The sequence below is a fragment of the Spermophilus citellus genome (genome assembly GCF_964194105.1).
Source record: "Spermophilus citellus genome assembly, chromosome: 10".
Lineage (NCBI taxonomy): Eukaryota > Metazoa > Chordata > Mammalia > Rodentia > Sciuridae > Spermophilus > Spermophilus citellus.
Window position 1 is genome coordinate 56,052,353 of NC_138197.1, and position 72,089 is coordinate 56,124,441.

The 72,089-nt window shown below is 38.0% G+C and overlaps 1 pseudogene across 1 annotated transcript; it reads right to left on the reverse strand.

Moving 5' to 3' along the window:
- Positions 1–24,611: 24,611 nt before the first annotated feature.
- LOC308658210 (thyroid receptor-interacting protein 11-like) lies at positions 24,612–28,908 on the reverse strand (annotated as a pseudogene). The gene has a single exon. The product of its transcript is annotated as a thyroid receptor-interacting protein 11-like (transcript).
- Positions 28,909–72,089: the final 43,181 nt, after the last annotated feature.

The following is a 72,089-nucleotide window of genomic DNA, read 5'->3' on the forward strand; positions in this document are numbered from 1 at the left end:
GACCGGTTTCTTCCCGGACGTGTACTGGGTATTGGCAGCATTTTCAAAAATAAAGTTTTGTTCCTGCTTGAGTGGCTCGTGATTTTGTGCCCAGCCAGACTACAGCACCACCATGAACTCACTACCTCGTAAAAGATGCCGCCAGTGCCAGTGAACTTTCTTTTCAAAACAATTCACATGACTTCTTTCCCCACTAAAACCTTACCCTTTCTTTGTTTTCCTAGCTTCCAGAAGACACTCTTGCCTGTGTGTGTGTCCTGAATTGAAATTCCACTTCTTGTGCATTGTTACAAATAAATGCTTTGTGTGAAAATTCATCTCTCTATATTTTGTTCCAAGTTAACAGCTAATTCTAACATCTGGGTTGATTTTAATTGACTGATTATCCTCTGCATAATGGGTTGTATCTTCTTGTCTCTTTGCATGCCTGGTAGTCTTTCATTGGATATCAGACATTGCAAAACTTACCTTGTTGGATGATGAAAACTTTTGTATTCCTATAGATTTTCTAGTGATTTGTTTTAGTATAAAGTTAAGTTGCTTGAAACAGATTGGTGTTTCAGGCTTAACTTTCATGATTTTTTCAGGCAGTTCTGGACCTGTGCCAATCCAGGGCTAATAATTCCTCACTATTGAGATCTTCCTGAGTGCCCTACCTCATGCCCTGTGCACTCAGGGTTTTTTCCCAGTTGGGCTGATGAGAACAGGCATTGTTCCCAGCCAGACTCACTTGAGCACCAGACTCTATTCCCTTCACTTATTTTCACAATTATTTCCTGGGTAGTTTCCTCCCAGTGCTAATTCTCAAGGGGGACCCTGAGCAGGTATCTGGAAGGAGCTCTCTCTACACACACACCCACCACCACCCCTTCAGCAGCTCTCTCCTCTCTGGGATGACTGACTTGTGAACTCTAGCTGCCTTGGCTCTTCTGGGCTCTCAACTCATCTCCAGTCAGGGAATCCACCTCTGTACTGCAGCCCAGAAATTCTCTCAAAGCAGAGAGCTGGAGCCATAAGTTGGACTCACCTTTACTGTTTCCCATCTCTCCAAGATCAAGGGCCTCAGTACCTGATCTCCACTGTCTTGAAAACTGTTATTTTGTGTATTTTGTTTCAGGGGCACTTGTTTCAGGTAGAGGATACATCTGGTCCCTGTTACTCCACTTTGGTCAGACAGCACCAACATTTGAAACACATTTGTCTGGCACCCTGGGAGGGATTTTTTTTTCCTTCAGAGAAGAGGGCCATTGATAAATTCAGGATGTGTAAGAAGTGCATGTTCTTTAAAAGGTGGGAGAGGCTGAGGGTGTAGCTCAGTGGTAGCACATTTGCCTAGAAGGCCCTAGGCCTTCTAGAAAAATAAATAAAAAGAAAAAAAGCTGGGAGAAATAGTCACTAAGGGGTAGAGGCTGAAAGGAGAACCAGAATGACACCTGGCACCACTCAGATGAGGCAGAGGGAAGGATATTTCCAGGGTCCTCTGTTTTCTCTCTGTGCCTAAATCAGGTTAGCATCCTGCTCAGCTTCTGCCAGCCTCAGTTTTTGTTGTGGTCCCATTGAGGTTTGGGGACTGGAAGAGAACCCATTACTAACAGGAAGAAATGGGGTTGAAAAGAATGATTCTCACCAATTCTAGGCACATGTAGGAGTTAAACTTTTGTCTTCTTTGGAAATCTGAATGTTTTTGCCAGTGTCTTTACATAAGAAGTGTTTTGCACGGGCATCACACTATTGTTGGTAGTGCTTCTCATTGGTATAAGATGAACGGCCCAAAATGAACAAGCTGCTTGATTTGGGGGGTTTCTTCCTTATGATATTTGTTTTGAGGGAAAGTCTCTGTTATGTTGGACAGCAATGTCCTCTCCTGAAGAGCCTTCCAGAAATGAGGTGGCTGACCTAAAACTGCTTTGTATAAAACCCCAAGAGCATTGTGCCCAGTGCTTGAGGAATTTCAGTACCTCTTTAACGTCCTGCCTCAGGCTCCCCCAGCTCTGAACAGCTCCCACATCTGCTCCAACTATTCAATCCTCCTTACTTCTTTCTGGCAATGTTAGAAATATAGTGCCATTTGCAGTTTGCAGCTTGAGTTAAACCAATGACACAAACATCCTAGAGCAATGCATTTAAACTTTTGGTATTAGACCATGAAAGATAATGCAGAGCCATTTCAGCAAGTTTGAGAGACTAGAAATGCATAGAGCTAAGGCAGCACTTGGAACTCACAGAAACCTGGTTTTCTTTTAACAATCCTTTATCATGTCCCCTTTTAACTCACAGCATAAAACTCATTGCTTCCTTGCCTTGTAAGATATTGAAGTCTAATATTTGCTAATCTGAAAATAATTTTTAACAGTTCAGGTCAGTGACAAATGCTGGGCATTTCTGCCATTTGGCTCCTCTGCCAGGTGATCCCTGAGATTCCTGAAATAGGAACATGGTTCCAAGAAATGCAGAGAAAGCAGCCAGCAGACTAATTGGCAGGCAGCAGGGAGCAGGAGCAGCCACAGTGACTACAAGGGATCCCCTATGTCCTCAGAAGCCTGAAGACTTTCTGCAGACCCCGGCAAGGTGGTGCAGGCCAGGTTGGAGGAGCTCAGTCAGAAACCAGTGAGTGTTGTGGCAGCTGCTGACTGAAGAATATTGTTCGGTGGGAATTAGGAAAATGAATGAGAAAAATGGAAATTGACTACAAACTGTTTTCTTGGCTGAGGAGGGGGAAAGAGTATGACTGAAATCTGTAGGAGTGAAAAATTTTCCTCATTTGCTGCAAACACATTAATACAACTTCCCTTTTGCTCATCATATCCTACTGTTGACCCTTTTCTAAGAGCCTCAAATTTTCATGTCTACAAAGGATGATCTGCCCTCATGCTACAGAGTATTCAACTTTCACATCATTTTCTTCCTCCAAATTATGATGCTGAGGTATTATATACTTTTAAATAAATTATTATGTTCTGTGAACATCATATCTTAGCATAACATAGCAACCTTAAGAAACCAATCTTACAGGTAATTGTACAGTTAAGTATTAAGGTTAAAGGACTGGGGTTGTGGCTCAGTGGTAGAACACTTGCCTCACATGCATGAGGCACTGGGTTCGATTCTCAGCACTGCATATAAACAAATGAATAAAGGTCCATCAACAACTAAAAATAATTTTTTTAAAGAATTAGGGTTAAATTAATTAAAAGCATTATTTAAAAAACAGTAGGTCTAAATGAGTTTTTACATTGTAAACACATTTTGGTAAGTGAACAAATAGCTACAAAAATAGCATTCACTTGTGATTATTACCATCCAGCATTTGAATTCCTCAAAAGAAAAGCTAAACAGATTCAGGCTAGTGGAGCAAATTTCTTTGCTTTCTTTCACAGTTTTTATTTTTCCACTTTCCTTTGGAGATCTATGACATTTCCCGTCAAAACTTTCCATCCCAATATACCTGATTTTATTCCTGCATAGACACATGTTGTCCCATTCCTTTTCAATGCTGCTAATAATTTTCTTCCTTTTGTTTTTCAGTTTCTTGCTTAATTCTTTCTTTCTTAATGTGTCAGGTATAATGCTAAGCACTTTACATGAATTATTTTACTTCCTCTATATACTAACATATTCAGTAGATATTTTATAAGAAACAACTCAGGGACAAATGCGCAAGATCAGACAAGACAAAGTCATCATCTAAAACTTGGCAGTTTGACTGCAAAGTCTATATTCTTAAAACTAAAGTCTAAATATTTTTTACAAATATCCCAACTTGTGTTCTTCCTTCATACTTGCTATTTATGTTTATTATGATGGTATAATGAATTTAATTATCTGTTAATGGGGATGGGGAACCAATGCTATTTTAATTTTTTTCCCTCTTCTGGGTTTCAACACTTATTCCATAGGCTTTTTTAAAATTAATTTCTCTCTCAGTTGCAGAACTAAACTGGAAGAATATGCTTTTAGCAAAATAATCATCTGTTCCATTCTCATATTTCTGTTTATAACAGAAAGAAATTTACCTTACTCAGAGGATTCAGGATAAAGTTTTGTTGGGACATTACTCTTGGTTCACAATGCTGATTTGCTTTGCAAATATCCAAATATCTTGGGTTTGTCATGCTTTAGAGATTTCTCCTGTTAGGCATCTCCTGGAAAACCAAAACTTGTTTAAAAGAGAATACACTCAGTGTGACTTTTGATTTTTTTTAACAGGCAAAACATCTTGTCTTTGAAATTTATTGACTAAAACCAAGTATTTCAGAGGATTGCTATTCTGAGTAAGCCAGAACTCTCTTTGGAAAATTCCAATGTAGTTCTAAATCTAAGCAGTCATTATAGGTAAATGCTTTCAGATAAGGATCATTGATGTAGGGTCCATAGCCTTTTGAGGGTCCCATTTCAATTGTCTGCAATATTTTTCCATCAGAATTTCAGAGAGATCCCTAAATGGTTATGAGCCATGGCTCTGGATGACTTTTAAAGCTACTTTCAACCAAATTATTTGCTTCTATAACTTTTTTTTCCTGACAAATAATTTCTCTAGTCATTTTATATATGGTATTTCCTTTTAGAAAATAAATCATATTAAATTTGTGAGAGCTTTATTGCAATTTAAGTTTTTACTACTTACTCAATTATTTATAACTCCTTACTGTGCTGGTCACTGTCCCAAAGCAATATGGAACATGATATTCCCTCAAATTAAAACAAGACACGTCATTGTACATCACTATAGTATCTTGTACTTTTCCACTATAATGTGTATCATATTTTGTAGTTTGAAAAGGTAAATTCTATGGATTTGAGATCCTAGCTTGCTTGTAGGGACTGTGGGGATAGAAGAAGAAATAGGACGTGATATGAAAGGGGAAGGACCATTTCTGAAGCCACACAATTAAGTGTTGCAGGAGAGAAGGATCAGAAAAGTAGGCAGCAGGTAAGGAAGAGGCTTCTCAGTGGAGACTCAGAGGTATCCTGGAGAGAGAATTGGGGAGTGAACATGTCCAGGTCAGCTGAAGATCAGGATCAATAAGAAAGGCAAGAAAGACCACATGATGCAGACAGAAAGCCAAGAAGAACAGAAGAAATAATCCGTGGAATTTTCCTTGTTGCTCTTCTGTACAAGAGTATAATAGCAGTCCTGTAGGCAGGCCCACGATGGCTATAGTTAGGCTCCTTTGCTGAGGCTTGTGGAAGGCTGTTTTTGATATGTATCCAGGGTCGTGAACACCCTGATTCAGTGTAGGTACTCAAGGTCATAAACATTTGTTTGTGAACATGTACTCACTTATGTAACCTGTTGGCAATGGGCCTTTTTCCTTTGGTCTACACATACAAAGGGTCTATGGAATGACTCAGGGGGCTGGAGCTGAAGGCTGGGGTTGTTGCTGCCTCTGGATAAAGCACATCTATTATCTCAACTGCACCTTGCACCCTTTTCCACCTGCCAGGATGCCAAACCTGTTTCCCAGGGCCTGAGCCCTCTGAAACTTGTAGCTCAGATGCCCAGTGACTGAAGAACAGAGAAGGTCAGATTTGTATGGAGCACAAGAGTGAGATGGTAAAAGGAGCTGTTCAATGAGAGCTAAGAAAACTCTCTACCAGCAGAAGTCACAGAATATCCGTCAACCAAACCTTATCTATCCCAAAAGAGTCTTATAAAAGTCAAACCTGGATTTCTCAGGAAGAAGCCAGAACCATCAAAAAGCACCAGAATGCCCACTATGATCAAAACAGGCTTCAGCCATAAGGGGCCCTACACAATAGTTCTACAACCAAGTTAACCACCTACCAGCCAAAAACTAAGTAGTTACCTAACCTCTACATAGGAAGGGCAACAATTATCAAAATGGCAGTTGCTTGTGCTCAAAAGAATTCTGCATTTTGTTTATTGTTGCCATATTGAAATTCTTAATAATCTTGTTTTTATTTTATTTATTTTATTCATTTTTATTTGTTCTACACAGTTGTACATGACAGCAGAATGCATTTCAATTTATCATACACAAATGGAGTGCAACATTTCAATTCTCTGGTTGTTCACACTGTAGAGATGCACCATTCATGTAATCATGAATGCAGCTGGGGTAATGATGTCCATCTCATGGTCTCTGAGCATGCCCTGAGCAGAGGAGGGATACCAGGAAGCATGTATGCAAGTCATTGTGTCCCGTAGCAGCAAAACCTGCAGATGCAGGACTCAGGCCTAGTAAGACTACCCACTTAACATGCAAGAATATGCCTCAGAGCAGTCCTACATACCACAGGACTGCAAGGGGGCAGCCAGAGCAAGACCAGGGTCCAAACTGATGAAGCCAGCCACATAAAAGTGGCACATGGGGGCAGGGCTGAGGCCATCAGTGGAAAACCAGCTTCTCTGCCCATTCCCAGATCCTGTCCCTTTGCCATTTGCATAAATATTAACTCTTTTTTTTCCCACTAATGCATGTTATTTATTTATTTATTTTATTTATATTATTTTTTATTGGTTGTTCACAACATTACAAAGCTCTTGACATATCATATTTCATATATTAGATTCAAATGGGTTATGAACCCCCAATTTTACCCCAAATGCAGATTGCAGAATCACGTCGGTTATACATCCACAATTTTACATAATGCCCTGTTAGTAACTGTTGTATTCTGCTACCTTTCCTATCCCCTACTATCCCCCTCCCCTCCCCTCCCATCTTCTCTCTCTACCCCATCTACTGTAATTCATTTCTCTCCTTATTTATTTTCCCATTCCCCTCACAACCTCTTATATGTAATTTTGTATAGCAATGAGGGTCTCCCTTAATTTCCATGCAATTTCCCTTTTCTCTCCCTTTCCCTCCCACCTCATGTCTCTGTTTAATGTTAATCTTTTCTTCCCGCTCTTCCTCCCTGCTCTGTTCTTAGTTGCTCTCATTATATCAAATAAGACATTTGGTATTTGTTTTTTAGGGATTGGCTAGCTTCACTAAGCATAATCTGCTCTAGTGCCATCCATATCCCTGCAAATTCCATGATTTTGTCATTTTTTTAGTGCTGCGTAATACTCCATGGTGTATAAATGCCACATTTTTTTATCCATTCATCTATTAAAGGGCATCTGGGTTGATTCCACAATCTAGCTATTGTGAATTGTGCTGCTATGAACATTGATGTGGCAGTATCCCTGTAGTGCGCACTTTTAAGGTCTTCAGGGAATAGACCGAGAAGGGCAATAGCTGGGTCAAATGGTGGTTCCATTCCCAGCTTTACAAGAAATCCCCATACTGCTTTCCAAATTGGCCGAACCAATTTGCAGTCCCACCAGCAATGTACAAGTGTACCCTTTTCCCCACATCCTCGCCAGCACTTGTTGTTTGACTTCATAGTGGCTGCCAATCTTACTGGAGTGAGATGGTATCTTAGGGTGGTTTTGATTTGCATTTCTCTGACTGCTAGAGATGGAGAGCATTTTTTCATGTACTTGTTGAATGATTGTATGTCCTCCTCTGAGAAGTGTCTGTTCAGGTCCTTGGCCCATTTGTTGATTGGGTTATTTGTTTTCTTATTGTCTAATTTTTTGAGTTCTTTGTATACTCTGGATATTAGGGGTCTATCTGAAGTGTGAGGAGTAAAAATTTGTTCCCATGATGTAGGCTCCCTATTTACTTCTCTTATTGTTTCTCTTGCTGAGAAAAAACTTTTTAGTATAAGTAAGTCCCATTTGTTGATTCTTGTTGTTAACTCTTGAGCTATGGGTGTCCTATTAAGGAATTTGGAGCCCAACACCACAATCTGTAGATCGGAGCCAACTTTTTCTTCTATCAGACGCAGAGTCTCTGATTTGATATCAAGCTCCTTGATCCATTTTGAGTTAACTTTTGTGCATGGTGAGAGGAGGGGATTCAGTTTCATTTTGTTGCATATGGATTTCCAGTTTTCCCAACACCATAAGTTGAAGATGCTATCCTTCCTCCATTGCATGCTTTTAGCTCCTTTATCAAATATAAGATAGTTGTAGCTTTGTGGATTAGTCTCTGTGTCCTCTATTCTGTACCATTGGTCCACCCACCTGTTTTGGTACCAGTACCATGCTGTTTTTGTTACTATTGCTCTGTAATATAGTTTGAAATCTGGTATCGCTATACCGCCTGATTCACACTTCCTGCTTAGAATTGCTTTTGCTATTCTGGGTCTTTTATTTTTCCATATGAATTTCATGATTGCTTTATCTATTTCTACAAGAGATACCATTGGGATTTTGATTGGCATTGCATTAAACCTATAGAGAACTTCAGGTAATATCGCCATTTTGATAATGTTAGTTCTGCCTATCCATGAACAGGGTATATTTTTCCATCTTCTAAGATCTTCTTCTACTTCTCTTTTTAGGGTTCTATAGTTTTCATTGTATAAATCTTTCATGTCTTTTGTTAGGTTGATTCCCAAGGTTTTTTTTTTTTTTTTTTTTGAGGATATTGTGAATGGAGTGTTTTTCCTCATTTCCGTTTCAGAAGTTTTGTCACTGATATACAGAAATTCCTTTAATTGATGCGTGTTGATTTTATATCCTGCCACTTTGCTGAATTCATTTATTAGTTCTAGTAGTTTCTTTGTAGACCCTTTTGGGTCTTCTAGGTATAGAATCATGTCATCTGCAAATAGTGATAATTTAAGTTCTTCTTTTCCTATTTTTATGCCTTTAATTTCTTTCGTCTGTCTAATTGCTCTGGCCAGTGTTTTGAGAACTATATTGAATAGAAGTGGTGATAGAGGGCATCCCTGTCTTGTTCCAGATTTTAGAGGGAATGCCTTCCATGTTTCTCCATTCAGAATGATGCTAGCCTGAGGCTTAGCATAGATAGCTTTTACAATGTCGAGGTAAGTTCCTGTTATCCCTAGTTTTTCTAATATTTTGAACATAAAGTGATGCTGTACTTTGTCGAATGCTTTTTCTGCATCTATCGAGATGATCATATGGTTCTTATCTTTGAGTCTATTGATGTGGTGAATAACATTTATTGATTTCCGTATACTGAACCAGACTTGCATCCCAGGGATGAATCCCACTTGATCATGGTGCACAATTTTTTTGATGTTCCTTTGTATCCAATTCGCCAGAATTTTATTGAGAATTTTTGCATCTAGGTTCATCAGAGATATTGGTCTGTAGTTTTCTTTCTTTGAGGTGTCTTTGTCTGGTTTCGGAATCAGGGTGATGTTGGCCTCATAGAATGAATTTGGAAGAGCTCCCTCTTTTTCTATTTCCTGAAATAACTTGAAAAGTATTGGTATTAATTCTTCTTTAAAGGTTTTGTAAAACTCTGCTGTATACCCATCCGGTCCTGGGCTTTTCTTGGTTGGTAGTATTTTGATGGCTTCTTCTATTTCATCCATTGATATTGGTCTGTTCAAATTGTGTGTATCCTCCTGACTCAGTCTGGGCAAATCATATGACTTAAGAAATTTATCGATGTCTTCACTATCTTCTATTTTATTGGAATATAGGTTTTCAAAATAATTTCTAATTGTCTTCTGTATTTCTGTAGCATCTGTTGTGATATTGCCTTTTTCATCTCGTATATTAGTAATTTGAGTTCTCTCTCTTCTTCTCTTCGTTAGCATGGCTAAGGGTCTGTCGATCTTATTTATTTTTTCGAAGAACCAACTTTTAGTTTTGTTAATTTTTTCAATAGTTTCTTTTGTTTCAATTTTGTTGATTTCCACTCTGATTTTAATTATTTCTTGCCTTCTGCTACATTTGCTGTTGTTTTGCTCTTCCTTTTCTAGGGCTTTGAGATGAAGTGTGAGCTCATTTATTTGTTGGTTTTTCCTTTTTTTGAGGAATGACCTCCAGGCAATGAATTTCCCTCTTAAAACTGCTTTCATTGTGTCCCATAGATTCAGATATGTTGTGTCTGTATTTTCATTTATCTCTAAGAATTTTTTGATTTCCTCCTTTATGTCTTCTGTAACCCATTGATCATTCAGTAACATATTGTTCATTTTCAATGTGATGTAGGATTTTTCCTTCCTTCTTTTATCATTGATTTCCAGTTTCCTTCCATTATGGTCAGATAAAACGTATGGTATTATCTCCACCCCTTTATATTTACTGAGGGTTGCCCTATGGCATAATATATGGTCTATTTTTGAGAAGGATCCATGTGCTGCTGAGAAAAAAGTATATCCATTTGATGATGGTTGATATATTCTATATATGTCAGTTAAGTCTAGGTTATTTGTTGTGATATTGAGTTCTATAGTTTCTTTATTCAACTTTTGTTTGGAGGATCTGTCCAATGGTGAGAGAGGTGTGTTGAAGTCACCCATAATTATTGTGTTGTGGTCTATTTGATTCTTGAACTTGAGGAGAATTTGTTTTATGAATGTCGCAGCACCATTATTTAGTGCATAAATATTGATAATTGTTATGTCTTGTTGGTGAATGGTTCCTTTTAACAGTATATAATGTCCTTCCTTATCCCTTTTGATTAACTTAGTCTTGAAGTTGATTTTATTCAATATGAGGATGGCCACCCCTGCTTCCTTATGAGGACCATGTGCATGGTATATTTTTTCCCAACCTTTCACCTTGAGCCTGTGTATGTCTTTTCCAATCAGATGTGTCTCCTGGAGGCAGCATATTGTTGGATTTGTTTTTTAAATGCATGATACCAGCCTATTTCGCTTTATTGGAGAGTTTAAGCCATTAACGTTTAGAGTTACTATTGATATATGGTTTGTACTTCCTGCCACGTTTGATTATTTATCTTTTTTTTCTAGTTTAGTTTGTTTCTCCATTATTAGCTTTCCCCCCATCCTCTGTCTTTACCGAGGCACTTCCCACTGATGGTTTTGGTTATTGTTTTTCATTTCTTCCTCGTGTAGTGTTTTTCTCATGACGCTTTGCAATGCTGGTTTTCTGGCTGCAAATTCTTTTAGCTTTTGTTTATCATGAAAGATTTTTATTTCTTGTCATATCTGAAGCTTAATTTTGCTGGATACAGAATTCTTGGTTGGCATCCATTGTCTTTCAGTGTTTGAAATACGTTGTTCCAGGATCTTCTTGCTTTCAGCGTCTCTGATGGAAAATCCATTGTTAACCTTATTGGTTTACCCCTGAATGTAATCTGCCTCCTTTCTCTTGTAGCTTTTAATATTTTCTCTTTGTTTTGTATATTGGATATCTTCATAACAATGTGTCTTGGCATTGGTCTACTGTGATTTTGTGTGCTCGGTGTCCTGTATGCATCTACAATTTGTATATTCATTTCCTTTTTTATCTGGAAAGTTTTCTGTAATTATTTCATTCAGCAGGTTACTCATTCCCTTGGTTTGAATCTCTGTGCCTTCCTCTATCCTAATGACTCTTAAATTTGGTTTTTCTATGTTATCCCATATCTCTTGGATGTTTTTCTCGTGATTTTTAACCAGCCTTTCTGAGTTGGCTAGACCCTTTTCAAGATGATATATTTTGTCTTCATTATCTCCACTCTGTTAGTGATACTCTCATATGAGTTTTTAATTTGGTTTATAGTTTCTTTCATTTCTAGAATTATTGTTTGATTTTTTATAATCTCTATCTCCTGATAAAGATGCTTAACTTCTTCTTTTATCTGTTTATGTAATTCATTTTCAATGTATTCTTTCACTGCTTGAATTTGCTGTCTCATATCCTCTTTAAGGTTCCATTCCATCTGTCTAAGGTATTCCTTGAGTTCCTTATATGACCATTTTTCTGATGTTTCTAAGTCCTCCTGAATATTTAGGCTGTCCTGCATTGTTTGTACTCCTTTTCTTCCTTGCTGTTTGAAGTTGCTCATGTTACTTCTTGTTCTGTTTGACTGCTGAGTTACTGTTTACTCCTATAAATTTATTTGATGCTTGGGAGAAAAGGTATTAGAAGGGAAGGGAAGAAGTCACTAAAGAGAATGAGAGTAAGCAGATAGAATTCAAGGAAGGGAGAATAAGGGAATTGAAAAGAAATGAAAAGACAAATAATAATAATAATAAAAATTAAAATTAAAATTAAAAAAATAAAATAATAAAAAAAATTTAAAAATTTTTTTTAAAAAATATTTACAAAACAACAACAAAAAAATGAAAATGAAAAAAAGAAAAAAAGAAGAAAAAACCCAAATTAAAAAAAAAATTAATAAATGCAGTCTTAGATTTTGATTAACTTCTCTTCCAGTAGGTGGAGCTGTGCCCACCAGGCCAAGCTTCTCCTCTCAATAGGTGGGATCCAATCACTGTGCAGCAGCTCTTCCTCCCAATCTGGGTGGGTCTCCAATCCTGAGTGCCTAGGGCCTTCTCTTGTGTCTAGACACTTCCCCTCTTTTCCTCAAGCCAGGCCCCTCTCACGGGTGATGCTCACCACAATACTGGTTACACACCAGGTCTGCTGCTCCTGGGAGCCCTGTTTTCATGAACGCCTGGGCACACTCTCCCTGTTTGCCATTCCCTCGGACCCTAAGTTTGTAGAGCTTGGGGCTGAGAACCCCCAGCAAATTTCCTTGCCCTCTGGTAGCCACGCCCCCTTTAGCTGGTGCCAGGGACCTCAGTTTTCAGCACTGGTGGGAGCGGTAGCCGGGAGTTCCGCGACTCGAGTCCCACGCCACTCCTGATTCCCTTGGTCTGGCTATCGTGCTCACGGGAGTGCTGGGAGGGGGGAGCAGCCCTTAAGGTTTCCTCGCTGTGTGGAGAGGGGAGACTAGGGGATTACACACCTGCTGCCGCTGGTTTCAATGAATTTATCTCCTCCGCCGCGTTTTGGTGACGTCAGTTCTCTGTCATGGTGGTATCCCATGCAAATGGTGACAGTTTGTTCCCTTTGCCAGGTGACCAATGCAACGGGTGGGTCCTGTCTGTCTCTCCCAAACTCCATTTCAACCTTGTGGCCACTGCCTATGCAGGCTCGGTTGGCATTTTACTTCTGTAGGATCAGAAGGGCGGACCAGTTGTTTCGGCGGGATCATTAGTGCTGAGTCATAGCAGTTTGGCTGCAAGAAGCAGGCGAATGAGTGCTTAAGATATTAACTCTTGAATTGAGTGGTGGAACAGTAACTGCTACTGCGAGGTAATAAACTTAGCAAATTGTTACAAAGTAAAAGTTTACACATGGACTTTTCAATAAAGTATAACAAGTAGTTGTAAGAATTTTTCAGAATTTAGAATTGTTGCTTTAGAAAACTGCTACAATGTTGAAAGGCAAATATTCATAGACTTATGATTATTTAAAAGGCAAATAATCCTTAGACTTCTAAATAATCACATTACATGAAAATAACTATTTTTGTAAAAAGCTTCAGAAAAAAACAATTTTTATAGAAGACTTTTAAATTTTTTAAATTAAAAATACAGCAATTGATTACATTTTAAATAATATACAAATAATGAACGATTTTGTGTATCTTGAACAAGTTACTAAAAATATCAGAAGAAACATTAGTTGTACACATTCACATTTAAAATTAAATTCAAAACTACACAAAACTCATTTATATGAATAATTAAACTTTTTAGAAAAATATTTTCACAGAATCATCAACTCTAGGTGTCCTAAATTTCATATTATGAAAGAATTTATTAGAAAATTATCTAAATGTTGTCATAGTCTCTAAAACACACATAATAGGTACATCAGAAAATGATCTTCTCCAGAATTAAAAATCTCTGAAAATTACTTATGATCTTTAATTTTCCAAGGGTGACCAACATGGGCTTCAATTATACTGATCAAAGAGAAAGTTGCTGAATTTCCAGGTTCTGATCTAGTAGATGGGAAATTTGAAAGTCACCATTCTATCCTAACTACAAGTAAAAAGCTAAACAAACTGGAAAATCAATTCTTAAATCCATTAGAGAAGAGAGGCCACAGGGCACACTGCTGACCCCAAAAGTGAAGAGACCAACAGCAAATACAGAGAATCACAGCTCACCAGAACGGTGCCCATGGACAGAAACATCCACAGGGACTCGTGTCAAGAAAACCTGAGCTGTAATTACTGAATTGCTGGAGGCTGGGTATGGACAAGTCTGAAAAAATTCCAGTGCTGAGATGCCTTCACACACACACTTTGGAGTTTTGCCTTCTAGATCTTTCACAGTGAATATTTGGGAGGGAAAAAAATCTCATGAGCTTCTAACTGTGGGGAGTGGGGAGAGGAACCATTTTAAAATATACCAAAGAATTCCAGTACATTTTTTTAAAGTATCTTCCCTAACTTCCTAGGTCTTATCAAAGTCTAACTGACCTAGGAAGGGAAATATCCAACTCCAGCTGGCTCCAACCTTCCATGTGGGATTGAGGGCTAGGATATTGTAGTGTCCTTGCTACTTTTATAACCAAGCTAAAGAAAAATCACATGATTATATCAATAGATGGAGAAAAAATTATTTGGCAAAATCTAATACCCATTCAATACAAAAACTCTTAGTAAAGTAAAAATAAAGGGCAATTCCCTCAACCTGCCAAAGTATATCTACAAAAATATCTACAGCTAACATGCTACTTAAAGATAAAAAAAAAAAGTAGATTTCCTACCGAGATCATAAAAAAGGTAATTATGCCCCTTCTCACCACTACTTTTTAATATCATATTGGAAGTTCTATCCAATGCAATAAGACAAGAAAATGAAATAAAAGATACATGCTTTGAGAAGAGAGAGATAAAATTATCTATTTGAAGATGATATAATCATCTATCTAGAAAACCTAAATGAATCTACAAAAATATTCATGAAACTCATAAGCTTAATATACAAAAGTTAATCACTGTCCTATATTCTGGCCATGAACAAGTGGAATTTGAAATGAAAACACAATATCATTTACATTAGCACCCACAAAAAATGAAATACTTACATATAAATCTAATAAAATATATACAAAATCTATAAACCAGGAATGAAAAAAAGCTCTGATGAAATAAAAAAAGAACTAAAAAATAGCAAGATATTCCATATCCACACACAAAATGACTCAATATTGTCAAGATGTGAATAAAATTGGTCTATAGATTCAATTTAATCTTGATCAAAATCCCAGAAGATACTTTTGTGAATATAAATAAGCTGATTCTAAAATTTATATGTAGAGGCAAAAGACCCAAAATAGCCAACACAATATTAAAGGAGGAAAGTGAAATTGGAGGACTGACACTACCTGATTCAAAAGTTACTATAAAGTCATTGTAATCAATATGATGTGGTATTGGAAAAAGATAGGCAAATGTATCAGCAAAACAGAAAAGACAGCCCAGTAATAAGTCCACATAAAAACAGTCAACTGATCTTTGACAAAGTAGCAAAGACATTATAATGGAAAAAAATATAAGTGGTATTTTTCAATAAATGATGATCAAAGAACTGGACATCCACATGCAAAAAAAAAAAGAAAAAAAGAAAAACAAAAACTAATCAACCCAGATACAGATATTATACTACTCACAACAATAAACTCAAAATAGATAAATGTAAAACACATAACTATAAAGCCCATAGAAGATAAAATCTAAATAACCTTGGACTTAATAAATTTTTATCTGATACCAAAAAGCATAATCTATAAAAGAAGCAGCTTGGTAACCTGGATTACATTAAAATTATATTTTATCACTCTGTTCAAGATATTGTCAAGAGAATAAAAAGATAAGCTACAGACTAGAAAAAAATTGCAAAATATATAATTGATAAAGGACTATTGTCCAAAATATACAAAAGATATTGAATCTCAACAATAATAAAACAAATAAAACTAGTTTTAAAATGGTCCAAAGACCTTAACAGTCACCTCACCAAAGATGGCAAATAGGCCTATGGAAAAATGTTCCATGTATCAGGGAAATATAAATTAAAACAGTCGGATATCATCAATCAACAAATATATAAAAAATGTTCAACATCTCTAGTAATTAGAGAAATGTAAATCAAAACTACTCTAAGATTTCATCTCATGCCAGTCAGAACGGCAGTTATCAAGAATACAAACAACAATAAGTGTTGGTGAGGATGTGGGGGAAAAGGCACACTCATACATTGCTAGTGAGACTGCAAATTGGTGCAACCAATCTGGAAAGCAGTATGGAAATTCCTTGGAAAACTTGGAGTGGAACCACCATTTGGCCAAACTATCCTACTCCTCAGTCTATACCCAAAGAACTTAAAATCAACATACTATAGTTACACAGCCACATCAATGTTTATAGAAGAACAATTCACAATAGCTAAACTATGGCACCAAACTAGATGCTCTTCAAGAGATGAACGGATAAAGAAACTGTGGTATATATACACAATGCAATATTACTAAGCATTAAAAGAGAATAAAATTATGGCATTTGCAGGTAAATGGATGGAGTTGGAGAATATCATGCTAAGCAAAGTAAGCCAGTCCCAAGAAAACCAAAGGCCGAATGTTCTCTCTGATAAGTGGATGCTAATCCATAATGAGGGGTGCAGATGGGAAAAAATGGGGAAATTTTGATTGGGCAAAGGGATAGGAGGAAAGGAGAGGTGGAAAGGACAGGAAAGATGGTAGAATGTGATGGACATTATTACCCTAGGTATATGAAAGACTGCACATATGGTGTGATGCTACACTGTATACAACCAGAGAAATGAAAAGTTGTGTTTCAATTGTGTAAATGAATAAAAATGCATTCTGTTGTCATATATACCTACTTAAAATAAATTAATTAAAAATAAATATATTAAGAAATTTAAAAATATATACCATAGCTTGCCCATTAGGATGGCCAAAATTCAGAACACTGACAACACCAATTCCTGGTGAGAATGTGGAGGAGCTCCAATGCAAAATGGTACATCCATCTTTGAAGACAGTTTGGCAATTTGTTACAAAATTAAAAATCAATCAGACTCTTTGGCATTTACCCAAAGAAGTTGAAAGTTTATGTCCACACAAAAACCTGCACACAGTTGTTTACACCATCTTTATTCATAATTGCCACAGCATAGAAGCAGCAGAGATGTCCTTCAATAGTTGAATGGATGAACTGTGGTACATATAAACAATGTAATATTATTCAGTGCTAAAAGGAAATGAGCTAGGGGGATCCAAGACTGCATTCTGTGTCGCTCTGTGACCTGGGCCTCAAGTAGTGAGACTACTGCTTTTCTGGGACAGATATTCCTGCTCCTGTTCAGGAATCATGGCCACTGTGTCCATGCAGGGCTCCAGGCCTCAACATCAGAGTAGGTCTCTCAACTATTTGCACACACAGGACTACTGGGTTCCCAAGAGGGACCATCAGCATCAGCACCCATGCAAAACCTTCAGCCACCCACCCAAGCAGAAATCCTGGATGCCACTCCAATGCATGACACCCGTCAAATACCCACAAGCAGGATCTATGGCTGCCACTCCCATGTGGACCCCCATCTACCAACTAGGGGCTTCCTTGTCATCTCCATCCTAGGACTCTACAGCAATGGAGACAGTCCCCTACACACAGTAACCTGCTTGCCTGCACCAGGGAACATCATGCAGCCAACAGCCACACATTGCACACCACAGAGCTAGTCTCCAAACTCATCGTCCCATGCCATCACCCAGCTCCCCCCACCCAACCCAATACCCCATCGCTGAAAGCAACTGCCTCCATCTTGGGTCCCCTTCATCACCATCTTTAGTGGAGACAACTCCCAGTTTGGAAGCCCAGGCCAGGTACACAGTTTGTAACTCCCCCCTCTCCTAGCACCCACTAACCTGGCACAGTGACTGCCCAACGTAAAACAGTTATCAGCAGGACAGGTGCATACTGCATCCAAAGTGCCACACACAAGAGTGTCGGAGAGAATTTTCCCTTATGGGGAAGTAGAAAGGGAGAGGTTGAGTGTGATACAGTTTAGAGACTGACACAGAGACCAGGAACTGGGAGGTCTTCGGGGAGATAAGGAGTTAAGACCAGGTGCTCACATCACATGAACAGGCCCAAAAAAAAGATCCTTGAGGTGCAGTCTCCCATCAGGGACCTTCAGGGGCCACACCCAACTTCCAGGTGCCCCCCACCCAGGACCAACCCTCCCACCCTGGTTACCTTCACCATCCTGAGGGAAAAGATACCAGGTAACAACAGATGACCCCACCTATTGGATGAGAAAAGAAGCAGGAAAGACACTGATCTCCAACCAAAACAATCCTTGCTTCTTCCTTCGAGATTTTTTTTTCTTCTCCCTCTTTATTCTCCTGCCCTCACATCCCCAACATATGTGAAACCAAGTACTTTGCATGGATTAGGATATGGAGGACTGCAACGACTGAATAGTATATTACAGTTGTGTTGTAAATTCTTTTTTTTCCTCCAATTTTTACTATTTCAACATTTTTATTTTTCTTAATATATATGTTTGTTTTATGTATTCTAGTCTTCCTACTTACTTGTCTACCAAAATTAGTTCCTCTCTATTCTCCTGCTACTAACCTTCTTCTTTAGATTTCTCTTTCACACTACCTAAGATATAATAACTCTATATCCTCACCTCCTACTCCTCAGCACGTCTTCCTACACCTCACCCCTGGTTCTTTGTCCACCATCAGAAACTGTAAACGCTTTTTTACAAACCTACTGATTATATTGAGATAATAATTGAATTCACCATTTCTGTACATTGTGACCAAACTGTAAATGTCTTAATAGCAACTATTTGCTTTTAGATTGTATGTGGTTTATATTGGGATCTGTTAAAATTGTCCTTCCCCTCAAATAAGAGGTATTGGAACCCTACAGGGGCACTATAATCCTATAGGGTAAAACAGTAATGCCTCAGATCCACAGAGCTAGAAGGGAAGACACACGAGCAACATGAAAAGACAAAGGAAGAAAGTGCTCCAACCAAATCAAGATCCCACATTATTAGAATCCATGGCCAGCACAGCAGATGAAATTACAGAGAAGGAGTTCAGAATGTGCATAATTACAATGTTCTGTGAATTAAAGGGTGATGTAAGACAGCTAAAACAGGCAGCAAAAAATCATTTTGATAAAGAACTACATAAACAAATACAGGAAGCAGAAGATTACTTCAATGGGGGTTCTAGATAAAAACCAAACAGAAATACTTGAAATGAAATAAAAAATAAACCAAATTAAAAGCTCAACAGAAAGCATCACCAACAAATTGGACCACTTAAAAGACAGAACCTCAGACAATGAAGACAAAATAAATAACCTTGTAAAAAGTGTATACCACACAGTGAAAATAGTAAGAAACCATGAGCAGAACATTCAAGACCAAATTTAAGAGTTATTGGAATAGAGGAAGGCATAGATGTACAAACCAAAGGAATGAACAATCTATTCAATGAAATAATATCAGAAAATTTTCCAAACATGAAGAACAAATTGGAAAACCAAATTCAAGAGGCTTACAGGATGCCAAATGGACAACAGAACCACACCAAGGCACATTATACTGAAAATGCCTAACATACAAAATAAGGAGAGAATATTAAAAACCATGAGAAAAAGGAATCAGATTACATATAGGAGGAAACCGACTAGGTTATGTGCAGATTTTTCAACCCAGACCCTGAAAGATAAAAGATCCTGGAAAAACATATATCAAGCTCTGAAAGAAAATGGATACCAACCAAGAATCTTGTATCCAGCAAAATTAAGCTTTAGATTTGATGATGTAATAAAAACATTCCATGATAAACAAAAGGTAAAAGAATTTACAGCTAGAAAACCTACACTGCAGAACATCCTTGGCAAAATATTTCATGAAGAATAAATGAAAAACAACAATGAAAATCAGCAGACGGAGGTATTACACTAAAGGAAAAACTGATCAAAGAAAAAAACATGTCAAGCTAAATAACAAAAATGGCTGCAAATACAAATCATGTCTCAATAAAAACCCTGAATGTTAATGGCCTAAACTCACCAATCAAAAGACATAGACTAGTTGATTGGATCAAAAATTTAAAAACCCAACAATATGCTGCCTCCAGGAGACTCATCTCATAGGAAAAGATATCCAGACTGAAGGTGAAAAGTTGGGAAAAACATACCACTCATAGGGACTATGGAAACAAGCAGGGGTTTCCATCCTCATATCAAATAAAGTAGTCTTTAAACTAAAGTTAATCAAAAGAGATAAAGAAGGACATTCATACTGCTCAAGGGAACCATACACCAACAAGACTTGACAATTACAAATACATATGCTCCAAACAATGGAGCATCTATGTTCATCAAATAAATTCTTCTCAAGTTCAAGAGTCAAACTGACCACAACACAATAGTTCTGGGTGACTTTAACACACCTCTTTCACCACTGGGTAGATCTCCCAAACAAAAGCTGAACAAAGAAACTCTAGAACTCAATAATACACTCAATAACTTAGACTTAACTGACATATATAGAATATTTTATCCTTCAATGAACAAATACACATCTTCTCAGTACCACATGTATTCTTCTCTAAAATAGACCATATATTATACCACAAAGCAACTCTTAGCAAATATAAAAAAGTAGAGATACTACCCTGCCTTCTATCAGATCATAATAAAATGAAATTAGAAATCAATGATAAAATAAGAATAAAAGCTACTCCAACACCTGGAGACTAAATAATATGCTACTGAATGAATAATGGGTTGCAAAAATACATCAAGGAGGAGATTTAAAAATTCTTAGAGGTAAATGAGAACACAGATACAACATATCGAAATCTCTGGGACACTATGAAGGCAATACTAAGAGGAAAGTTCATTGCATGGAATTCATTTCTTAAAAGAAGAAAAAGTCAACAAATAAATAACCTAACATTACATCTCAAAGCCCTAGAAAAATAAAACAAACCAACACCAAAAGCAGTAGAAAATAGGAAATAATTAAAATCAGAGCTGAAATCAACAAAATTGACACAAAAGAAACAATTTAAAAAATTGACCAAACAAAAAGTTGTTTCTTTGAAAAAAAATAATGAAATTGGCAAACCCTCAGTCATGCTCATAAGAGGAGAGAAAAAACTCAAAATACTAACATACATGATGAAAAAGGAAATATCACAACAGATGCTACAGAAATAGAGAAGATAATTAGAAATTATTTTGAAAACATGTACTCCAATAAAATAGATAATACTGAAGGTATCAACAAATTTCTAGAGTCATACAATTTGCCCAAATTCAATCAGAATGATATACACAATTTAAACAGATCAATTTCAAGCAATGAAATAGACGATGCCATCAGAAGCCTACCAACCAAGAAAAGCCCAGGACCAGATGGATAGACAACTGAATTCTATAAGACCTATAAAGAAGAACTAACATCTATACTTCTCAAACTATTTTATGAACTAGAAAAAGAAGGAGCACTTCCAAACTCATTCTATGACGCCAATATCTCCTGATTCCAAAAACAGGCAAAGACACATCAAAGAAAGAAAACTTCAGATCAATATCTGTAATAAACACAGGTGCAAAAATTCTCAATAAAATACCGGCAAATCAAATTCCAAAACATATCAAAAAGATAGTGCATCATGATTAAGTGAGGTTCATCCCAGGATGCAAGGTTAGTTCAACACACGGAAATCAATAAATGTAATTCATCACATCAATAGACTTAAAGATAAAAATCATATGATCACCTCAATAGATGCAGGAAAAAAGCATTCTACAAAATACAGCACCCATATATGATAAAAACACTAGAAAAACTAGGGATAACAGGAACATATCTCAACATCATAAAAGCTATCTATGCTAACCCCAGGCCAACATCATTCTAAATGGAGAAAAATTGAAAGCATTCCTTCTTAAAACTGGAACAAGACAGGAATGCCCTCTTTCACCATTTCTATTTAACATTGTTCTTGAAACACTGGCCAGAGCAATTAGACAAATGAAAGAAATTGAAGGGATATAAATAGGAAAAGAAGAACGTAATTTAGCTCTATTTGCTGATGACATAATTCTAGACCTAGAAGACCCAAAAAGCTCCACCAGAAAACTTCTAGAACTAGTAAATGAACTCAGCAAAGTAGTAGGATATAAAATCAATACCCATAAATCAATGGCATTTATGTGTATCAGTGACAAGTCATCTCAGAAGGAAATGAGGAAAACTACCCCATTCTCGATATCCTCAAAAAAAAAAAACAATAAAAATAAGATACTTGGGAATCAAGTATCCCTAAAGAAAGAAATCAAAAAAGACCTTAGTAGATGGAAGGATCTACCTTGTTCTTGGATAGGCAGAATTAATATTATCAAAATGACCATACTTCCAAAAGCACTATAAAGATTTAATGCAATTCCCATCAAAATCCCAATGGCATTCCTCATAGAAATAGAAAAAGCAATCATGAAATTCATCTGGAAAAATAAGAGACCCAGAATAGCTAAAGCAATCCTAAGCAGGAAGATTGAAGCAGGTGGTATTGCTATACCAGACCTTCAACTATACTACAGAGCAACAGTAACAAAAACAGCATGGTATTGGCACCAAAACAGGCAGGTAGACCAATTGTACAGAAAAGAGGAAACAGAGACTAACTCACAAAATTAAAATTATCTTACATTAGACAAAGGTGCCAAAAACATGCACTGGAGAAAAGATAGCCTCTTCAACAAATGGTGCTGGGAAAACTTGAAATCCATATGAAACAAAATGAAATTAAACCCCTATCTCTCACAATGCACAAAAGTCAACTCAAAATGGATCAAGGACCTAGGAATTAAACCAGAGACTCTGCATCTAATAGAAGAAAAAGTAGGCCCTAATCTCCATCATGTGGGGTTAGGCCCCAACTTCCTTGATAAGACTCCTATTGCACAAGAATTAAAACCAAGAATCAATAAATGAGATAAAATCCAACTTAAAAGTTTCTTTTCAGCAAAAGAAATAATATGTGGTTAATAGAGATCCTACATCCTGGGAGCAAACTTTTACCCCTCACACATCAGATAGAGCACTAATCTCTAGGGTATACAAAGAACTCAAAAAGCTAAACACCGAAAAAACAAATAACCCAATCAACAAATGGGTCAAGGACCTGAACAGACACTTCTCAGAAGAGGCTATATAATCAATCAACAAATATATGAAAAAATGTTCATCATCTCTAGCAATCAGAGAAATGCAAATCAAAACCAGTCTAAGGTATCATCTCATTCCAGTCAGACTGGCAGCTATTATAGAGACAAACAACAATAAGTGTGGGCACGGATGTGGGGGAAAAGGTACTCTCATACACTGCTGGTGGGACTGCAAATTGGTGCAGCTAATTTGGAAAGCAGTAGGAGATTCCTTGGAAAACTGGATATGGAACCACCATTTGACCCAGCTATTCCTATTAGTTTAATAACTAATATTATTAAATTGTATTAAATTCATCTAGATAAAATTTAATAAATTTTAATATAAATTAGATCATAGTTTAATATAAATTAACTTTGTTGAATTAATATTAATAAAATAAACTCAAATTAAATAATATTGTTTTTAAAATAAATTTAAATTAAACCAATTTATATTGAATTCTCATTTAACTTATATTAAATTTTATTTAAATTAATTTTAATAAAAATGTTCTTAATGGTTTTAGAAATTAAAGGTGTCAGAGAAGTGCTTCTTATATAATCTGCTTTTTCTCTTCTCTGACTTCACCTAACTTCAGCTAAAAACTTTTGATTTATCTTTTACCTTAATTACAAAAATGAAAAAGTTTTTTTCCAAGTATTTCAACTTTTAAAACTTTATATGATTTTATTTTTCTTCCCTGATGTTTTTTGATCAAATGGTTTTAAAAATGTGTTTATAAGCATTATTTTAGAGCCCAGAAAAGTACATAGATAAACAGTCCAGATATTTAATGCTACATCCTTGCAAATTAACTTTTCCATTGAAAATGGTGTGTGTGACTCTACATTCAGTTTGACTTATAAAAATTGTCTTCTTTCTGGACATTAACATCTAGAAAGGTGAATTAATATAAAGTGACTTTTTTACAGAAATAAAAATAAGTAAAATGGATAGGTGTCATGATATTTGGATTAAAAGAATCTTAGAATTTATCCATGAAACTTCATGTTCAGGCCTTCCCACTATCATTTTCTTTTAGTAGTTGTACAGGTTTTCTTTTATAAACTCAAGAATTCACAACTTTGGGTAACATTATATTTTGTTTTTATAGACTCTAAATTCTGAGCTATATAGATCTTTTTCATATGAGTTGGATTTTTTTTCCTTTCTGTTATTAAATGTATCATTTTATCTTAATAAAATTAGATTTAACAAATACAACCATAAAAAAAGAGGTTGGAGCTAATGGTTCACTACTGCTGCACTGTACAGATGCTCACAAAGTACATTAGAATTGATTATTGTTGATGATTACCTCATAACATCAGAACAAAATTTTATAAACAAAAAGTGCTACAGCAAACAAATTTTTTAAGCTCTACAACAACAAAAAAAAAGAAAGAAAGAGAAAAAGGGAAGACAGAATACCTAGTAGCTATATATACATCAGCTTTTTTCTTTCTCTTTTTGTCTACAAATACATGACATTTTTTTTCAAGAGGCAACTCTCAAAAAGTACAAAGAGTTAAGGCTTCTTTAAATTGCTACATCTTCTGTGGCTTGAGAATCACCTATGGCTTTAAAAGGTCCTTTAGTACAACCCTGGCAGGATGGTCTGGGAACACTGGCAATGGTGTAAAGGTGTGCATGACATCTGTGAAGGGTTTCAAGAGAAGATGCCCAGGTCCACTTGGTCCAAGTCCAGCTAGGTGAATAAGTGGCTCTGAATTCTGCTGCCTCTTTACCACTTCCCTGCACCTTCGCACCTTGCTTTCTTCTTCTTGGCGAATCTAGAGTTCCATGGCACAAGCAGAACATTTGGATGGTGGAACAGCTGGATGAGATTCCGTTTCCAGAAATTTAACAAAAAGTTCTGAAAAAGAACTATTCCGCACAGATTGCTGACTTGGTATCAAAGGTGTATTGGGGACAGATTTGGATCCTCTTCCAAGCCAACGAGGCATCCACTTGGTAACACCACCATAATCTTCATTCAACAACTGCTCCATTTCCTCCCTTTGAATGTCCAGGATCCTTCCGATTAACTGTAGCACTTCACGACGCTTACTTTTGGGTGTGCGGAAATGACCGATAAAAAGGTTTCTCATGAGGCCTTTGTCCACTTTTCCTTCTGTGCTGCTTGTCATGTTCATCAATTTCTTTTGTGCATCATCCAGCATTTCTTGCAGGAGCTCACTTGTTTTGTAAGTTCTCCAATCTGTTCTTCCTTGAGATCTAACTGTCCCGTAAATCTGGGTGCTGAGCCCAACACAACATTTGCTTCATCCAAATGTTTCTGTAGTAATAATAATTCTCCTTCAACTTCTTCTGCCTTTTCCTTCTGTTCAGCTATATTTTTTTTTCTTTCTCGAATTCAGCTGAACACATAGCTTTTTCTTCTTGTTGGAAATGCTCTCGAACCATTTGCAGGTTAGTTAATGACAGGGGAGACTGCTTTCCTCCTTCCTGGGAGAGCGAAAACTGCAGTGCCTTCTCACCCCTCTGTTGGGAGACCATCCTCAACTGTCCCTGCGAGGACTCTATCTGCACATTGGTTTGATGACTTGTAGTGGAAGATGAAACTAGCTTTTTCTCCAACAGGGTGACATTCTTTTTCAGTTCAATCTCCCTTTTTTCCACACCAAAATTTCCCTGGTGTAAGAATCTTCTGATTCTAAAAGATGGCTGCGTAGTCTCTCTAGCTCCTGGTGTAAGCGTAATTCTTTGTCATGTAAGTGTTGAACCTCATGCTGTAGGATCCTGTTCTCCATCTGTTTTTGCTTCAGACACAAGGTGACTTGATCTGTCTTTTGCTGAAACATAATGGTCTTCTCCTGCATTGATTCAACTGCATGTACAAGATGATCGAACTCCCCACACTTATCCTCTTCTTTTTCTTGTAACAGTTGCTCAAAGGCAAGAGCTTTCTCCTTCATAGACTCCAACTGCAAGTCTTTTTCTCCCAGCGTCACAGAGAACTTCATGTTGGTCTCTTGTAATGCTTGATACTCCATTTCCTTTTCTTTGGATGTTTCTAATATGTTTTCATTTTCCGCTTTTAGTTTAGAAATGTCATGTCCATTTCTAAAATGAATATTTGATCCTTGAGGTTCTTGGCTGCTTGCCTCCATACTTCATTTTCATTCACTTTGTTAGTGAACTCTTCATTAGAAGAAAGTAACTGATCACTTTGGGCTTGGATTAAGAGGTCTTTTTCTTTAAGTAAATTCTGTAACACATCTTGCTTTGCTTTTAGCTGGTTAATTTCGGAATCCATTTGTTCATGTCCTTTGTTCTCTATCTCTGACAAAGCAGCCATGGATTCAAACAACCTGTGGTTGTTTTCTTGAAGAGTCTAAATTGTAGCATCTTTTTCTTGCAGTGGTTGTCTCAGCTCTTCGACCTCTGCTGACTGGGAGCTAAGTGATGAAGCAGACAAGAGCTGGGGTGAAATACTATCAAGTTTTCCTACAGGAAGGGCCTTGGCATTGTAAAGCTGCCCAGTGCACTGCTGAACCTGGCCTAATTTGGTTTCACTCCGCTCATCACTTTGGATGAGGCCGGTGTGGTCTGCTTCTTAGAACCATTTTCACTGTCAACCACAACTTGGGCTTGAAGTGGAAGAAGCTCGTTCTGATGTTTCCTTTCCTCCATTTGTTTAACTTGCTGTTTTAATTGATTACGTTCCTCTAGGAGCTCCTGGAACTGATGACAATTAACACTAAAACACCTCCCCTCTCATTACCAGTACTGAACGTTTGGAAAACTTCCAGTAAAGTCTGACATTTCTGACTTAGCGCATCTAGTTCAATGTCTTTTTCTCTAATGATACAAGATAAATTCTGCAGAGTTTCTCTGAACATATCTTAATCACTACTTACAAATCAGGTGGACAATTTTCTATTTTCTTCTTGAAGCTGGATGAGGGCTGCTTCTTTCACAGCAACTAGATCCTTCATTTTGTGGTGTTCTGATTTTAAACGGCTGTTTTCCTTCACCTTCTCATTCAAAACAGCTAAGACTTGTTCTCTTTCCGTGGTGAAGGTCTGCAGCTGCTGCTGAAGGTAAAGAACATCCTGGAGGTGGGAAACTGGAGGCATTCTAGCCTGAAGAGCTTGTATCTCCACATCCTTCTGCTGGATAATTTGAGTGAGTCTATCAACTTCATCTTTGGACAGCTGAGAAATCTCTTTGGTTAAAGATACATTCTGTTCATTTAGAAGTTTAATCTCAAGTTCTCCTTCTTGGATTCCTTTCACTAACCTCTCATTTTCAGATTTTAAGAGGTCGTGTTTTTCACCTCCATCTTCTACAGTAAGACTTTCTTTAACTTTTGCTTCTTGAAGAATATCAGAATTCTCTGTTTGAGTGTCGTGTCTGTCTCCAGGCAACTGGGCTTTTATTTGTCCAACAGTTTTCTGCAAAATCTTAATTTCCTCATCTTTTACTAAAAATAACTGGGTATGCGCAGCATTCATCTGCTCATATTGGTATTTCAATTCATTCATTTCCTTCTTTTGCTCCTGTAAAGACTCAAGTAGGTGCATTTTACCCTTTGATCTGCCATTATCTTCTGATGATGTTTAATTTCCTCTTCCAGATGATTATTGACGGTATTCAGTTGAGATACCTCAGATTCAACTTCTATGATACTATCGAAGGTTTCAGTCTCAGTCACAGGTACAGCTCTATGCTGCTGTTCCCTAAATCTTTCCAATTTTTCTTGCAGATGATTTCCTTCTTCTTTCATGGATCCAATCCTTCTGTCCTTTTCTTCTATGGTTTGCCTTAATGTTTCATTTTCTCTTAAGACTTGAGAACACTTATCTAAATCCTTTTGGAGTTCTGAACTTTGTCCTTTGAGTTTGTCAATAAAAACTTCTTTCTCACTTATAAGTTGTATCAATTGCTCCTGTTCTTCTAAGCGAGATGCCAAAAGTTCCTTAGTTTCTTTTTGATCAGCAGCCATTTGCTCAATATTATTTTTGAGGCTTGCTATTTCAAAATCCTTCTCTTGATTGAGTTGTTTCAATTTCTTGATTACAAGGTCTCCTTCATATTGTTGTTTGGATAGCTCATCTTTTATCAAAATTATGTGCTTTGTAGCTTCCTGGTTCTGAGTGTCCAGTTCTTCTAACTCAGCTATCAGCATGTTCTTTTCATTAATACTTTGATTTAGTTCTTGCTCCTTCGACTCCAAGTTAAGTTTTAAGTCATGGAATTGTACATTCCAATTCACATCTGTTGAAGCCATACTTTTAATTAGTTCATATTCACAACTCAGTGTTGACAGTGATATCTGAAGTTCTTCCTTTTCTTGACTCAATAATGACTTCTCTTTTTCTAAAGCTGGAACACGCACATTCAGTTTCAGATTGTCTTCAGCCAGACGGTTATCCTGGTTTAAACTGTTCAGTCTCATTATTTCCTTTTCAGCATCAGACTGGGTTTGTTGCAACCTGAGCACTTCTTTCACCAATGAACTTTGTGGAAGAATTTTTCCCTTTTTGGCCACAGTATCACTCTGCTCCATCACAGAAGGCTGCAATTTACTACATTCCAGTTGCAAGTTTTCACACTGCTCAATTATTTGTCCCTTTTCCATACCGAGCTGCTCTTGTTCCCTGTACAAGATATTTCTGTCATCTTCTGCAAAAGATAATTTTTATTGATATCTTTTATTTGATCCTCAAGTTCTTCTATCTTTTTCGTCGACTCGGCATTTTCAGTTTGTAGAACCTGAATAGTTTTTTGCATCTCACAGGCTGTAACCCCTGAGTCACCTTGTTGTAACTGATTTTCAAGTTCTTCAATTCATTATCCATAGTCACATAATTCCTCTCAATGCCGGCAACTTACCTCTGCCATTTTTTCTTGATGTGCCTTCTGCAAAACTGATATTTCATGTTGATCATTATTTATGTCCTGATTTTGGTTTTGTTCAAGTACCTTAATAGTATTTTAGAGTTTGCAGATTTCACTTGGATCAGAATTACGTGTTCCTTGTGTTTGAACAATATACTTCCAGTGGCCGACTTCAGATTCAAATCTCAAAACGTCAATTGACAAGTTGTTTGTTTCATGTTGTGATGAAATGATGTCACTAAAGTCAATGTCATCATCAGGAAAAGGTGAAAACTGACAACTGATTCCACAGCTCAATGGAGCCGGTGCAGTGGTTATTGGTATACCACCAGCAACCGAGTGTACTGATTGAACAGGTGACTGCAGTTTCCACAGGTGATCCTGTAGTACCATCTCTCTTGCTTTAGGTTGGCTGGCTTCTGTCTCTGTTGCAGTTGATTTTGGTAACTTGCAGAGGGATGCTTTATTGGAAGCTCTGATGCTTCTTCATGCTTTTCTTCCCGATCAGTACAATACTTTGTAAGTCTTCCTTCCTTTGATATGAATGTAGATTGGGTAGCTTCAATTTCCTTTCTCCCACAATGAGGTAAACCTGCTTCTACCTCTTCTAAATTGTCCAAAACGTGTCCCTGGAGAAGCTGGAGATATGGCCAGTGAGGGAAGCCAAGCTGTCCCCCACCTGACCCAAGGAGTGCCCCAAGCAGGAGCTTAGTCCTCCAAACCAGGGAGACATCGCTGCAACCACTGAGCTGCTGCAAAAACGGCTCCTCTCGCCATCCAGCTCTCTCCATGGAATGGCCTGGAGCGCTGCGGGGGTCAATTATGACCTAAGCGCTCAGAATTCGGGGCACTGCGGGGCTCCGGCATTGCCTTCTGCCTGGTAACGCAGAGGCCTGGCCTGAGCTTTCACCAGGAACTCACTGCCAGTGGCACAGTCACTCCCTTGAGGGCCTCTGCTCCTTCCTTGGACTTTCCTCTGTCCAGCTTGGGTGGCTCCGCCCTCAGCGTTGCTGACATGCCCCAGCAGAGGGGGCTGCTCTGCCACCTCCACTTGGTCGCCCTAACACTTTAGGATTTTCAATATTCATGAAATATTGAAAATTGACTTTGCAGGTCACAGTACTCTAAAAGAGTACTGTGACCTGCAAAGTACCACTGAAATTATGGTTTGCTACAAATGATTCCAATTTGCTGTCATAAAGAAATTTGTATTGATCATTCTAACCAAAGTTACCAATTCATAACCATAACCTTAACATCCCTAACATTATTGAAAAATCTGTTTTCCATATGCTAACTCACTCTCATGGCTGTTGTCAATATACTGTGACTCCTTTTGCTCTTGAATAACTTGATTCTGGGTTTGGGGTTTTTTTTTTTTTTCCTACTTTCAAAACAAGTTCTATACCCCCAATGGGTTTAATGCTTTAATGGTATTATGCCCAGACATGAATCAAGATAGCTATAGCAATTTATAGATTATAGTAATTAAAAACTTGTAACTTTGTGGGTAAAAATGTAATATAACTAATATTATCCCAACATTTTTCTCCTGAAATGCATTTTTCATAGTATCCTTTTAGTTAAAAGTTTTTAGAAAAGGGATCATCTCATTTGTATCTACAAAAAAAACTTTTCAGTGTTTGGAGGAATTTCCAGATTGATGATCAAAAGAAAATCAAAGAAGGAAGAGTATTCCCAGCCCAGCAGCTTCTACAGACAGCAATAGGCTTTATACCTCAAGCTAAAGTGAAATACATCAAAGAAAGCTAATGTTGGTGAACACATAAACTCATATTGAAAGGTTAATAAAATAGGTACTTGTCACTCTGTTTTTCTATATGCTTAACAAAACACTGTTGAAATCTTAAGAACTGTTTGCTAATCTTGTTCCCAGAATGTGCTATCCTCAACTGCCAAACTGCAAAATGTAACTTCCCTCCCTGCCCTCTCAAAGGAAAGTATATAAGCTATGCTTAAGCTGTTCTCAGGGCTCTCTCTCTCTTTGCTCTATTCAAGTGAGTTCTGAGCCCCAGCATGCTGGTCCCCAAATAAACCCCCTTTGCTGTTGCATGAGACAGTCTCTTGGTGGTCTCTTCCTCCAACGTTTCGCCGGTCCCTTACAATATAAATATGTTTTCTCATCTTGGAAAGGCAGGGTGACAGGGGCGGTCTAGGATTCCAGAAAACTGCTGACAATCCACAAGCCAAAGAAACAAGTTGGTGTCAGTCTTCTTTAATAAAAACATAAAAAGATTTGTCAAAAATGTAACCATTTATTTTTATCATATATTAAATGTATCAGTGCTAAGAAATATTCCAGAGCAGATACAACTTGCTACTTCTTTTTTTTTCATTGTTAATAGACTTTTATTTATGTATTTAAATGCAGTGCTAAGAATCAAACCCAGTGCCTCACACATGCCAGGCAAGTGTGCTACCACTGAGCCACAACCCTAGCTCCATTGCTATTTCAATAAAGAAACTTTTATTGAAAGTTTTACTTAGTTCTTATTTAAACTTCTAGAAAATAGATAAAAATTGATCCTATAATTCAAAACATCCAAAACTTGCTATAAAATTCCCCAATTTGATATTACTTTATTATGGACTAATGGACCTCCTAATTCTAGACCAGAGTAGCAACAATATGAAGAAGCATTGTGAATATCTTCAAGGGTTCTGGGTTTGCCATTTTATCAAAGTCTTGATGTCCTCCAGAAACGCCCACCAAATTTTCAGATTGCACAACCAATCTTCTCATCCCAATATCAAGAACTTTGTGTGTTACCTACTTCATGCCTTGAAGTAAGCAATCTTGAAAAAACAAAGAATTTAATTATGCTAAATGAGATTACTCATGTGATGGGACATAAGAGGCACATAGAGAGCTCATCCTCAACAAGATGCTGCCTACAGGAGACTCATCTGTTAGGAAAAGACATACACAGACTGAAGGTGAAAGGTTGGGAAAAGTCATACCCCTCACATGGACTATGGAAGCAAGCACGGGTTTCCATACTCATATCACATAAAGCAGACTTCAAGTCAAAGCTAATCAAAAGGGATAAAGCTGTAATTCACATACTGCTCAAGGGAACCAGACACCAACAAGATATAACAATCATCAATAGATATTCCCCAAACAATAGTGCAGCAGTGTTCATCAAACAAACTCTTCTCAAGTTCAAGAGTCAAATTGACCACAACACAATAATCATGGGTGACCTTAACGCACCTCTCTCACCACTGGATAGATCTTCCAAACAAAAGTTGAATAAAGAAATATTAGAGCTCAATAACACAATTAATAACTTAGACTTAACTGACATATGTAGACTATTTCAACCAGCATCAAGCAGATACACTTTCTTCTCAGCAGCACATGGATCCTTTTCTAAAATAGACCATATACTATGCCACAAAGCAACTCTTAACAAATACAAAAAAGTAGAGGTACTACCATGTATTTTATCAGATCATAATGGAATGAAATTGGAAATCAAAGACAAAATAAAAAATAAAAATGTTTGCATCACATGGAAACTGAACAATATTCGACTGAATGAACAATGGATTACAGAAGACATCAAGGAGGAGATTAAAAAATTCTTAGAGATGAATGAGAACACAGACACAACATATTGAAATCTCTGGGACACTACGAAAGCAGTACTAAGAGGAAAACTCATTGCATGAAGTTCATTCCTAAAAAGAAGAAAAAGTCAGCAAATCAATGACCTCATACTCTATCTCAAAGACCTAGAAACAGAAGAGCAAATCAGTAGTAGAAGGCAAGAAATAATTAAAATCAGAGTGGAAATCAATGAAATCAAAACAAAAGAAACAATTGAAAAAAATTTGACAAAGCTAAAAGTTGGTTCTTTGAAAAAATAAATAAAATTAACAGACCGTTAGCCACACTAATGAAGAGAAGGAGATAGCGAACTCAAATTACATGATGAAAAAGGCAATATCACAATAGACACTACAGAAATACAGAAGATACTTAGAAATTATTTGGAAACCTTATACTCCAATAAAATTGAAGGCATCAAAAATTTTCTCAAGTCATATGAGTCAGAAAGATATACATAACTTAAACAGACCAATATCAAGTGAGGAAACAGAAGAAGCCATCAAAACTACCAACCAAATGTATGAAATATGATATGTCAAGAGCTTTGTAATGTTTTGAACAACTAATAGAAAATATGCAAATCTTAAAAAAAAAAAACTACCAACCAAGAAAAGCCCAGGACCGGATGGATACACAGCTGAGTTCTACAAGACCTTTAAAGAAGAACTAATACCAATACTCTTCAATCTATTTCAGGAAAGAGAAAAAGAGAGAGCACTTCCAAACTCATTCTATGAGACCAATCATCCTGATTCCAAAACCAGACAAAAACGCTTCAAAGAAAGAAAACTTCAGACCAATAGCTCTAATGAACACAGATGCAAAAATTCTGGCAAATCAAATACAAAAACATATCAAAAAGATCGTGCACCATGATCAAGTGGGATTCATCCTAGGGATGCAAGGTTGGTTCAACATTCGGAAATCAATAAATGCAATTCATCACATCAATAGACTCAAAGATAAGAATCATATGATCATCTCGATAGACACAGAAAAAGCATTCAACAAAATACAGCACTGCTTCAGGTTCGAAACACCAGAAAAACTGGGGATAACAGGACCCGATCTCCACATCTTTAAAGGCTATCTACGCAAAGCCCCAGGCCAACACCATTCTAAATGGAGAAAAAATGAAGGCATTCCCTCTAAAATCTGGACCAAGACAAGGATGCCCTCTTTCACCACTTTCTATTCAGCATAGTTCTTGAAACATTGGCCAGAGCAATTAGATAGATGAAATAAATTAAAGGGGATATGTATAGGAAAAGAAGAATTTAAATTAGCACTATTTGCTGATGACATGATTCTAGATCTAGAATACCCAAAAAGCTCCACCAGAAAACTTCTAAAACTAGTAAATGAATTCAGCAAAGTAGCAGGATATAAAAACAATACCCATAAATCAATGGCATTTCTGTATATCAGTGACAAATCCTCTGAGAAGGAAATGAGGAAAACTACCCCATTCACAATATCCTCAAAAAAAGAACAATAAAAAATAAGATACTTGGCAATCAATTTAATGAAAGAGGTGAAAGATCTATACAATGAAAACTACAGAACCCTAAAGAAAGAAATCAAAGAAGACCTTAGTAGATGGAAGGATCTACCTTGTTCTTGGATAGGCAGAATTAATATTATCAAAATGACCATACTTCCAAAAGCACTATACAGATTTAATGCAATTCCCATCAAAATCCCAATGGCATTCCTCATAGAAATAGAAAAAGCAATCATGAAATTCATCTGGAAAAATAAGAGACCCAGAATAGCTAAAGCAATTCTAAGCAGGAAAATTTAAACAGGTGGTATCACTATACCAGACCTTAAACTTAAGCAATAGTAATAAAAACAGCATGGTATTGGCACCAAAACAGGCAGGTAGACCAATGGTACAGAATAGAGGTCACAGAGACTAACCCACAAATATACAACTATCTTATATTAGATAAAAGTGCCAAAAGCATGCAATGGAGAAAGGATAGCATCTTCAATAATGGTGCTGGGAAAACTGGAAATCCATATGCAACAAAATGAAATTGAATCCCTATCTCTCACCATGCACAAAAGTTAACACAAAATGGATCAAGGATCTAGGGATTAAACCAGAGGCTCTGCATCCAATAGAAGAAAAAGTACGCCCGAATCTCCATCACGTGGGGCTAGGTCCCAATTCCTCAATAAGATGCCTATACCACAAGAATTAAAACCAAGAATCAACAAATGGGATGGATTCAAACTATAAAGTTTTTTCTCAGCAAAAGAAATAATACATGAGGTAAATAGGGAGCCTACATCCCGAGAAGAAATTTTTACCCCTCACACATCAGATAGAGCTCTAATCTCTAGGGTATATAAAGAGCTCAACAAGATAAGCATCAAAAAAACAAATAATCCAATAAATAAATGGGCCAAAGACCTGAACAGACACTTCTCAGAAGAGGATGTACAATCAATCAACAAATATATGAAAAAATGCTCATCATCTCTAGCAATCAGAGAAATGCAAATTAAAACTACTCTAAGACACCATATCATTCCAGTAAGAGTGGCAGCCATTATGAAGACCAACAACAACAAGTGCTGGTGAGGATTCGGGGGAAAAAGTACACTCATATACTGCTGGTGGGACTGCAAATTGGTGCAGCCAATTTGGAAAGTAGTATGGAGATTCCTTGGAAAACTGGGAATGGAACCACCATTTGACCCAGCTATTCCTCTTCTCGGACAATACCCAAAGGACCTAAAAACAACATATTACAGGGACACAGCCACATCAATGTTTATAGCAGCGCAATTCACAATAGCTAAACTGTGGAGCCAACCTAGATGTCCTTCAGTGGATGAATGGATAAAAAAATGTGGCATTTCTACACAATGGAATATTCCTCAGCAATAAAAAAGAATACGATCATGGCATTTGCAAGGAAATAGACGGCATTAGAGTAGATTATGCTAAGTGAAGTCAGCCAATCCCAAAAAAAACAAATGCTGAAGGTCTTCTCTGATATAAGGGGGGTGACTCAAAATGGAGTTGGGAAGGAGAGCAAGGTAGGAAGATTACCTCTAGATAGGGAATAGGGGTGGGAGGGAAAGGGAGGGAGAAGGGGAATAGTGTGGATTGTGAAAGGAGACCCTCACCACTATACAAAACACATGTATGAAGATGTGAATTTGGTGTCAACATACCTTATATATAACCAGAGATATGATAAATTATGATATAATGGTGTATTAAGAATTGTAGTGCAAAAATAAATAAATAAATATTTAAAAAAAGAATAGAGGACACAGAGACTAACCCACATAATTACAGTTATCTTACATTAGACAAAGGCACCAAAAACATACTTGGAGAAAATATAGCCTCTTCAACAAATGGTGTTGGGAAAACTAGAAATTCATATACAACAAAATAAAATTAAACCCCTATCTCTCACCATACACAAAACTCAACTCAAATTGAATCAAGGACCTAGGAATTAAATCACATATCCTACGTCTAATAGAAGAAAAAGTAGGCCCAAATCTCCATCATGTTGGATTAGGCCCCAACTTCCTTAAATAGGACTCCTATAGCACAAGAATTAAAATCAAGAGTCAATAAATGGGATGGATTCAAACTAAAAAGCATCTCAGCAAAAGAAACAGTCACTGAGGTGAACAGAGAGCATACATCTTGGGAGCAAAATTTTACCACTTGCACATCAGATAAAGCACTAGTCTCTAGGGTATAAAGAACTCAAAAAGCTAAACACCAAAAACACAAATAACCCAATCAACAAATGGGCCAAGGAACTGAACAGACACCTCTCAGAAGAGGATATGCAATCAATCAACAAATATATAAAGAAATGTTCAACATCTCTAGCAATTAGAGAAAAGCAAATCAAAACTACTCTAAGATTTTCATCTCACTCCAGTCAGAATGGCAGATATTAAGAATACAAACAATAACAAGTGTTGGCGAGGATGTGGGGGGAAAGGCACACTCATACATTGCTAGTAGGACTGCAAATTGGTACAATCAATCTGAAAAAGCACTATGGAGCTTCTTTGGAAAACTGGGAATGGAACCACCATTTGACCCAGCTATCCCACTCCTCGGTCTATACACAAAGAACTTAAAAATAGCATACAATAAGGACATAGCCACATCAATGTTTATAGCAGCACAATTCACAATAGCTAAACATGGAACCAACCTAGATGCCCTTCAATAGATGAATATGGATAAAGAAACTGTGGTATATACATATACAATGGAATATTACTCAGCAATAAAAGAGAATAAAACCATGGCATTTGCAGGTAAATGAATGGAGTTGGAAAATATAATGCTGAGTGAAGTTAGCCAATCCCAAAAAACCAAATGCCGAATGTTTTCTCTAATATAAGGAGGCTATTCATGGTGGGGTTGGGAGGGGGAGCATTGGAGGATTAGATAAACTCCAGGAAAAGGGATAGGAGAAGAGAAGAGAGGGTATGGGGGTTAAAAAAAGATGGTGAAATGAGGTGGACATCATTACCCTAAGTACATGTATGAAGACACAAATGGTGTGAATATACTTTGTGTACAACTAGAAATATGAAAAATTGTGCTCTATATGTGTAATAAGAATTGTAATGCATGCTGCTGTCATTTATAACAAATTAGAATTTTAAAAAATTTTTTAAAAAGAAATGAACTGTCAAGCCATAAAAAGACATGATGGAACTTAAATGCATTTTACTAAATGAAGGAAGCCAATCTGAATAGTCTACATGACATTGTAGAAAAGGCAAAACTAAGGAGACGGTGAAAGGATCAGTGGTTACTAAACAGATACTTCTCAAAAGAAGTACAAATGACTAAGAATTATATGAAAAAATGTTCTCTAGCCACCAAGGAAATGCAAGTCAAAACCACACAGAAATCCCATCTTGTTCCATTCAGATTGACAATCATCAAGAATACAAACAACAATAAATACTGGAGAGGGTGAAGGGAAATGGGAAGCTCATACACTGTCAGTGAGAATGTCAATTAGTACAGGCCCTATGTAAATGGGAATGGAGGGTCCTCAAAAGCTGAAAATAGAACTACCCTATGATCCAGCTCTACAGATCCTTGGTATTTATTGGAAAGAATGGAAGACATGCATTCCCATGATTATTGCAGCACAATTCACAATAGCCAAGTTATGGCAGCTGTCTGCAAACAGATGAATAGATAAAGAAAATGTGGTCCATATACACAAAGGAGTTTTATTCAGTCATGAAGACAAACAGAATGGAATTGGAGAACATTATGCTACTAAGCCAGACCCAGAAAGTTTTCTTTCATATGTAAAAGTTAGAAAGGAAAAAACAAACAAAAAAAAACAGGGATCTCATGTAACTAGAAAAGGGAAGAGAGGCGAGCAAGTAAGGCACTAGGGAATGAAATTGATCGAATCATGTTATATGCATGCACAAATATGCCATAATGAAATCCACTATTATAAATAATTAATATGCACCAATAAAAAATGTTTTAAGATCAGTGGTTACCAGGGGTTGAAAGGGAGAGGGACAAATAGGTAGAGCACAGAGGACCGTTAGAGACAGGGAACTGTTATGCATGACACTAAAACAATGGATATATGTCATTATACATTTGTCCAAACCCACAGAATATGCCACATGCAGAGTGAACTCTAATGTAAACTATGAACTTTGGCTGATAATGAGGCACAAATGTGGAGTCAGCAATTGAAAAAAAAAAAAAAAACGTGCCACTCTGGTCAGGGATATGGATGTGCAGGAGAAGAAACTTCTTCCTTTTCCTTCCCAGGGTCTCCAGCTGGATTTCCACAAATTACATTGAAAAAAAAAATATATATATATATATATATATATATATACACTAATAAAAGAAAAAAACAAATAAATTTATACACATGTGCATCATGCATACACAGGGGAGAAATTTAGTGGTGAGTAACTCAAAGAAGTGGTTAGCACTTGAGCTCAAATAGCATCTTAACAAAAGAATAATACATTTGTAGAAAAGGAACAAGACAAAGGAAAAAGGTTTGTGCTTCCAAGGGTGAAGTATTGTGGGAAGATAGACATATGGGTTAACTAATTAAAGATAAAGGTTATTTCGTAAGATTTGTTGGGCAGACCCCTCTTGTTGTCATAGAATCTCCAGTGAAACAGCTGATAACCTCTCCTGGTACAGAGTGGTTGGGGAAATCTTCAAAAAGGAAATGTATTCTCTGTTTTCAGGAAAAAAGGGGGAAGACAGAAAGTTCACCCTATGTCTGCTCTCTTAACTGACTTTAGTTTGAAATAAGCCACAGTGTCATATTTCAGAATTCAGACTCTGAACCCCTTCATTGATAATCCATGAAGCTCTACAAGTGTGAGAGCAGGAAGCTGATGGAAAATCTTTGTATCTTCCCCTGAATTTTGCTGTGAACATAAAACTTCTCTGAAAAAAAATTAAGTCTGTCAAAAAATGTTAAAGCATTAAAAAACAAAGTTCCTAGGAGTAGAAATAAATTTACAGAAAAACAAGCCCCCAAACTCTTCATGATTGATCCAAATATCACATTTAAAAAGTGTTTTCATTTTGTATTATAAAGAGTTATGACATAAGAATAGTTGTGTAAGCTTTTTTTGTTGCTTATATGTCACAATTATCCATAATATATTTTATTAACCACAAAGTATTTTTTTAATCTTTTTTATTTTAGTGTCTATCTATACTTTTTCCCTACATCTGAACACATTTTTCATTTTGCACCTACAAATTATATAGATGACCTTGGCACATAGGGTTTTTTTGTTTGTTTGTTTGTTTGTTTTGCTACATATGCACTAGCTCCAATACTATTATTCTCCCCTATTTTTTGGTTGGTCAACTCTTCGAGGAAGGACACCAGATGATCATTACAGTCTTTTCAAAGTGACTGAGTTTAATTTTTCTACTCTAACTCTAGGACATTAGTTGAGATTATCAGAAGACACATTTCCAAATACATGATGTGTCATTAGTGCATTTGGTTCTTTCATCTAGAAGCAAGACTGAACAAGAAAGCAATAGTCAATAGATAGTGACTTATTGTATGTTGGGAAGGACGCACAGAGGCCATGCAAACCTTTCATCCTTCCCCAATAAGGAAGGGTTCAACCTGCCACATCTATAGAGAAGGAAAGGTTTTACAAAAGAAAGAAGCAAAAAGATCCTTTGTCTCTGAGCAGCAGCAATCCTACATAACACAAGTCACTGCTGCTCTGCTTCTGTCACAGAGAATTAGTTCATCATATGCACCATCATAGGCATATTTCTAGGACAAGAAAATATTTTAGCTTTTTGCCATTTCTTAGGTGAGAAGCAGAGCTATGAGTGTCTTTTTGCACATAAATAATTTGGAATTTTTTAATAAAAACAAGGGTTTAAATTTAAAGAGCCACACAACTTTATTAAATGCCAGTGGGTGGATGCCAATTTCCCCACAGTCTCATCTTCCTTTTTCTTTTTCTGTTAGGAGGACTCTTTACTTTTGCTAGGCTAAACAATAAAAGTACATGACTGAACTATTTAATTTGAACACTGGTTTTCAGTGCTATACATTTCATTTTGTTAACAAGACATTTCTTCCCATTAGTAGAATTCATAGTAGAAAATCAGTGAATTATTCATTTTGTTTTTGCTGTTTCTTTTTTTAAAAAAAAAAAGATCTGGCAGGGCAGAGATGCTCAACAAATTACTGAGTTTCTGAAATTTTTGCAGAATTAAACAAGAGGAATCTTTGAAAACTAATACAGTACATGAATCAATGAGTGAAAAAGAAGTATTTTAGTTACAGCTGGCTTTACCAGCACCACCCCTGCCCCAATGTAATTAAGTTTGGGACTGATTCCAAGTGGCTTCTTTTCCACTTAATTTGGGGAAAAAATGCAATGCAATGCCAGCCTTTCCAGTACTTTTAAACAGTAAATTAGCACTATCGATCTGAATTTAAATGAAGTAGAAGGTAAGCAATGTCTATTAGTTTCCATTTAAGATGCATATGTTTTAAAAAGGGACACAATTTTCCATGGCCTTGATTTTATTATATTAAGAAGTCCCTTTTGGTTCTATTGTTTTATTTTCTTACTTTTTTCCCTCTAGTGGTTGCATAAACAGCCATTTAAAAAATAGAATATATATTTCATGGAAAATATCTGGGTAACTAATACCATGAATATTGTAAGTTTTTAAAAAATAGTTTTCTTTATATTTGCCTTCTTTCAATTAGATTGCACATTCAGAACACAAAAAGAGATTAAAAGTGATAAACCTGGAGAGGGCCTAAGTGTTTCTGATGGAAAATACCCAGTCTGCACAGAGGTGGAGAGAACAGGATCATGATCCAATGGACCCATCACCAGCTTCAACAATCAATGTGTGCCTGAGCTTTCATCTCTATTCTCACCACTTCACCTTATCCCCAAATTCTTGACACCATTTCATTTTAAAAGCATACATTTTAGTATGTATTTACAAAAGACAAGAAATCTTTTTTAAAAGAATAATCTCAACACAATTACTTTACTTTATTAAATAAATAAACAATGAATCTGAACTTGAGGGTAATCCCAGCTGGGCAGGAGGCTGAGGTAGGAAGATTGCAAGGTCAAGGCCAGCCTGGGCAACTTAACAAGACCCTGTCTCAAAATACAATTTTTAAAAATGGATGTAGCTCAGTGGTAGAATGCTTGCCTAGCATGCACAAAGGCCCTAGATTCAACCCCAAGGACTATAGAAAACAAGAAAAGAAAAATCAGTGGGAAAAAAAAAGTATTCCTTAATATATTTAATCAATATTTACATTGCTCTAATTATTTCATAAATATTTTTCATAGTTGTTTTGTTTAAATCCACAGATTTTTTTTTGAGAAGTCTCCTAAGTCCTTTATGCCTAAAGTTTCACATCCCTCTTTTATTTTCCCTTGCGATACATCTGTGAATGAAACTGGGTCATTTGTTCTCCTGGTTTTTTTGTTTTTCTGGTCATTTGTTCCAGGTTTTCCTGATTGTGTCCCCAGGTTATTAGTTGACTGAGAGTTTTGTTTTCATTTGGGCTACAAACTGGTAGCTCAACCTGGACACTTGATAAGACCCTGTTTGCTTTGGGGACACTAATAATTCACTTCTGTTTTTGTGACTATTCATACAAAGCTGATCTGCTTCCTGTTATGTGGTGCTAACATTTGTAAATTGGTTCTGATGTTGCTGGCTTGCTCTATCCCTTTAGCTTTTGAAATCGAATTTTTGCCTAGATCCATTATTTCCAGAGGGAGATTATAATTTCTTTTTTACATTCTGTTTAACTGAATTTTAGTCGCCACAATTTTTTTTTAACTGAAACATGCATAGTCTGTAAAGGAAGCAAACTCAATAACATCACAAAACATTTGGGATAAATATGAATCAATAGACTGGCCTTAGTTCTGGGCTTGGCCTGCTGACTATCTTATAACTGATCTGCAGGAGCAAATATAGTGGATCCTGAACTGACACATCCATGAGGGTTTTCCTTGACTCTTTCCCAATTAATTAAGGAGAGTACTGAGCCCCCTTGGCTGTCATCTTGGTCAGATGTGCTAAATATGAACTATCTGGTGGCATTAGACCTGCACATGGGCAAGGCTTGGCCTTCCCTGGAGTGTCTCTTATAAAGTGACACAGAAATGAAAAGTTCCCCCTTGAAAGGTCATTAAAGTCAGTGTGTGTGTGTGTGTGTGTGTGTGTGTGTGTGTGTGTGTGTGTTCAGCCAACGAGGGTTGGCTCTATCGCACGTTTTTATGGCCCTGGTCTCTCTCCTTCTTGTCTGTTTCCACTCTGGAAGGGAGACGTGAATCAGGCCTTAGAAGCCAGATTCTCCTGCAAGTTAGAAATCTCTTGGGTCAGGAACAACTGAATTTTTTCTGCCTGATGATACGTTACTAAGGACATGACTTCAAAGGTTCTCCTGCTCAGATGGTAAACAGTACCGCTAAGCCTGTACAAATGAAGTCCCACTTGAGAGCCATTTATTTTTAATAGGAAAGAACCATGGATGAGATGCATATTAAAAAATCAATACATTAATTATATCTCCATTGACCTAAAATATTTCCAGGTGATATAGGAAGTATATTGGTAAGAGTTTCTTTGAAGTGATTTTATAACCTCAGATATGCCCTTAAATTTTGAGAGAGCATATACGTACAAGTTATCACTAGAAAGACAAGAAAACACTGTTTTTAGATGAATAAGCATGTACACAAAGATACACTTAGAGTTTGGAGGATGATGCAAACTATTTCTTTTATCTTCTCCTTGAGCTGACCCATTTGTACCTAATCAACCTTGTTGAATAAACAGGTGACTATCCTCTGTGGTCTCCCTCGTCCTCCTCACTCACTGAGTTTGGATTTAGTGCTTGTAATGAGCTGCACACTGTTTCAATTGATGGACTTGAGCAGTAAACAAAAGAAAGGATCTTCCCTTGAAGAGCTTACAGTCTAACTGATAAATCAAAATAAATAAATATCTGTGTATATATGCACATGCTTATGATAAGGTACCTATGTAATATATGCATTTTATGTAAATATTTATGTACGGATCTTTATAGAAAGCCTGAATGTATGTCATAAAGAGGTCAAAGGAGGGCTCAAAAACAAGGTGACATTTAAGTAGAGACATAAAGAAAGAGAGTCCTGTAGTTCTTAGGGAATATTCCAAGTAGAAGAAATCAAGTGCCAAGGCCCTGAGGCAGGAAAGTGCTGGAATGTTTAGAGAACAGCAAAGAGGCTGTCTTGTGGGAGGAGAATGAGGGAGGGGTACAGCCATTAGAGAAGGCCAGAGAGATGGAGGTGTGTGTGTGTGTGTGTGTGTGTGTGTGTGTGTGTGTTTACACAGGATGTAGCCTCCATCTTTTAAACCTCACTTACTCTCCCCTCTCTCTCCATGATTCTTCTTTCACTTGGCCTCCGGTCTATTGACAGTCAGTGGTTCTGTCTGATCTTTTAGCTTTCTCTATATCTGTGGGCAGTAGGGATGGGGATCCAAAGAAAAAGACAGACATCAAGTTAGTAAAAAGCCTGTGAGACATCCCAACATCTCTTTTGCTAAGATCAAACACCTCTGACTGCCTAACTTCATTGCATTTTTATGCTTGCCATCTTTGCATCTCCTCCAACCAGCCAAACGCTATCTTCTGTATCCTATTTGGATAAGAGTCGGGGGGTTTACAGGCGACTGGAGCACTCTATCCTGTCATAACTATTTTTAATATTTAATTTTTTCTCTTATATTTGAATAAACTATTTTTAAAAGCTATAGAGTTACATATGAGAAATAACACAGCAGTCAAAATAAACTCCACCCTCCAGGGGCCAGCGTAGAATATTTGTGCTTGTACATTTTTATGCTTACTGAAAACAAACACAAATACTATATGTTTGAAAAGTAAGTTGGACATCGTTCCAAATTACAGAATATTTCAGTCCATTTTTACATGAAGTTGGAGGATTAGTAGCAGTAGATGATATAAAACATAGATTATTGAATTTACCAAAATTTTGTCTGGAGTGAAGAAGAATCAAGATTTAGAATTCAACGTTTTGTTATTCTGCGGAAATAATTACAGGATGAAGTTAAAGACTGATTCTAGTTTCTACTTTTTTATAAGAAACTTTGGCTGGATCAGTAGTATATTATTTGCCAGAAAAAGAATCTCAGTACATACCTTTGAGGAACGGGACCCTTATTGCTTGTGAGAATATGACTACTAGAGGATTTGTGGATTCTGTACCTCTCCATCTTCTGCTAGTACTCACACTCTGGCTACATGAGGGCTGGATTTAATCTTACATGATCCATTTAGAAATTCAGTATTGAACTAAATCCTTTGTCAATAATGAATTTTAAAATGAACTAATTTGCTCTCAACATTTGTGATTAGGATAATCATTCTGTTTGAATGTATGCACAGTAGAGATAAAAAGTATTTAAGCAGTGAAGGCTGATTATTCTATTTTCTCCTATGAACAGTTAATGTTTCTACCCCAGGAGGACCATACTATGAAAATGCACTTGAGTTTTCCTTTGTGACTCCTTCAGAGTTAAGCTGGACTAGGCATGCTGGTTTACAATGAAGAGTGACATAAATCAGCAAAATAGCCAGTCTGATTTCGATTGTTTACGAAAACTAATGCCATTGGTTCTACTTTTCATAGTTCTCCATTTCCCATGTCCCCCAATATAATTTCCCTGGGCAAGAAGAAACATCACTGAATTTTATTTACGAGTAATATATTTGGTGGTGATTTTTTCATTACATTCTTGTAGTGTCTTGAGATTTGCCAGTCTTTTTAATTTTACAATAATGAGGCATGCTTGTAAATGGAGGACATTGGGCAGGGTTGAGGGTGGGAGAGAAGATCTGATGCTCTGTGAAAAATGACCACAATCAGAGATGTCCATGAAAGTATATGAAGCAAGGGAACACCCTTTGGCAGGGTGATTTGAAGGATGTTTCTTTTCCTAGTAAAGGTGATGCAATCCATCCATCCATCCAAATATTCATCTTCTACGTCAATTTCCTCATAACCAACACAAACCATGAACTATAATTCTAGCACCTGGAAAACAAGTTGAATTTTCAGACCCACATAGGGACAAATCTATAGCCTAAGCAATGAAAGTGGCCAGCAGCAACAGTTGGATAGAAATACAGGAATGGGATGGGGTGGTGCTAATGCATGTCTTTACCTAAGGTGGTCACTGTGGTCATCTCAGGGACAATATGCCTATTCTCAGGCTTGATCCTGATCAGCCTCCATACTCATTTATATCCCAGCCCCTCATCAACTACTTGCCAAAAATCACACAAATATCTAACAGAAATCTAATGATCATCAAACCAACATTTCTCTCTCAAAACACATCCCAATAAGAAAGTAAACATAGAATGTGAACCAAATTCGTTATCTGTTTCAGTGTAACAAACTTATCAGGTCACACACACACACACACACACACACACACACACTCTTATTATCTCACAATTTCTGTAGATCAGTAGTGCAGTCATAGCTTATGCGGGTCCTTTGCAAGGCTACAAAGTATGGCTCACTGCTGTTCTCATCTGGTGCCTTGACTAGGGATGAACCTTCTTCCAAATTCATTCAGTTTCTGTCAAAATTCAACTCCTTGCAGCCATAAGGCTGTGGTCCCTGACTTCTTGCTGTCATCTGGGAGTCACTCTCAGAGAGAGGTTTCCCATGGTTCCTTGCTATGTGGCTCTCTCCTTAGACCATCTCGCCACTTACTTCTGTGAAACCCGCAAAAGGTCAATCTCTAGTATCAGTTTTCTAGCAAGATAGAAACTTACATTGTAATCACAGAAGTGATGAACTGTAACTTTTGTTGTATACTAATGGCTAGAAGCAAGTTCCTGACCACACAAGGTGAGGGATTGCAAAAAAGACTTAAACAACAGAGACAGGTATCATGGAGGCCACTTTATAGTCTGTCCCACTACTGGTTTATTATATCTCATCTTGTTGACAAAAATGATGTGGAGGTAATTATGGATATATTGTCCAGTAGAGTACACCATTGCACTACCATAGCACAGTAAAGGGGAAGGCATACATTTTGCACTTAGCCAAGCCACATGTAAGGTCAAGTGATTTTTTTGGCACATGGTTCACTTTGGAATATTATGGCCAATTCAAAAAAAAAGAACAGCCATGAAATTTAATGGAATAAGCATCATTGTTTTAGTCAAATTTTGCATTGCTGTGACCAAAAGACCTGAAAAGACTCACTAGAGGAGGAAAAGTTTATCTTGGCTCATAGTTTCAGAGGTTCAGTCCATAGTCACCCAGCTCCATTGCTCTGGGTCCAAGATGAGGCAGAACATCATGGTGAAAGGCCCTGGAGGAGGAAAGCTGCTCAGAACAGGGCCATCAGGCCAAGCCCAGTAACACACACTGTAATCCCAGTGGCAGGGAGGCTGTGGCAGGAGGATCTCAAGTTCAAAGTCAGCCTCAGCAACTCAGTGAGACCCTAAGCAACTTAACAAGACCTTGTGTCAAAATAAAAATTTTAAAGGGCTGTTCCACCGCGTGACCAGCACGCAAGCTTCATACTCGAGGTTCGAAGCATAGAAGTTAACTAGTGAGATCAAAATAAACACACAAAACTCAATTTACCTTTTTCTTTTACCAGGTCTGAGACGGCTCTCCCTTGGGCTCCTGCCTCGAGCCACCCAGTGGGGCAGCAAGGTTACACAAAAGACTATCAGGAGAGAGAGAGAGAGAGAGAGAGAGAGAGAGAGAGAGAGAGAGAGAGAGCGAGCATGCCAGGGAGTGGACTTTTATTGGGGATCAAGAAATTCAGGGGAAAATTCCATCCAATGAAGGTCGAGGGGGACAGCATTCCAAGGTCAGGGTCAGTGATTGGTCTCAGGGTCAAAGGTCAGTCACACCCCCACACGGACAGGCTCTTGCACCTGGAGAGGGTGGGGATAGCTCCAACACAGTTTGGTCAGAACGCCTCACACCCAATCAGGGAGGTGCCCAGTCACGTGCGAGAATGGCTTCCACAGGCTGTGAATGTGACTCAGTGGTTAAGAGCCCCTAGGTTCAATCCCTGATACCCCAAAAAATAGAGCATGGCAATCAGGAGAGCTCACTAGGGACAAAATACAAACCCTCAAAACACACCTCCAGTGACCTTTATCCTCCAGACACCCCTTACCTGCTTACAGTTACTGCCCAGTTCATCCGTATCAGTGGATTCATTCAGGTTCCCCTAACCCAATCACTTCACCTTTGGAAATTCTAGCATCATCTCACACATGAGCTTTTGAGGGACACCTCTAAGCCATAACAATTGTGTTTTAATATACCAAATAGAAAAAGAGGTTAAACTTGGAAAATGAAGTGTTCATTGACTAGTGAATAGTTCTATGACAATGCCATTTTTTTTTCTTCTAGGTCACTTTTTCCTTTTTATTTCCAAATATCTCCAAACAACATGCTCTCCTTCCCTTTCCTGATCTCATTACATGAGAATTCCCTTCATTATGGCCACTTACTGCCCATGCCAGAATCATAATTACTGCAATCACTTTGGATCAGATGAACTTACAAGATGTTATTATCATGACCATCAATGACCACCACTGCCCTGGGCTTTGCCACTGCCACTCTGTCCAGTTCAGGCTTCAGAGAAACTGCTGGCTCTGGCTAAGTTGATTCAGCCTCTTCTCACTGCTCTTATCTGGCTTCTCCATCTGCCACATATTTATGTATGGTGGCTACTTACTGATACTTGCTTATGTCAGTTTTCCCATCCAGTAGCTATGACCAAATTTGGAACTTAAGCCATGTTTAAAAGCTGAGATTGTTGTATACATCATTTTAATAGGGTTTGAAAATGAACTTCATGATACATTTAACATAGTGTTAAAAATGTAGAATTTAGGTTTACCTTAAAGTGGGCCATGTTTAACGATTCATTGCTATTGTTAATGCCTTGACCAGGGTATTTTTATATCCCATATTCATTGCTTTGCTACATATGATGCAAATTACAACTCATATTCTATTACCACACTTTCATATGGTGGTATCACTTCAAATTTATGACCACCTACTTCAGGTGGATCCTGGTACAGCCATGCTATCCTGCTCATTCCCTCTGACTTCACAGACAACTGTTTTACACCATCATCTCTCATTTCAAACACCTCTTTCCCCATTACTCTCAGCTGATGGATGGGCTTTCTGTTTCATTAAGAACATGGAAAACACAAGAACCAGTCATCTGCACACTCCCACCACCACATCTCCATGCTTACCCTGGGCCACTACCCAAGAACCCTGCCTTCACTCCATTTGCTGTGGATAAATTGTCTGAACATTTCCACTGGTGCTCTAAGCCATCTACTCTTATCTACTCATAAACATTATGACATGTCTAGATGAATTTAAGAGGCTGATTTATTTTCTTAGGGGTCTTGCCTATGGAAACAAGAGATGATACATTTGGAAAGGTGGAGACCATGAGGAGAAAAACAAAGAGTAAGAATTTGGGATTCCAATTTTTACCTAATGTGTTACTCTTTGAGAGCAATGAGATTTCTCCTTGATAGTTCCATTGCATGCTCTATATGCCCTAATTTCTGTACTTCCCATCTGTCATATAATGATAATAACCGAAGATCACATGAATATGCAAACTTAAGGGATGTTTTACTATTTACCAGAATGCAAACTTCCCTAGCACGGGAACCATGCTTTGCCTGTAGTTCTGTTTGTTTGTTTGTCTTGCACCCTGCCTAGCACAGTGATACTCAGTTGGTGCTCAGTATATGTTAGTGGAATGATATATGGATGTTTGAAGGAAAGGTTCTCAGTGTTTGTTCATTCAAACTGAAAGCAGCCAAAACTCCTGCACCTACAGAATATCCTTTGCATTTAAAAAAACAGTAAACACAAACAAAGCAATAATAAAATAAAGCTGTTTCTGATCAACAAAATAAAACTCACAGAGAGACTGCTGTCTCTGGCTAAGCCAGCCCAGTTGATTTATTCTACATAGAATAAACCTGTCAGAATTCTTCTTCAGCTGAGCCCAGAATGTCTTGGTAATTTGCAGCACTCCTTCCCATTATGTTTGCATGAACCATAATGAAATTTGCCCCAACCATCATTGGATATTTTTAATCGGAAAAAAATGGTTGCATTGGTAATGGTCCCACTGTTCCACTGCTGGACACAGTACCTTCTTAGAGTAGGTGCTCAGTAACAGGCCAGTGAATGAAATGGATGAGAGAAGGAATAAGTGCACCCCTTAGTTTTTCCTAGCTGTGTCTCAGCCTTCCTGACCTATTTCACAGACTCGTATGCAGGAGAGGCTGTGACAGGTGATCCAGCCATCCCAGCTGAGGATTTCCTCCTGCTTAGCACTGGCTGCTAAGTCTCCAAAGAGGAGCCCTCAGAGCCCAGTGACCCGCCTGGGTGACACCCGTGACTTCTGCTTTGGCTCCTTTATAAGTTAGAGGAGGATGAAATTTAGGCAGAAGAAAAACTCAGAGAGGAAATTCCCCCAGGGAGCAGGATAAGCAAGTGGGAGGGTGGGAATCCAGCAGGTGCCTGTGAACTGGGGAGGAGAGAAGCATATCCAGGCCATCCCAGCACTCTGCTGAGTGCCACGCTGATGCAGGGCTCAGAAAAGTGTCACCAAACTCCACAGTGAGTGTTTCTTAGTCACCTCAAGGCTTCTGGACTCTGTGTCATCATCTGCCCTCCCACAGATGCCCATTACTGTTCTCTGCAGAGTGATTCATAGTCAGGGTGAGCATCCCAGGAAATTGCCTTCACACAAAAAATCTGTTCCCTGGCTCAAAACATTCAATAACTCCTCAACCCCAGGAGACACATTTTTTTCCTCCTAGTCTTAGTCTTTCTTTTTTCAGTGATTTATATGATCATCTACTATATATATATATAAAACCTCAGAGTCTCTGCCGCAGTCTGACTTTGGGACAGTTGAGCAGATTTTTCTCTCAATCTTCTGTGTGCCTCTTTATAAATGATTCTCATTCCTTTCCGAATACTACCTTGGAAGGCTTAGTGCTATTTAACTCTTCTTTTTCCTCTTTTTCTGGAGGAAAGGGGGCAGTGAGGAACTTTCTTCTTAATAAAGTTTGAGAAACCTACCCTCCATCCAGTTTAAAACTCAGTATGCAGCTTTACAGTTGGGTATCTTCCAGAGGCTCTGCCATGCCCCAAGAAGGATTTCCTGCTCTGGGGCTATTCTGGGGTGGGACAGAGGAAAGGATCAAAGGGCAAGGCCAGTGGAGTTCAAAGGAAGAAAATGGTAGGTAAAGAAGGGGAAGAATTCTGGGACTGAATGTGTCATGGGGCAGGAGAGGCATGAACAAACTGTGAGAGACACTAAGAAAAAGTAATTTGCACATAAAGAGTTGTATGGGCTTGGCACAGGAAGGCATTCTTTTTAAAAATTGGGAATTGTAGAGAATCTGTAAAATTCTAGGAGACCTTTTAATTTGGCAAAGAAGATTGAGCCAATATTACCCAATGGGGTCCCTATTCTTCCCCATCTCTTTTTGCACAAGCACCCAGTCAGTGCAAAGCCTCTTGCTTGTTTCTTCTAGTCATTCCAGAGGGACATTTAACTTTGGACAAGTCACTCCAGCTCCAAGGGTTCCAATTTACTCAGGGGTAAAATGGATGAAATGGGTGGATGCTGGCTAAGATCCCTTCTACTTCAGTGAATGGATTTCTCATGACTGGTGTCCGCTGTCAGATCCCCAGAATGCTAGTGTAGATTTCATGATGGGCCGGGAGTCAGGCCCCTCCGTGTTGGAGGTCTCCCTGGTGGTGCTGGGGAGGAGAGCTGTCTCCAGTTCTAGGTCAAAAGTCCTGAGGCTGTAGGGGAAGGAAGCTGAGGAGTGGCAATGACAAGCACTGGCCAAGTCTGAAGCCAGGCTCTGCCACTGACCAGCTATGGCAGCTCACCTGGCCAAGCCCTCCTGTACCACAGAGTGTGACATCAGCACAGTGGCCCACAGGCAGAGCACTGAATGCCTCTGAACTGTTTTCACAGTCTGTCCCTGCCATCACCATCAACCCCATCTTCATGACATCGTCACAGTGTAAATCCAGGAATACAATAAGGGCCCCAGCTCCGTTTGTAGAACTGCCAGACTTATTTAAAAAAAAAAAAAAAAAAAAGGAAAGAAGTCCAGTGGACGGTCTTTTTTGAGTCTACATATTTCAAGGTCCAGACATGATGGGAATCTATGTGTGATGCTCAGGAAGATGAATCGTCCCCATGCCCGGCCTTCATCCTCCACCCCAGGTGTCAAGAAACCTCTTTAAAGTCTTGTCACAATGCCAATGCTAATAACATACTTTCAAGTTTTTAATGCTTAAGCATAATTGAGAAGACAGGACATTCAAATGTGACAAAGGGCAGAATCATAACATAAAACTGCTCTGTTAAAACTGAATGTTTAGTGGAGAGCGTGCTCTGCATACATGAGGCCCTGGGTTCAATTCCCAGCACACACACACACACACACACACACACACACACACACTCCTGAATATCAAGGGAAACAAAGAATTGGAAAATTCAATAACTTACTTTAAAATGGGCATTGAATTTGTCATCTTAGTATGCAGGCTACAGAAGGAAAACTGTAGGAGTACTATCAAAAGAGTGAGGAAATTGAGAAAAAATAGGCAGGAAAGAAAAATGAATCGTTTCTTTTGTTGTCATAAGATCTCTTCCTACAGGCTTCTCCAGGCCTGTCAGTGATGGGGACTGGAACAAAATGAACACCTGCAACTTTTTATTCAGCAGTTGCCTGAAAGTCAAAGACCCTAAATAAAATCTTTGTCAAAGCCTTCCTTTTTGTTGATTATTGATGTTACCTGTGAAATTATTCTTTTTCTTCTGGGATCAATCTTGTACCAATCCCTCTTCCAATGGTTATGTGTAATAAAAAGTCTGGTACCTGAAGCATTGTACCTACTTCTCTTTTGTATTTGCCTTCCTAGGATAAATACATTTCAAGGGCCAAAAGAGTATCTTGCCCAACCTTCCTCTCTCTGTGAATTCTTACTCCTTAAAGAATCATTGAAGTTTTGGGTGGAAGAATTGGATAATCATGTTGTAGAAAAATCAACAGCAGCTTTTTGTTGTGTTTCATTTTCTTGCTTTTCACTCTTTTATTAACTTATTTTTTTACTCATTGTGACTCTCAATAAGATTTCATGATTTGAATTATTATTTCACTGTGCTAAAAATAATTGCTATATTTTCAAGGTAGAGTTAGATTTTCAAGTCAAAGTTATTTTTCTTAGTGCTGTATTTTTATAAAATAAACTTATTACTGCATATTCTTGCCATACTTTTGGATTTTTGAAAACTCTTATAAAGTTAAAAGACATTTTTGTAATACTAGAGCCATTTCATCCTTCCTATTTCTATTTAGAACATGAATATCTATTTAAGGAACTCAACTTTTCTGTCCTAAGAAAATCATGGGAGGTGTAATTAGGGATAAAAGCTGATAATGCCAGTTCACTACTCAGAAAGCCTTTTGGAAAGTTCTTAATAGACCAGTGAATCATGTGACCGGTGGCCAAATCCTTGGTGTTTCCATGTAGCCCTAAGTGCACAGCTTGAAGTGCCTTAGAAGAAGAAGAAGCAAACATGATGCTCACAACTCCTGGGGAGAAAGCATGACCAACAACAATTCCAGAAATCATTAGTGAAACCAAGTTGCCTAGTACATAGGAGAGCAAACTCTGGGTGTTGCTTACCCTGGAATCTTTAGATGACTTATTCAGTCATTTAATGTGTTTCTTTTCACACCTTGAAACATTTGTTAAAAACAGGGTCTCTACCTTTCTTCCTAAAATCTTATAAAAAGGAATTAGTGATATAAGAGAGTTCCAAAATTAAGGTGCTGAAATGTTGCTCTGGTCAAATTTCAGGTCATATTATCCTTATAGAAAGGGGGACAGTAAGACAATTGACCCTCTTTCTGTTCCCAAAAGCCTAGCTAAGCCTAGGGAACAATGAGAGCAAGCCTGGGCCAGAATTTTCACATACACATTACCTTGAAGGACACTGGCTTTCTCTTAGGCACACTGGGAACTACGGAGCTGCTTTCCTGCATGAACAGCAGGATGGTGGCTCCGTGGGATGCTGGTCATACAAACTAACCAAGCAAGACAATGCTGATGATGTCACTGCATCTACAGCTAACATTTAAAACCCTCCTCTCAGTGGTGACTGGGGCAGAACGAGGGCACTGTGGAAAGGATATCTGTCACATGTTCAGCAGATCACCACTGGACAAGATGCCATGAGGGAGAGGAGGCACTCTTACTAAAGCACGGTGAGGGAGGGAGGTGCTATCTGTTCAGTCTATTGCCACTAAACCTTCCCCATAAACATCCCTTGAAAGGCCTTATGTCTCATACTCCATCTCCAGGTATTTTCTTTGGTCTCTCAGCAACCTAACCCACTGTGCTGGCACAGCTGGACTGTGGCCCTGACCTGGGTGCACTCCAGTATCCATGTGTCAAAACTGCACTTCAGTCTCCCCTCACCACCTGGGCCCCATCGTGGTCTTCTTTGTTGATAGAAAAGTCATACTGTTAGTCGCTCAGGCCAAAATATCAGACATTTTTCTCTCAAATTCCATCATTAAACATTGTTAATTCTACCATCAAAATACCCCAACTGTGTTCATTTCTCACTACCCGCCTGGTCTAAGACATCGCATCGTCTCCTAATTCACCCTCCTGCTTCTAACCTTTCATTGTCTCCCAGTCTATTCTCAGCACAGCAGACAGAATAACACGTCACATGGTGTCACTCCTTTGCTTACAGTCTTCCAGAAGCTTCTGGTTTCTCTCAGAGTACAAACTTACAAAGGCAAACAAGATCAAATGTGGGCAGGTCGACTCCCTCACGCCATCCTCTTTCCCATGGGCTGGTCTCCTTGCTGGCCACTGGACACAGCAAGTGCAGACCTACCTAGGGCCTTCACTTGGCCCTTCTGCTGGAATGCTGTCCCCAAGACCAGTTCCTCCTCCAGGTGTTTGCTGAGTTACCCCCTTTGCAGGGTGCTGAGCACCCTGTGTATAATTGCAACCTCCCCACTTTTATTTTGGGTTCCCCCATTATGCCCAACTTTTCCTGAAATTCTCATCACATTTTTTTTATTGATTGTTCAAAACATTACAGAGCTCATGATATATCATCTTTCATACATTTGACTCAATTGGGTTTTGAACTCCCATTTTTACCCCAAATACAGATTGCAGAATCACATCTATTACACACTCACATTTTTACATAATGGCATATTAGTGACTGTTGTATTCTGCTACCATTCCTATCTCCTACTATCCCCCCTCCCCTCCCCTCCCCTCCCATCTTCCCTCTCTACCTCCTCTGCTGTTGTTCAATTCTCTCCCCTTTTTTTTCCTCCCCCTTGCCCCTCACAACCTCTTATAATTTTGTGTATCATTGAAGGTCTCCTAACATTTCCATATGCTTTCCCTTCTCTCTCCCTTTCTCTCCCCCCATTCGTCTTTGTTTACTGTTAGTCTTTTCCTCATGCTCTTCCTTCCTGTTCTGTTCTTAGTTGCTCTCTTTATATCAAAGAAGACATTTGGCATTTGGTTTTTAGGGCTAGGCTAGCTTCACTGAGCATAATCTGCTCTAATGCCATCCATTTCCCTGCAAATTCTATGATTTTGTCATTTCTTAGTGCTGCATAATACTCCATTGTGTAGAGATGCCACATTTTTTTTATCCATTCATCTATTGAAGGGCATCTAGGTTGATTCCACAGTCCAGCTACTGTGAATTGTGCGGCTATAATCATTGATGTGGCCGTATCCCTATACTGCGCTCTTTTAAGGTCCTCAGGGAATAGTCCGAGAAGGGCAATAGCTGGGTCAAATGGTGGTTCCATTCCCAGCTTTCCCAGGAATCTCCATACTGCTTTCCAAATTGGCCTCACCAATTTGCAGTCCCACCAGCAATGTACAAGTGTACCCTTTTCCCCACATCCTCGCCAACACTTATTGTTGTTTGACTTCATAATGGCTGCCAATCTTACTGGAGTGAGATGGTATCTTAGGGTGGTTTTGATTTGCATTTCTCTGATTGCTAGAGAAGGTGAGCATTTTTTCATGTAATTGTTGATTGATTGTATGTCCTCCTCTGAGAAGTGTCTGTTCAGGTCCTTGGCCCATTTGTTGATTGGGTTATTTGTTATCTTATTGTTTAATTTTTTGAGCTCTTTGTACATTCTGGATATTAGGACTCTATCTGAGGTGTGAGGGGTAAAAATTTGTTCCCAGGATGTAGGCTCTCTATTTACCTCTTTTATTGTTTCTCTTGCTGAGAAAAAACTTTTTAGTTTAAGTAAGTCCCATTTGTTTATTCTTGTTATTAACTCTTGGGCTATGGGTGTCCTATTAAGGAATTTGGAGCCCAACCCCACAATATGTAGATTGTAGCCAACTTTTTCGTCTATCAGACGCAGTGTCTCTGGTTTTATATCTAGCTCCTTGATCCATTTTGAGTTAACTTTTGTGGATGGCGAGAGAAAGGGATTCAATTTCATTTTGTTGCATATGGATTTCCAATTTTCCCAGCACCATTGGTTGAAGATGCTATCCTTCCTCCATTGCGTGTTTTTAGCCCCTTTATCAAATATAAGATAGTTGTAACTTTGTGGATTAGTCTCTATGTCCTCTATTCTGTACCATTGGTCCACCTGCCTATTTTGGTACCAGTACCATGCTGGTTTTGTTACTATTGCTTTGTAGTACAGTTTGACCTCCGGTATCGCTATACCTCCAGATTCACACTTCCTGCTTAGAATTGCTTTTGCTATTCTGGGTCTTTTGTTTTTCCATATGAATTTCATGATTGCTTTATCTATTTCTACAAGAAATGCCGTTGGGATTTTGATTGGCATCGCATTAAACCTGTAGAGAACTTTGGGTAATATCGCCATTTTGACGATGTTAGTTCTGCCTATCCATGAACAGGGTACATTTTTCCATCTTCTGAGATCTTCTTCTATCTCTCTCTTTAGGGTTCTGTAGTTTTCATTGTATAAATCTTTCACCTCTTTTGTTAGGTTGATTCCCAAGTATCTTATTTTCTTTGAGGATATTATGAATGGAGTGGTTTTCCTTATTTCCATTTCAGAGATTTTGTCGCTGATATACAGGAATGCCTTTGATTTATGCGTGTTGATTTTATAACCTGCCACTTTGCTGAATTCATTTATTAACTCTAGCAGCTTCTTTGTAGACCCTTTTGGGTCTGTTAAGTATATTATCATGTCATCCGCAAATAGCGATAATTTAATTTCTTCTTTTCCTATTTTTATGCCTTTAATTTCTTTTGTCTGTCTAATTGCTCTGGCTAGTACTTCGAGAACTAAATTGAATAGAAGTGGTGATAGAGGGCATCCCTGTCTTGTTCCAAATTTTAGAGGGAATGCCTTCAGTTTTTCTCCATTTAGGATGATGCTAGCCTGAGGTTTAGCATATATAGCTTTTACAATGTTGAGGTAAGTTCCTGTTATCCCTAGTTTTTCTAGTGTTTTGAACATAAAGGGATGCTGTACTTTGTAAAATGCTTTTTCTGCATCTATCGAGATGATCATATGGTTCTTTTCTTTAAGCCTATTGATGTGGTGAATAGCATTTATTGATTTCCATATATTGAACCAGCCTTGCATCCCAGGGATGAATCCTACTTGATCATGGTGCACAAGTTTTTTGATATGTTTTTGTATTCGATTCACCAGAATTTTATTGAGAATTTTTGCATCCAAGTTCATTAGAGATATTGGTCTGTACTTTTCTTTCTTTGAAGTGTCTTTGTCTGGTTTCGGGATCAGAGTGATGTTGGCCTCATAGAATGAATTTGGAAGAGCTCCTTCTTTTTCTATTTCTTGAAATAGCTTGAAAAGTATTGGTATTAATTCTTCTTTGAAGGTTTTGTAGAACTCCGCTGTATACCCATCCGGTCCTGGGCTTTTCTTGGTTGGTAGTCTTTTGATGGCTTCTTCTATTTCTTCCTTTGTTATTGGTCTGTTTAAATTGTGTGTGTCTTCCTGTCTCAATCTGGGCAGATCATATGCCTTAAGAAATTTATCGATATCTTCACTATCTTCTATTTTATTGGAATATAGGGTTTCAAAATACTTTCTAATTATCTTCTGTATTTCTGTAGTGTCTGTTGTGATATTGCCTTTTTCATCCCGTATGTTAGTAATTTGAGTTCTCTCTCTTCTTCTCTTCGTTAGCATGGCTAAGGGCCTGTCTATCTTATTTATTTTTTCAAAGAACCAAATTTTAGTTTTATCAGTTTTTTCAATGTTTTTTTTGTTTCAATTTCATTGATTTCTGCTCTAATTTTAATTATTTCTTGTCTTCTACTATATTTGCTGTTGTTTTGCTCTTCCTTTTCTAGGTTTTTGAGGTGTAGTTTGAGTTCATTTATTTGCTGTTTTTTTTTTTTCTTTTTTTGAGGAAAGAACTCCAAGAAATGAATTTCCCTCTTAAAACTTCTTTCATTGTGTCCCATAGATTCCGGTATGTTGTGTCTGTATTATCATTTTTCTCTAAGAATTTTTTCATCTCCTCCTTTATGTCTTCTGTAACTCTTTGATCATTCAATAACATATTATTCATTTTCCATTTGATGTAGGATTTTTCCTTCCTTCTTTTATCATTGATTTCCAATTTCATTCCATTATGATCAGATATGGTGCATGGTATTATCTCCATGCCTTTATATTTACTAAGAGTTGCCTTATGGCATAATATATGGTCTATCTTTGAGTAGGATCCATGTGCTGCTGAGAAGAACGTGTATCCACTTGATGATGGTTGATATATTCTATATATGTCGGTTAAGTCTAGGTTATTGATTGTGCTGTTGAGTTCTATAGTTTCTTTGTTCAGTTTTTGTCTAGAGGATCTGTCTAATGGCGAGAGCGGTGTGTTGAAGTCACCCATAATTATTGTGTTGTGGTCTATTTGACTCTTGAACTTGAGGAGAGTTTGTTTTATGAACATTGCAGCTCCATTGTTTGGTGCATACAAATTGATAATTGTTATGTCTTGTTGATGGATGGTTCCTTTTAACAGTATATAGTGTCCTTCTTTATCCTTCTTGATTAACTTAGGTTTGAAGTTGATTTTATTCGATATGAGTATGGCCACTCCTGCTTGCTTCCGAGGGCCATGTAAGTGATATGATTTTTCCCAACCTTTTACCTTCAGCCTGTGTATGTCTTTTCCTATCATATGAGTCTCCTGAAGGCAGCATATTGTTGGATTTGTTTTTTTGATCCAGGTTACTAGCCTATGTCTCTTGATTGGTGAGTTTAGGCCATTAACATTTAAGGTTACAATTGAGATATGATTTGTACTTCCAGTCATGCTTCTTTATTTATTTATTTTAGTTTGGCTAGTTTTACTTTTTGGTTATTTTCCTCCCCCTTTACTGAGATACCTCCTGCTGTTAGTTTTGGGCACTATTTTTCAATTCCTCTTCTTGTAGTATTTTGCTCAAAATGCTTGCAGTGCTGGTTTTCTTGCTGCGAATTCTTTTAGCTTTTGTTTATCGTGAAAGATTTTAATTTCATTGTCAAAGCTGAAGCTTAATTTTGCTTTGTACAGTATTCTTGGTTGGAATCCATTATTTTCCAGCGTTTGAAATACATTGTTCCAGGATCTTCTCGCTTTCAAAGTCTGTGATGAGAAATCAGTCGTTAACCTAATTGGTTTACCCCTGAATGTAATCTGCCTCCTTTCTCTCATAGCTTTTAATATTCTCTCCTTGTTCTGTATGTTGGCTATCTTCATAATTATATGTTTTGGTGTTGGTCTATTATGGTTTTGAATGTTTGGGGTCCTGTAGGCTTCCGGGATTTGGCAATCCATTCCATCTTTCATCTCTGGGAAGTTTTCTAGAATTATTTCATTTAATATGCTGTCCATTCCTTTGGTTTGAATCTCTGTGCCTTCTTCTATCCCGATGACTCTCAAATTTGGTTTTTTATGACATCCCATATCTCTTGAATAGATTGCTCATGGGATTTAAGCATCTTTTCTGTGTTGACTATATTCTTTTCAAGTTGATAAACCTTGTCTTCATTATCTGATGTTCTGTCTTCTACTTGATCAAGTCTATTTGTAATATTCTCGTTTGAGTTTTTAATATGGTTTATAGTTTCCTGGAATTCTAGGATTATTGTTTGATTTTTTTTTAAGATCTCTATCTCCTGGTAGAGCTCGTTCTTTGCCATTTGAATTTGTTTAATTCATTTTCAAAATATACTTTTATTGCTTGGACTTGCTGTCTCATGTCTTCTCTAATATTCCTTTCCATTCGAGTTATGTATGCCTTGAGTTCTTTCCCTATCCCTGCTTCTGGTGTTTCTATGTCCTCCTGTAGAATTAAGTTGTCCTGCATTGTTTGTAATCCTTTTTTCCCTTGTTTTCTCATGTTGTTCACGTTACTTTCCAGCTCTATTTGATTGCCGTGTTTCTGCTCTCTTCTATAGATTTGTTTTGGTTCTGTATTATTCTGTTGTCTCTCCTTTGTGTTGTTAAACTATGCCTGCTAATGTGGATTCCGCTGGGAAGGAATTCCGACAGTCGAGCTCCAGTGACGTCACTACTCTGCTATGACGGGCCCGAGGCTCCTTGCCGGGGTGTCCTAATGGGGGGGTGTGACTGGACTGTCTCTGTTTGGTTTCAGCTCCCGGTCGCGGCAGGCGGGCGGTCTCCAGCCGCCCAGTATCACAGGCAGCGGGCGGGTGATCGGTCGCTGGTGGGGGGGTGGACTCCAGCCGTCGCGCTGGCAGCGGGCCGGCTGTCGCTGGTGGGCGGGCGATCTCTAGCCACCCAGTTGCGAGGTCAGTAGCCGGCGGGCGGGCGTTCTCCTACCACCCAGTTACTCGGACAGTGGGTGAACTGTCACCGGTGGGCCTGCAGTTTCCAGCCGCCCAGTCCCGAGGGCCTGGCCTCTAGTCCCCTTGTTTCTCCTGCTAGTCTTGGTTTCTCCTGCTAGACCATATTTCCCCTGAGTGATGGTTCTCGGCAGTTCAAACTGTACTCTGGGCCTGCCGTTTTTTGGGTTTGGAGGGTGGCTATTGGGAACCCCGGCACTCTATTGTTTTGTTTCCATTGTGGGGGATAGAACTGTACCGCCTCCTTCCTCCTCTGAAATCCCGTACTCAGCCCAGGGGTCAGTGCAGGCTCATCCGGCAGGATTCCACAGAATCGCAGCCACTTTTCTCCCTGCTTGCTAATTAATCGCTTCTCTGTGGCGCCCCGCCTTCTGTAGCCGCGGGGCAGGCCCTGCGAATCAGTCAGCCTGGATCCCTAGGGTCGCACAGTTGGCTATTGGGATCCCCGGCACTCTATCGTTTTGATTTTTTCTGCTTGCCCCTCCCCCAGCGCTGGCTAGACAGGTTTCGTTTTGGCTGCTGATGGGAGGGGGAGTTGAAAGTCAGGTGTCTCTAGTTTTCCCCTAGTCTTTATGCAGGCTCACTCTGATACTCCCTCCCCCGGAAAGCCTAGGAGAGATTTTATGCGAATTCCCCGATGTATGGGGGATGAGCTGAGTGACACACACCTGTTTTATTGTTGCAGTCTGTCGGAGAGTGGCGGTAGATACTTCAGCTCTCCAAGATGGTGGCCGCTGATTGCCTTGGTGGAGTTTCCATTGTGGGGGATAGGACTGTACCGCTTCCTTCCCCGTCTGAAATCCCGTACTCAGCCCGGGGGTCAGTGCGGGCTCAGCCAGCAGGATTCCACCCTCATCACATTTTTAACATGCTACATAATGTACTTATTTGTCATAGCTCTTAAAACTCCTCTCCCAACCCCAGCTAGGGATTTGTTTGTTTGTTTGTATTTTTCTATTTGGTTCATTGATGTCCCAGAGAGACTCAAATAGTGCCTGGCAATTACATAGTACATTTGTTAAATGAATGAATATCAGTGGCCCTATATTACTAAGAGAACCATTGCCATGGATGGGGAAGAGAACTTCTAAAAGGACTCACACCCTATAATCAAGGGGATATTATCTAATTATGATACTCAACACGGTCTTTCTTGGAATGTAGTCGTATTTTCACATCTACATCATTTTTTTTTTTTTTTGTCTTTGGGAGCAGAAATAATGCCTGACCAAGATCCCTTCACTCTTTGCATATAGTAGGGTTTGTTGAACCAAAACAAAGTTTTTGAAAACGAGACCAAAAAAATTAACAGATTAGCCCTGTTTTGTACTACACACACATTTATCTTTTATATTTGGCCCTCTAAAAAATAATTAATAAAATAAATTTGACCTGAGAAAAATAAATAAATTTGATCACAAAAAGCTATTACTAAGATATTACTATGTATTCTTACATAAATTACTTTCACTGGATCAGTAAAAAGAAAGAGAAAACCAAAGAAGAGAGGAGAGAGGGCATGACTCCCCAAGTAGGGTGGGTAAGTTTCTGGCTACTGTCTTTAATCAATCTAGTCATAAGAGAGAGCAGATGAGAGGCGTGAAGTTACCTTCTCAAACAATCTCACTTCCTGTGCACCTTCACGGTGTGAGCACCCTGCCTTTGTGAACAGAATTCTAGTGATTAAAGGTATGTATTTTCCATACAAGGTGACCTCGATACAAATCTGACTACCTAGTACTAAATTGAAGAAACAGCAATTAGTCCCAGTTTTGAAGCACAAGTTCTCTATGTTTGGCTTCTTGAAATATGGCATGTCACTCCCCAACATGGAGCCATTTTAAAGGATTTTCAATATTTTGTGATTTCAAACATTTTGTGATTTTTGCTGTATTAACAAACCTTAGAACCTAACCCCCATAGGACTCCACCATCATCTCCAAGCACTGTAGCCCCACCTCATCCCTTGGTATCCACAATGGACTGGTTCCAGGATTCCCCTCAGATATGAAATGCTCCAATTCCTTACATAAAATGATGTTTATTCGCATATAACCTACACACATCTTCCCATATACTTAAAATTGTCTCTAGATTACTTATAATACCTAATGCAAGGTGAATAGTGTGTAAAAAGTTGCTATAGAGCATCATTTAGGAAATAATGAAAACAAAATGTCTATACATGCTCAATACAGACACCTTTTTTCTTTTAAACATTTTCTGTGATTGATTGAATCCATCGATGAAGAATCCACTGATATAGAGGACCAACCATTCTTAGAATTCCATAGTGCCTAGAGACTACAAACATGAGTCCAGTGTATTAAATACATCTTAGGTTTTATCTTCCAAAAAGGAGAAAGTGGTGGATGTAGTTAATAAAGGTTCTCCAATGAATGATGATTTCTTATGATGAATGTGGTGACCCTCTGATCTCATCTCCACTGAGACAGAAGGACAGAAAATGGGTTTAAGCTATTACAAAAAGGATGCATTAATATAGGAAAGATTTACCAGATACTGAGATAGTCTCTTGAGAGTTTTCTTATATGGAAATTTCTTTTTAATCTCATTCTACCTGGAGTGTTTTATTACCAACATTTCTCAAAATGCATTTTAGCATTCATTGAATGGCACACCAAGAGAGTTTACTAAAGAAGGGGATTCTGTCATCAAATGAATTTCAGAATCATTTGAGAAGTGTTGACTTAGACATTAAAAAGTGGGAGGATAAATTTTTTTGAGAGAGAGAGAGAATTTTTTTAACATTTATTTTTAGTTTTCGGTGGACACAATATCTTTATTTTATTTTTATGTAGTGCTGAGGATGGAACCCAGTGCCCGGCGAAAGCCAGGCGAGCACACTACCACTTGAGCCACATCCCCAGTCCTGGGAGGATAAATTTAACAGGCACTATTTATTAGAATCTGTCCACCTTGCCTTATCCCTACCTTCAAGGAAACAAAAACAACAAAAATCTTCATGGGATTATCCCGGCATCAACACCACCATGCAAATTAGAATTCTTTATGAACCTTTTAATTTAAAATTAGAGAAAATTTCTAACCAGTCAGCATTAACAATAAGAGCCAGAAAGAGAGTCATAGAACTTTCATCTGGATTCTAGAGGGTAGAAACATTGCTTATCAGTACCAATGGCAGAGGCTAGAATTAGAATTGTCATGTTGGGTTTTTCCCAGGAACAAGCACATCTGTGAAGATTTGCCATAGAATAAGGCAAGCCACACAGTAGGGCAAGCACTTGGAGAGGGCATTTCACCCTGGAGATCTTATTTATATGTTAACTGACAGTTTTCCCCATGTGAAACCCAAGTGATATCTTATATAACTCTTAACAAATTCATATTTTTCTTTGTTTTTCTACTCAATTTTCAAGCTCACCAGTGAATCTTTTGGGAGCAGAAGCAGTGTCATTCAACAGATGTCAGGAGGAAAAAATGAGGCACAAAAGTAAATAGGAAAGGACAAAACTACAGAATGAGACATTACACAGTCTGTACACACTTTGCTTTAAAATGCCTCAGTGCCTGCATTGCCTAGCATTCATGTGAGGTTAGTTTTAAACCGTATCTACGGGAGGTGCGTTAGCATTTAAAGGATCTTACTCTGGAGTCATGCTCTCGAGGGACCTCCACCAGCACTTCCAGTGCTGTCCTAATCCATACCAGAGGTGTATTCTTCAGCTTGGGATTTGTTAGAAAATACTGTTAACTGGCAAAATAAATGATGGCCAAGACAGTTACCCGGAAAGATTGCACAGACACCATCATCTTTGACTGGAAGAGATCTAAAACTCTGCAAGTCCAGCTCTGTTTGGGCTTCAGCTTTACAAAGGCTCTGAGCCCAAAAAGACTAGAAGAAGGTTGTTCTGCCTCAGGGCAGTGTTACTTTATCCTCCAAGGGAGTCTTCCTCTCCAGGTTGGTGACAAGAGTCATAGACCCAGCAGGGACTTCCCTGAACTTATAGGAACAGATGGTGTAAAACTCACTTGGTTTGCCTGGTAATAAATATTTCTACTTCCAGCTGCATTTTATTCAAGACGTGCTTTCCATATTATATCCCATCTGGATCTAGACACTAGGGACCACCAGTGTTTACAAAGGACATGGCAATCTTTAAAGCAGCCAAATTGGCTTAGGTTAATTTCCAACATCAGGACTCCACTATTTGGTATTAAAAAGTGACTCAATAAGAGGAATAGTTTTAAATTGGGCTTCCTGAAATCACTGGAAAATTCTCATTATTCAAATTTTCCACAGTCCATTCTGACATTAATTACTTTGATTGGTAGATTCCAATCATCTAATGATAGATACTCTATCAAGAAAGATAGGGATTTATTTAACAAGGTGTGTTTTTTTTTGGTAATAATTGAATGCCAAATATTGCTGGAAAATCAGTTTTACATTTTTCTCAGGCCAAATACATTTGTTTCTAGCATCTCAAAGGAATTTTTAAGGAAAAAAAATATTCTCAAGTAATAATAATTGTTTTGAATTCTTTACCATATTTTCAAGCATCATATGTATCATACAAAATTTCCTGTCTTGATACATTTTAAAATTTAGGTTAATACTATTGCATGGAAAGCATTCCCTTTATAAAGGCATCTTTCGGGTCTTCATGCATGTTGTAAATGTCCACTGCAAATTGAAATAGAATACATTTTAAAACAAAAGGCATCATTTTCTCTACACTGATCCTTTTTGTTAGTCAGTTACACTTGCTGTTTTAAGTGATAAAGGTATGCTGTTTGAAAGCACGTTTAATTATGGAGAAAGTAAGCTATTCTTTCAGGCGAGTTATCTAGGAAAGCAGCTTTTTAAAAACACCTCTTAAGAAGCAAAATAATCCATCATGTTTTTATCACCATATGTCTCAGAAGTAAGAAATTTGGTCTTGTCCAAAGAGATTCAACATATTTTGTTATAGTAGATATTTTGCTTTGCATGAATACAATATGGATAGCAGGAATCAAATCTACTATTAATAGTACTTCCTCCAGAGGCTGTTATACAAATAAGTCTTTTTCTTCCTCTTTAGCTGCTAAAAGAAAAACTTATTGGATTTATTGTTACTTTCATGTGGCATGAAGTAGTTTGGAAATTCTCACCATATTTGTTTGATAAAGCATGATGAGCAGTTGGCCACCTCAGGAAATGCAATTCTAAAATATTTGGACCTTCACCATGTAACTAAAACCCAAGATTATTTTTGGTTCCTTTATTGGTTTCAAATTATGGAGCAAAGGCACCATCTTCTATAGAACTGAAACAGAAGTTTCAGTTACAGATTCATTTGTGAATAACGTTGTTTTCAAAATTACCTTGGAATTTGGAGAGTTCACCATGATCTCAAGTGTGATAATTCTTAAATAAAGCAGAACACAGGCTGACTTCCTGTCTTTTCAGATCTGTACTCCCAGTTCGAAGTAAGGAGCAAGGACTCCACAGGTACCAATCAACCATGGATGATAGAAAAAAAGAGAGAGAGAGACATTATGTCTTGTGATTTAATAAATACTCTGATTTTAACCTGCCTTCACCTGTCATCAGCATCTCTTGGGGGAAAAAAAAAAGTTTGACCTTGGAAAAGCAAGTTTTGAATTAACTAAAACTGGAGTGTCTGAGTCTATTTTTGTCTCCCAGGTGCTTAGTTTCCCCATTTAAATTTTATCAGTGAATTTTGGAGCTCATGAAAGTCATGAAATGAATCACAAGCTTGAGCCAAGTACAATGCTCTGCTCTTGAGACCCTGAAACAGCCATTTTCCATCCCAGTTCAGCTTTACCCTGCTGCTTCGGGAGTAGAGGAAGATTTAGAGCATCCTCCATTCTTGTCCACAGTCGAGGTGCAGGTGCGGCCTGTGTTCATGTCAGGGGAGGGTCAGAACAGCCCCCATTCCTGCCCTGCAACATGGTGTTGCAGCAGTCTAGAACTAAACCAGGGACCCAGCCAAAGACACAAACTTGACAGAAATGACTCTGCTTGTTAGAATAAGCTTCTAACTTTTCTTATCTGTAATACTGGCACCAAGACCTCGTGCCTCTGTATGGTAATCTGGGCCTTCTCTTTGGATGCATCTGTGTCTGCCAGTATCTGTGCTACTTCCTTTCGAAGCTCAGCGGAAAGGAGAAAGGGGAAGGGACAGCAAGGAGCTGCCCTCCAGCTCTGGATCTGAACTTCATCCGTGTGACTAATTGCATGAGAAAGGCTACTGTTCTTCCAGTAGAGGCTCAGATGTGCGGCAGTGCCAACCATGCTCTGGTCACCTTGGAGACTGTCACAGGAGTGTCGGGAGAAAAGATTTACCTCTTTGCAGCTTAGAAGGGTGCTGTTCTGTATCTTCCCAAGGCAGGAAAAGAAAACCAAGCCCAGTAATACCTGCCACAGGGAATGTATTAATATTCCAGCTCTTGTTTTCACGACTTTGGTATGCGCCAGGATAGGTCAGATCAACACCTTTTTTCTTCATAACCCACTTCAATCTAATGTATGAAATATGATATGTCAAGAGCTTTGTAATGTTGTGAACAACCAATAAAAATAAATAAATAATAAAAAAACACCTTTTTTCTTAAGTGATCGTCAAAGAACAAAAAAGTAATTTTCCTGAAGTCACACAGTTAGTCATGAGTATATTAATGCATGCTATTAGTAGTTGCATTATTAGCTGCTTTAATTCTAATTTCTATTCCCACTCCTTGGGTAATTATGAATAAATCCATTTCTGCTTGACACTTTTTCTAAAAATTAGTTTCTTTGGAAATTATACCATTTCCTTTGCAAAACATCCCCCAAATCCCTGTTTTTAGTGCTTGATTTTCCCCGAGTTTCATCTAAAACTGTTTGGCTGAAATAAACTATACATTGTCTAGCAAATTTTGTCATATCTGTGAATCCAAGATCGAAAATTAGGCTATCCCAGTTTTTCTTGCCCTGGGAAATTCATTAGATTCCTAGTTTTAAAGAATATATTTCCCCCCTAACTTCCCAATATTCTACTTGGAAGACTGATTTACATTTTATAGAAATATCTTCTTAAATATTTTATTTCTATCTGAGCTGATTCGAGAGAAGGGAAGAAAATTAATAGTATGGACAATTGAAGTTTCAGTTACAGATTCATTTGTGAATATTGTTGTTTTCAAAATTAGCTTGGAATTTGGAGAGTTCACCATGATCTCAAGTGTGATAATTCTTAAATAAAGCAGAACACAGGCTGACTTCCTGTCTTTTCAGATCTGTACTCCCGGTTCCAAGTAGGGAGCAAGGACTCCACAGGTGGAATCTTAGGGGTACATATGGTAAGCAGGAGGTCCCTGACAGCCTCACAACTAAGATATAACTGTCCGAGTTGGGAGAATCTCAGTGGTCCTGGCCCCCCAGATGCATTCTGAGCCCGAACCTTGCTAGTCTCATTCTACAGTTGAGGCACCTTGAGAATTAAATGGCTAAGGTGTCTGCCCAAGACGACTCTGGGCCACATCTCGAGTGTGGACATTGACTCTGGATCTGAGGCTTTTCTTTCTGCACCTGTGGAATCCTTCAGCAGTTCCCCATTGCCTCTAGGTAAAGGCCAACTTCATAGCAAGAAGCCCCTCAAGATGCCCAGCCTGCCATTCTTCCCTTGCACTTTGTATTCCAGATGGAGGGGACGGCTCTTAAGTACATTATGTGGCATTTGGTACCTTCCTGTCTTGTATATTCATACCTTCCACTTAGAAAACTCCTCATTTTGCCACCTCCCTTGGGTTTTCTTTTATGTAAATATTTATTCACTTTTCAAGCCCATGTTATCACCTCCACCAGAAAGCCCTCTCTACTCACACCCATTCTCCCACATGATTTTCTCTCTTGTCCAACACATTTGTTGATTGACTTATTCAACCGGTATTTCTGAGTACCTGCTGAGCATGAGGTAAGCAGAAGTCGAGTATCACTGAATCCGTCGCTCACAGAGCTTACAGCTGTTAGGGAAGATGGAAAACTAATACTGAAAACAGCAGACCCAGAGTTGCATGTATGGTTATTTACAACTGGGAAGACTGTCACGATGAAAATAGTGGCTTGCTTGGCTCCTGAAAAATCTGGTGGAAGAAATAAGGAACCCACATATTGTGATTTTCCAATTTGCACATCAGTCTTTTAGGGGAGGCTGGGATCTCCTTGACTCTGCCTATCTCTGTGTCCCTGGCTTTGTGAGCACCCTGGGAAGACTTCCCACACCAGGGCCTCAGTGAATGAGGAGGCAGCAGGGAGGCTGGCCTCTGCTCTCACCTGATCCTGCCTCAAGGATGAAGAGCCTTTAAGCCCAGTGGCTGCTTAGTCTCTTGGAGCTCTGTGGAAGGACCTGAAAGCCCACCAGAGTGAGGAAGGAGGCTTTGGTCAGGCAGAAGTTGTGATCCTGGGATACGAAGGTGATGCCTCTCTCAGGTCCTCTGTGAGAGCTGTCCTCCAATAACCTCGATGAGTGGCAGGGAAGCAACTCATTGGGGAAATACCACCCGGGACAGGAACAATGGCTTGATTTCAGAGTGTTTATACCCACGTGTTTCATTCTTATTTCTTAGGGTTAATTAACAGATTGTGCTCTGTCCTCTTAAGGAAACTCTTTGAGAAAATGCACAAATGTTTTTGTAAAATGTATTTTAACTTGCTGAGTGTAGCAGCCATGCTTGTGACCCCAGCTACTTGGGAGGCTAAGGCAGGAGAATCCAAGTTCAAGGACAGCCTGGACAACTTAGGAAGGCCCCGTCTCAAAATAAATATTTTTTAAAAGGGGACTTGGGATTTAGCTCATGGGTAACACGTCCCTGGCTGGGTTCAATCCCCAGTACCACACGCACACAAACATATATTTCAACTTTTGGAGAGAGTCAAAAGTAGTAATTAATCATCTCTAAAAATTAAAAATGCACCTATAAAAAGACAATATCAATGAGCTTTTCAATTATAGGCTTAAGGTCAAGAAGGAACAGACTATAAAACATTTACTCTCTGAGGTTTATTTTCAGTGTTAGCAGGAAATACTTGTTCTTGATGTCACAGGACTCTTCTGAATATGTTTATTCTTTTTTTAATTACATACTTTAAGTTCTCAAATTGAAATGTAATTTTTATACCCAAAATACAATCTAAGTTACAAAACAGCTTGCAACTTTTAATAAAAGGAATTTGTTCTCTTTTCACCTTTTTGCATTTTTATTATGTCATAAAAATATGTTTTTATTCCTCCTCTTGAATTGAAGACTTGTTATGCACGCCATTGTTTTCTTCTAACTCTAAAGGATAAAAAATGAGATAATTACTTACAGACTACTAATTATTTAAGGGAAACTGTCCAAATCATATGGAATCACTCTTAAGTTTTATTACTGTTTATGTTGTAGTCAGTAAAACAAAGGTTTTAAATAAAATCCAGATGACAAATAACCCAAGATGTTTAAAAACTTTTAAAGTATTTGTGTTTATGCTAGAGTCCTATTTCTATTTTTAAAATTTGTTTTTTATTCTTTTATTACTACTAGTAGTAATAGACTATTTTAAGTATTCATAAGAAAATTTGAGATTGTAATATAAAAGTTTGTTTTCTTATTAAACTTCTTTTGAAAAGAAAAAATACCATATAGCATATGTAAGTCTATTGTAAATAGACCTACGTTCAAGTCCTTTAATATTGCATACACATAAGGAAATACAAATTATTTTTTAGTGTACATTATAACATGCTATAAGTGATAATCAGGAACCTTTATTATTACATGAAAGAAAAACTGTACAAACTAATAATATTGTATCAGAGAAAAGTGCTTTCTCAGTTTGATGAATTATTGTAATTTTTATTTCAAAAAAAAATTCATGGAACAAAAACTTGAATACTAGCTTAATTTGAGAGGTGCTAAGAAACTCTACAAGGTTGCAGGTACAGCTCAGCTGAAAAGCACTTGCCTACTGAGCACCAGGCCCTGGGTTCAAACCCAGCGCTACAGAAAAAAAGAAAAAACTATATATACATTCATACCCTAAAAAACAAGTAAGAAACTCTTATGCTCAAACGATCCTTTCATTGGTGTCCCAAATCTTATATCATTTCCTTTATGCCAAACTTTGCTTCTCCTGGTGGGTGCCATTGCTCTTGTAAATGCATCCTGGTTTTGAGAGGACATAATTAAACTCCCTCTGGTGCCTGTGTGCTGCCCGGACTGTTCCAAGGTGCCAGCAAGGGACAGGGAATCTGAAAAGGGCCAGAAACAAGAAGCAGGGTTGCTGCAGGGCCTGCCCAGGGGAAGGAACAGCGGTCAGGGACCACACTGTGCCCTCAGACATTTCCAGAGGCAGATGTGTGTCGGCTCCTGCGAGGGATTGATTGGACAGGCCAGCTGTCCCAACCTGGGGCTTTGTGTGATAAACTCAGCTCCCTGGTCAGAAGGTTCCATGCTTGGTTTATTCACTCCTTCACTGAGAATTGAAATTGGAAGAGATGATTAACTGCTGACCTAAGTGGAATTAAACCAAAATTGATTTGTCCTTCACTATTTTGTGTTTCAGAGACTTAAGCACAAGGGAGTTTTAATGGGCTGTTGTTCCTGATGTTCCCGTTCATTCCAGCCAGTAATCTCCTCTTCAGGGTGGGTTTTGTGGTGATGGAGATTCCTTTACACACCTAGGTAATTATTGCAGTGATATGCTCTTTACCAGGCCTACCCTCGTGACCCTCTGCCACCAAGACCAAAGGTTCCAAAGAGACCATCCTTGGGGTGATGAGAGGTCCCCATGGAGCTCAGACTTGATCACCTCATCCTTGAAACAGCCACACAGAAGGCCGAGCAAGACCAAGCTAGTGACATTCACTCTAGTTCCCAGTGGTTTACCTCCCACTGCAACTTCACAGTTAAACTGGAATAATGAGTTCAGTATTTTCAGGATGTTAGCTACAGTTGCTTAGTACACCATCTTGTCTTAAACACTGACATTTATTTAACATATTAATAGTAATTTTCAAAAAATATTTGGTGACTTGTGTAAAATAATTATGTTAAGTAGTATAATAGTAATTAACTTCTTCCAATCTTCTTTCACTTTTTTTAATTTAAAAATGAGAACAATCTCAAAAAAATTGTCCTAAAAAATTGGTTTAAAAATTATAAAAGACATTCAGATATTTGTGCATACAAAATGTTACTTAGCTCTAAACATTTGAACTGTGCTGGAAGTGTTATCTTGTTTTATTCAAATATCATCATTTCACAGCCTGGAAATGATCCTAAATCGGGGACAGGAGTCTTGGTTCTGTGTATTAGTCTTGTGTCCTGGAGCAACACCATGAGGCTACTGTGGGCCAGATTTTCTTGTTTGTTGATATTATTGTTTATTTGTTTTAGAATTAGGGCATTTAAATAAACAAGACTATAAAATGTCTATAAAATTATTTCAGAAATGATATGTAAGAATGACCATCTTCTAAAAGGCAGCTACCATAACCCAAAATATTATTTTAAAAATAAAAATGTAAGGACTGAAGGTATATATCAGTGGTAGAGTACTTGCCTAGCATATGCAAAGCTCTGGATTTGATCCCTGGCATTGCAATATAAATAAATAATAAGAAAAATAGCAATTTTAATGGTTTTGAAAAACTAATGATAAAAATGACCAAAACCATACATTTTATTAATTAGAATTGAATTCAAAATTTTTGTTTCCCCCAGAACCAAGTATTTTATAGCTTTCTTACATTTCAGGGTAATGTCTTCAACTGATTAAGGGTGGGATTAGCCTATACTTACAAGATCCCAGAAAAAAAAATTCTACCAGAAGACTTCTAAAGCTAATAAACAATTTTTATTAAAGTAGCAGGATACAATGAACACACATAAATGAACACACATAAATCAACTGCTCTCCTATACTCCAATGATGAAGCTGCTGAAAA